General features: G+C 29.0%; 9 protein-coding genes across 13 annotated transcripts in view; 5 read left to right on the forward strand and 4 right to left on the reverse strand.

Moving 5' to 3' along the window:
• Positions 1–10074, forward strand: part of LOC113855514 (probable leucine-rich repeat receptor-like serine/threonine-protein kinase At3g14840) — a 10089-nt gene extending 15 nt beyond the window's left edge. The window contains exons 1-24 of the mRNA XM_027487156.1: positions 1–76; positions 254–425; positions 2153–2224; positions 2323–2391; positions 2559–2630; positions 2725–2796; positions 3112–3183; positions 3282–3353; positions 3454–3525; positions 3615–3686; positions 3852–3923; positions 4175–4246; positions 5095–5157; positions 5328–5393; positions 5485–5520; positions 5622–5662; positions 6435–6808; positions 7171–7366; positions 7464–7610; positions 8073–8191; positions 8323–8533; positions 8656–8893; positions 9088–9238; positions 9688–10074. The exon at positions 1–76 is cut by the window's left edge and continues 15 nt beyond it. Coding sequence (XP_027342957.1) covers positions 1–76; positions 254–425; positions 2153–2224; positions 2323–2391; positions 2559–2630; positions 2725–2796; positions 3112–3183; positions 3282–3353; positions 3454–3525; positions 3615–3686; positions 3852–3923; positions 4175–4246; positions 5095–5157; positions 5328–5393; positions 5485–5520; positions 5622–5662; positions 6435–6808; positions 7171–7366; positions 7464–7610; positions 8073–8191; positions 8323–8533; positions 8656–8893; positions 9088–9238; positions 9688–10074 — 2994 coding nt within the window. The remainder of the gene's footprint in view (positions 77–253; positions 426–2152; positions 2225–2322; positions 2392–2558; positions 2631–2724; positions 2797–3111; positions 3184–3281; positions 3354–3453; positions 3526–3614; positions 3687–3851; positions 3924–4174; positions 4247–5094; positions 5158–5327; positions 5394–5484; positions 5521–5621; positions 5663–6434; positions 6809–7170; positions 7367–7463; positions 7611–8072; positions 8192–8322; positions 8534–8655; positions 8894–9087; positions 9239–9687) is intronic.
• A 5695-nt stretch (positions 10075–15769) lies between these two features.
• On the forward strand, positions 15770–19740 carry LOC113854595 (protein trichome birefringence-like 41). 3 transcript variants are annotated; one of them, XM_027485690.1, is made up of 6 exons: positions 15770–15884; positions 15921–16147; positions 17415–17586; positions 18307–18482; positions 18625–18783; positions 19273–19590. In XM_027485690.1, the coding sequence occupies exons 1-6, from the start codon at positions 15861–15863 to the stop codon at positions 19562–19564; spliced, it is 1050 nt and encodes a 349-aa protein (XP_027341491.1). In that variant the 5' UTR covers positions 15770–15860; the 3' UTR covers positions 19565–19590. The 3 variants fall into 3 exon arrangements, with proteins under 3 accessions (XP_027341491.1, XP_027341490.1, XP_027341492.1); XM_027485689.1 differs by having other exon boundaries at positions 15815–16147; positions 19273–19740; XM_027485691.1 differs by lacking the exons at positions 15770–15884; positions 15921–16147 and adding an exon at positions 16511–17291.
• A 9034-nt stretch (positions 19741–28774) lies between these two features.
• LOC113855515 (protein trichome birefringence-like 41) lies at positions 28775–31631 on the forward strand. Its single transcript, XM_027487157.1, has 5 exons — positions 28775–29058; positions 30321–30492; positions 30844–31022; positions 31108–31266; positions 31340–31631. The coding sequence occupies exons 1-5, from the start codon at positions 28775–28777 to the stop codon at positions 31629–31631; spliced, it is 1086 nt and encodes a 361-aa protein (XP_027342958.1).
• Positions 31632–34664: 3033 nt separating this feature from the next.
• Positions 34665–36805, forward strand: LOC113855106 (protein trichome birefringence-like 42). The gene is made up of 5 exons (XM_027486587.1): positions 34665–34978; positions 35132–35306; positions 35421–35599; positions 35684–35842; positions 36470–36805. The coding sequence occupies exons 1-5, from the start codon at positions 34719–34721 to the stop codon at positions 36735–36737; spliced, it is 1041 nt and encodes a 346-aa protein (XP_027342388.1). The 5' UTR covers positions 34665–34718; the 3' UTR covers positions 36738–36805.
• Positions 36806–38790: 1985 nt separating this feature from the next.
• Positions 38791–44120, reverse strand: LOC113855517 (receptor-like protein 56). The gene is made up of 6 exons (XM_027487158.1): positions 43736–44120; positions 42562–42717; positions 42404–42478; positions 41631–41846; positions 40916–40990; positions 38791–40814 (listed from the first exon to the last, which is right to left on the reverse strand). The coding sequence occupies exons 1-6, from the start codon at positions 44118–44120 to the stop codon at positions 38791–38793; spliced, it is 2931 nt and encodes a 976-aa protein (XP_027342959.1).
• Positions 44121–46400: 2280 nt separating this feature from the next.
• Positions 46401–52379, reverse strand: LOC113856292 (receptor-like protein 56). The gene is made up of 5 exons (XM_027488048.1): positions 51953–52379; positions 50188–50343; positions 50037–50111; positions 48629–48703; positions 46401–48282 (listed from the first exon to the last, which is right to left on the reverse strand). Exons 1-5 carry the CDS (start codon positions 52365–52367, stop codon positions 46532–46534), a joined length of 2472 nt encoding a protein of 823 aa, XP_027343849.1. The 5' UTR covers positions 52368–52379; the 3' UTR covers positions 46401–46531.
• A 719-nt stretch (positions 52380–53098) lies between these two features.
• Positions 53099–55493, reverse strand: LOC113856423 (geraniol 8-hydroxylase-like). The gene is made up of 2 exons (XM_027488222.1): positions 54603–55493; positions 53099–53677 (listed from the first exon to the last, which is right to left on the reverse strand). The coding sequence occupies exons 1-2, from the start codon at positions 55491–55493 to the stop codon at positions 53099–53101; spliced, it is 1470 nt and encodes a 489-aa protein (XP_027344023.1).
• Positions 55494–60589: 5096 nt separating this feature from the next.
• Positions 60590–66290, forward strand: LOC113854579 (protein VTE6, chloroplastic). The gene is made up of 5 exons (XM_027485658.1): positions 60590–61108; positions 61712–61965; positions 62490–62613; positions 65152–65256; positions 65732–66290. The coding sequence occupies exons 1-5, from the start codon at positions 60641–60643 to the stop codon at positions 65822–65824; spliced, it is 1044 nt and encodes a 347-aa protein (XP_027341459.1). The 5' UTR covers positions 60590–60640; the 3' UTR covers positions 65825–66290.
• A 4174-nt stretch (positions 66291–70464) lies between these two features.
• LOC113854443 (B-box zinc finger protein 22) overlaps positions 70465–70749 on the reverse strand; it is a 4714-nt gene continuing 4429 nt past the window's right edge. Inside the window, exon 3 of one of the 3 annotated variants that reach the window (XM_027485416.1) lies at positions 70465–70749. This exon is cut by the window's right edge and continues 615 nt beyond it. The gene's annotated coding sequence lies outside the window, so the exon portion shown is untranslated. The other 2 variants (XM_027485417.1, XR_003502762.1) reach the window with 2 other exon arrangements.

Below are 70749 nucleotides of genomic sequence, written 5' to 3' on the forward strand. Positions count from 1 at the left end.
CTTGTTCATCTTTGGTTTCTTGCCTTTGGTTTGATCCCTTTTCTTGCTAGTGGAGCTACTCTGTTAGAAGAGGAAGGTGCATACCATACATAACTATATCTCACATCATGTTTAGAATATTCGCTTATTCTTGGAGAAATAATCGCTTACTTTTTAAAAGTTCTCTTAGAAAAATTAAAACAGATAAGCTTTTTTTTTTTATAAATAATATTATGGGTACAATATTGATTTGGTGTTGATTTTGACTATTCAGTGCAAGTTATGAAAAGGATAGCTAAGACAATTGGGAAGGATTGGGACTTCAGTGTAGATCCATGCAGTGGACAAAGTAATTGGAAATCATCTGTTCAAGTGAAGGGGTTTGAAAATTCTGTCAGCTGCAATTGCTCTTTTGCTAATGCCACTTTTTGCCATGTTGTTAGCATGTAAGCTTCTCATATACATGTTTCTATGCTAATTGTGTGTTCTGCTTTTGAGCTTCACCCAAAGCCAAGATGAGTTTTGCTATGTGTTTTGATTTGTTTTCCTCTCTTTGGTCTCTTGGGTTTGGTTTTGGTACTGCAAAACTTAAACCAAACCAAACAAGTAATTTTTCTTATTTAAGTAGTGTTTGACAAGTTTTTTTCCTCCTCTTCTTATAAGTAAAAATTTCTCTAATTAACTTCTATAAAATTTCCGTTTTTTTTTATTTATTAAAATACTACTTTTTAAAGACTTTTACTAAAATTTTGTTTGACCCAAATATTCTTAAGAAAAGATAAAATACCACCTAAACAGAACATGAATTATCAATAATATTGGTATGTATGAAGCAACAACTTGAATAATCCATCAAAAGATTCAAAATAACATAAATAATGAAATTTTTTGACAAAATAATCATAGGTATATATTTTATCAATGGGTAGTTAATTAGTAATACATGCTTAATTTCTCTTAAATATTTTTATAATACATGATTAAGACGGTGAACGTGAAATTATAATTTTAGTAAATTAATAATAAAATTTTTGGACATGTATAATAAATAATAAGGCATTAAAAATATAATAATTTTAAAGTTTTTAATTAATAATTATAATTTCACTCATCTTGAACTTTTAAAGTTTATTTTTTACTTTACGGGTAAATTTCTATTTTATATATATAAAAAGAAAGCAAAAATCTTTTCATAGTAGTATGAGTCTAAAAAATTTTACACTCAATTTAGATTTTTCTTTAACTTATCTCTAACGAATTATAATTTATTATTTCACTGACCGTTAGATATAAATTAAATAAAAAGTTCAGACCGATTATAAAATTTTTTAGACTTACACAAAGTCAAATAAAGTTAAAGCATACATAAGCTAAAATATATTATTCTAGTAATTTACGGTTTAAAAAATGACATATGATTATTATACTATAATATTATATTTTGTGGAAGAATCATTCAACTAAATTGCTTGAGTTGTGCTTTATATTCAATGTCCACCTATCAGAATGCTTTTGCATATTACAATTAAGATATTACGCTAAGTATAATTTAGTGCTCTTGCTTAAATTGTTGGCTATGGTAAAATTTTCGATAAGCCTTTGCTACTTATTTAGCAATTATCTCCCCTTTTTTTCTTAAAGTGTTTCTTGGCAGTTTACCGGTTAAATTAAAAACTGGCTATTAAATGAAATACATGCAATGAGAATATCTAAAACAAAAAGTATTAAAACTTTCATGCTTGATCAATCCACTAATTATCAAAATCAAACAAATACTTCGCTGTATCTTGTAAAAGCTTTTTTTTTTTTGGGCTGAATGTTGCACTCTCCTCTTTTCAACCAGAAATTTAATTTCTAAATTTATAAAATATGATTTTTCAAAAATTTAATTTAATAAGTGATATATAAATTAATTTTTCATAATTTAATTTGTAGAATATATTTAATTGTTTTCAAATTAAATATCGAAAGTAAGAGAAGAAAAGAAAAAAAAAAATCGTTTTTATTTTTGTAGATTCGTGGTTTTAAGCCCATTACAAGCAAGTTCAGTGGGCTTCAAAAATGAAAGTAAACGTAACAAAATGTCCATGAGTAACACAAGCTTTTAATAAAGATTTTCTATATTTTAGTAATGATTTTCATGTATGGATCAAAATCAATAATGATGGTGCAGTGTTCTCAAGTCACAAAATCTTTCGGGCACACTCCCAAGTGAGCTAGTGATGTTGCCTTACCTCCAAGAAATGTATGTCACTCTGAATCCACAATTGATCAACTAAATTTGCATGTCTTTTATCTTTGTGTTTATGCAATTGTTTGATTCTTTAACATAATGTGTTACAGTGACTTCACCCGCAACTATCTTAATGGTACAATCCCTCCACAATGGAGCTCCATGAAACTTGTCAACATGTACTCTCCCTCACCTTTCTTTGATTTCCTTTCATTTTGTTTTTTCTAGTTGATCAATGCCAATAGCATGTGTGTGTGTGTGTATATATATATATATATATATATATGATCTTCTACTGATTTCATGTAACATGAAACTAGTTATGCATCTTTTTTAATTGTGGCAGTTCCCTTCTTGGAAACCGAATAACAGGTCCAATCCCAAAAGAATGGGGAAACATCACCACCCTGAAAAGCTTGTAAGTTTGCGATCATCCACGTAGAGTTCTTTACCATTTCGATTTTATGAAAATTTCAAAAGAAAAATTTATCTCTTAAACTTGAAATGCATAGGGTCCTGGAGTTCAATCAATTATCTGGAGAGCTTCCTCCAGAGCTTGGAAATCTCCCCCAGCTTGAAATATTGTAAGCCTATTGTGTGCATTCGAATTTACAATTGCTACTAAAACATAAATATTCAGTTTTCATTGATAAAATTTTGTTTTACATACTAATCCTCTGATTTGTTTTTTTAAACTGATTAATTAGTTAATCATTGATGAGGAAATTATTTCCAAACTCATAGATGGGTACAGGTTGCTTTTATTTTATAAAAAAAAAAAAAAAAAACCAGTGTTTATTTTTATGATTTTATCCAAGCCAGGTTTAATAAAGTACACATTAGACTTTAGAGCATCCTAATCCCTAATGCCTTGTATTCTAAATTCCAATTTGCTATAGGCTTCTCACCTCCAACTATTTTACTGGAAATTTACCAGCATCATTTGCTAGGCTCACTACATTGAAGCACCTGTAAGTGCCCTTCCTTTAATTTTACTTTTATTGAAGTCATTACATTCACTATATAATTGAAGTATAATAATTAGCATTTTCTTTTGTTTCAAATACAGTCGACTTGGCGACAATCAATTCTCTGGAACAATACCCAATTTAATTCAGAGCTGGACAAGTCTTGAGAGACTGTATGTATATTTTCTTTCTTCTAAATTTAAATATTCAAAATATTTATAGTAGAAGTATATATGATATGTTGGTTTATCAAAAAATGGTTAATTGTGATAGGGTGATGCAAGGAAGTGGTTTTAGTGGGCCAATTCCTTCCGGAATTTCATTTCTGAAAAACCTCACTGACTTGTAAGTATGGTGTTTTGATTGCAATCAAGGTTTCAAATTTTAATTTGTTCTCTTGTTGTGTTTCACTATGCTCAAGATATGTTATGCAGGAGGATCAGTGACTTGAAAGGACCAGATTCTCAATTTCCACAGCTTAAAAACTTGACAAACTTGGAAACACTGTAAGTCAAATGCTTGGATTATCATTATAAATTTATAATAATTTCTCATTTTCATTTTGCGAGTTAATGCCTCAATAAGAAAATGGTCTTAGCAACAGAAAATAGGAAAACCTAATGTATTTTTGCCCTCAAACTAACTTACATATTGTCAAATTTTTTCCACAGAGTATTGAGGAGTTGCAATCTTATAGGGACAGTTCCTGAATATCTTGGAAATGTGACTACTTTAAGATCATTGTAAGTGATGTTTTGTCTCTTTTCAAATCTGAAAGGTTGGTGCAATGGTGGCATATTTGGAAGTTTCTTGAATTATTTGTATGTATTTAGAACCATTTATTATTGTTGCAATTTGAACTTATCTATTTGGTGAAGAGCATTAACATGCTTCTTCTATTCATTGCATTGGAGGGACTGAACATTTTCATGTTGCTTTTAGCACCATTTTTTTCTCTCTTAAATAATACTTGTTCTATACATTTTTTTTACAGAGACCTCAGTTTTAACAAATTAACTGGACCGATTCCAAGAACGATCGGTAACCTAGAGAACATTAATATACTGTAAGCAACATTTTCTTTAGTTTCCAATTTGATTTATTGTTTGACCAAAATGTGGACTTAGATAAATGGGAGGTATTAGTCAATTTTAGTAATTGCTTTGATCTAGTGAGAATTTACAGTTCAGCTGCTTCCCCTAGACACTATAGAACCCATCGATAATTATAATGAATCAAATGAATATAAGATTCTGACACTGTAAATTTAGAATCAGTCTATAATATTTTATCTTTGTTACTTGTATAACTGAAGTTCTGAGGAAGGAACTGGAATGGCCAAGAAAACAGTTAAAATCAAGTGGATTCTTAAGATACATGCAAAACCTGGTCTAATTTAAGTTGATCAAGATAGGGTTGACATGTTTGCATTGAAATGTCATGAATTTTATAAATTTTTAATGGATTGGTGTTTCGATACACACACTAATGCAAAAGTGCGATATATGTATCTGCAAATTATATTTTCATTTCAAATCCGTGTGCCGATCCATCAGTTACTTTTGTTTTGAAGTTCAATAGATAAGTACTTTTAAAAGTAGCAAGAGAGAATCATGTCCCCACCGGACATTGAGAAAATTTGAAAATGATTAAAAAAGGGAAAATCTATATTGGAGATAAAGAGAGAGAAGAGAACATTGGAGCTTAGTTCTTTCTAAATGTCATTAATCTATGATCAGGTATAGATTAAAATAAATATTTACATGGACAACCCAATTAAGTCAATGAAAGAAACCTTGGACAACACCCAAATTATTTTGGAATAAGATTTAATTTACTAGTATTTATCATTTTATGGTTCACAAACAATTGATGATATCTACACATTGACTTCATTATATTGCTTTTGCCTAGATATTTAACCGGAAACAATTTTAGTGGACCACTGCCGAATTGGATAGATAAACCAGACTACACGTGAGTAATCCTTCAAATGCTACTTATATGATTTATCGAGTTAAATTATATCTTTAGCATGATAAATTATTACTCTATTATTCTTAGGATTCTTCAGTGCCACCAAGTGTTTTGACATATAATTGCTTGTTCCATTTTTTATTCTTAATCACATCGATAAATTGACACAGAGATCTCTCATATAACAATCTGAGTATCGAAAATCCAGAGCAATTGACATGTCAACAGGGAAGCGTGTAAGAATCATTGCATTTGCATACCTTTTTTTTTTTTTGGCAATTTTTAGAAGCTAGTAATCTGAATCTCGGCCATTTATTATGTCTTTAGGAACTTGTTTGCATCATCTTTGAAGGGAAATAACATGTAAGTTTTATACTACTTATGCTAAATTAATTTTTGTATTGCATATGCTGACTATAATGTGATTATGCTGACTTGTTATGTCAACTCCATTATTTTCACAGGGGAATGGTTCCATGTTTGGGGAACATTAACTGTCCTAAAAGTAAGTTGACTTGTTATGAATTTCCAACAGATAATTTTAGTGCTTTAGAATTTGAACCTGTTCATTTTTGTTTGTTTATTTATTTTTGCAAAGGTAGAAGGTGAAAGGGGATTATCTTTCAGAATATTGCAATACTTGTATATCAAGAGCTTTTTTATAGGGAATTGAAGAAATGAAATGTTTATTTATTACACAACTGAAAAACATAAATTAGTTATTTGAACTTGAAAATGGTCTTTTTTTCTAGACACTCTTCTTTGGAAGTAATTATCAATGATTGTCTATAAATTAGATTTGCATTTTGACTTTTATAGGAAGATACCAGAGCCACTTAGAGCTATTAGGGACTTTGTCTTAATTGATAACACTTATTGTGTACATTTTGTACTCATTATATTGTTCTAAGAAGTGCATGAGTTTTCCATCATTTGTTACTATGGAACATTTATGTAATTAAAAATCTAAAAATTTTGGTTGGAGTGCTAAACATCTATGAAACCAGTGCTAATGTTCTAGTACTCTTACATTAACTTTTATATGTTATATCATACTGAAAATTAGCAACAAGACAAGAAATGAACAATTTCCTTTGCCCATGCTTGTATAATTTAATGACACTCCCTAGTTTTATTCTCCTTGATCATCAAAAGGACAGAGAAATGGAGGGTTAGAAGAGTGTGGAAAAGTAATATTTATACAAATATTTTTCTGATGTGATCTTATTGTGCTTGATTCCTTTTACTTGCTTTTCACCCTTTTGTGTTCATCCCAGCTCGGTACTCTCTCCATATAAATTGTGGTGGGAAGCTTATTTCTAATGAAAGCGTTACATATGATGATGATTCACAAGAAGCTGGACAAGCAAGATTTCGCCGGACAGGATCAAACTGGGTATTTAGCAACACTGGTCATTTCTTTGATAGCAGCCGCTTAGACTACTATACTTGGTCTAATGCTACTATGCTTGCTATGGACAATAGTGAATTGTATATGGATGCACGTGTTTCTCCCCTCTCTCTCACATATTATGGATTTTGCATGGAAAATGGAAACTACACTGTAAATCTGCATTTTGCTGAGATAATGTTCACGGATGATCACACATATAGCAGCCTTGGAAGACGTCTATTTGACATCTATATTCAGGTGCTTGGTTTCATCATTTCACCTTTGTCAACAACATAGTATCTTGGTTCTTATTTATCTGTCCAGAGAAAGAAGAAATTACACAAATCAAGAAATCTAATCATTTTGTTAGAATTAATTGCTAAGTTTCGTAATTTATCCTTTATTAGTGGGTTTCCTTTTGACTATTAGACTACTTATAGTGGAAGAATAACAATTAATATTGTCTTGAATTTCTTTATGGACAAATAAATAACAAAAATCTTTTTTTTTTCTCTCTAGACAAATAAATAGAAACAGAAATAGTATTTAACATTGAACAAATGCCTCTGGACCATCATAAACCATCATGAACCATTTGTGTTTGCATTGAAGTATTGCAGAGAAACTTGGTGCTAAAGGATTTCAACATTGTAAAAGAAGCAGGAGGTGTTGGTAAGGCAGTCATAAAAAAGTTCACTGCTATTGTGAATAGCAATACCTTGGAGATCCGCTTGCATTGGGCTGGAAAAGGGACAACTGCTATTCCTTTTGGATCAGTTTATGGTCCTCTCATATCAGCTATATCTGTTGATCCTGGTTAGTTCTACTTCTCTGTAGTCTTTTTTCTTCTACCATCACCCTTATCACCTAATCTAATATATGCATGCAAATCTCATATGTCATAACCAAGCAGATTTTACACCCCCAGTGAAAAATAGAAGTGGCATACCTGTGTGGTCCATAGTTGCTGTTATAATTGCTGGAGCATTTGTTATCATCATGGTTTTTGGTATAGCTTGGTGGAGAGGATGTCTAGGAAGGAAAGGTACACTAGAAAAAGGTATAAAAAACTCACCCAATAAAAATTAACTTTTTTGTTGCTCAAATTATTTCTCAAGGAGAAATCTAGTTAGCAAATAATTGCATTGTTGGTGACTTAAACTACAGTTATAACTAGATGAGTCTATACTTGATAATTGATATACAGTCAATCCATAGAAGAACTATCTTTTATGTTCGCCATTGTATACAAATTATTCTTCGAGGAAATTATAAGATATACATAACATACCGTATAATATAAGTATATTATTTTGTAAAATCTATTGTAAGCATTTGTATAAATACTTTGTCAGAAAGCATACACTGATGTTTGCGTTTCTAAAAACTATAATTCCCATCAATATCACGTCAATTAATAGATTTGCATACTAATGTCAATAAGACTTAAAATGTTTATAAACTTCAAAGAAAAATATCTTCGATTTTATTTTATTTTTATTTTCTTGGCTTAAACCAACAGAGCTAAGGGGTGTAGATCTGCAAACTGGCTTATTTAGCTTACGGCAAATTAGAGCAGCAACTAACAACTTTGATATTGCATTTAAGATTGGAGAAGGCGGGTTTGGTCCTGTTTACAAGGTATCTGAACAATCCACATTTTTATTTGAATATCATTGAAAGATCTATTATTGTTGTTACTTCTTCTCAACTTCCAAAAGTATGTAAAAAAAAAATAAAAAAAACCCTTTTTAACAATCCTCGCAATGCAGGGTGTTCTTTCAGATGGCACAGTGATAGCAGTTAAACAACTTTCTTCTAAATCAAAGCAAGGGAATCGTGAGTTTATTAATGAGGTTGGCATGATTTCTGCTTTGCAACATCCTTGTCTAGTTAAACTCTATGGTTGTTGTATGGAAGGAGATCAGTTGTTGCTAATATATGAATACATGGAAAACAACAGTCTTGCCCGTGCTTTGTTTGGTAACTTTCTTTCTTTATATTCAAGTTTGGTAGCCCTTTTATTAATAATTTACAATCTTGAACACAAATCATATGTACCATATCCATATGCTGCCTAACTTCAATGACAATTGCAAATGAAGCGCAAGAAAAATATCAATTGAAGTTGGATTGGTCAACAAGGCAGAGGATTTGTGTTGGTATTGCTAGAGGTTTGGCTTATCTCCATGGAGAATCAAGGCTAAAGATAGTTCACAGGGACATCAAGGCCACTAATGTACTATTGGATAAAGATCTCAATCCAAAGATATCTGATTTTGGATTGGCCAAGCTTGATGAAGAGGGCTACACCCACATAACTACTAGAGTAGCTGGCACCTAGTGAGTTTTTATATAGTTTTGATTTTATGAAATTTGTTGAATAATATTTATCATTTTTTATGCCTACAGTGAGGAAAAATATAAAATAAAAGATGTCATATAGTAAGATACCTCATCAATTTATTTTATCTCCCTTATTTTGGCTTTAAAAGTTGTATTCTCTTTAGTTAAGGTGTGACTTTTCAATACTGCAGTGGATATATGGCTCCTGAATATGCAATGCATGGTTATTTGACTGATAAAGCAGATGTTTATAGTTTTGGAATTGTTGCCTTGGAAATTGTCAGTGGAAAGAGCAATTCCATGAACTGGCCAAAGGAAGATTGCTTCTGTCTTGTTGATTGGGTAACTTGTGCTTTCATGCTCTCCTGCTTTTAAGCCTATGCAATTCTCTATTACAATATATAGAAGATTATTTTTATTGTGTAAATGCTCCATTAAAAATCTAATTTAATTTTCTTCTTGTGTCACGTCTAAAGAACAAAAGAATACACTAACTGTGATTAAATAAGATAGGCTGTATTTTCCAACAAAAAGGTATTCAAATTAAGGTTCACTTATGCTCGCTAAATTTAAAAAATTTAGTGTCTGTGGCCATGCTGATATGGCCAATTGCTTTCTTTGCAAAGTCTTCAGTTTCTAATTGCATCTTGCCCAACTATACCGCTAACTAGAGTGATCTCATATTGCATTTCTAGTAAATACTTTATTGGTATCTTTGCTCCTAAATAAGTTGTTCAGTAGTTTTGTTGATTGATGTCAAAATTAAGTTGTTTGAATTTTGGTTTTTCCAGACAAATGACTTGAAAGGAAAAGGCAATGTAATGGACCTAGTGGATGAGAAGTTAGGCGAAGACTTCAACAAAGAGGAAGTAATGGTCATGATCAATGTGGCTCTTCTATGTACACAAGTTTCTCCGATGAACAGACCCACCATGGCTTCAGTTGTAAGTATGCTTGAAGGCAAAACTATGGTTCAAGACACGGTGTCAAACACAAGCCAGGTATTGGATGGAAAGAAGCTGGAGGTAATCCAACAGTATTACCATCTGAGAGGAAAAAATAAGATCCTTGAGACTCAAGAGGAGAGCATTTCAATTGGTGAAACTTCAGCATTTATGACTGAAACAGATCTATATTCTGTCAACCTGGATTCTTCTTACTGGGAAAAATGTGATTAGATAATCTATTATCTATCATCACATCACTTTGTAAATGATACATAGCTTATACTTAGGACTGTCCTTTCGTATTCTTAAAAATATGAGAAGTAGAAATAGTTCCCATGAAGTTTATTTTGTGTGTATGTATTGTAGTTTTTCATTTTATTATAGAGAACAATTTTATTTGCACAAAGCTTTTGTAAGGTTATATTATTGAATAAAATACTGGACCAAAGCAATAGCGGTGACTCTGCTAACTTAAGGTAAAACTCAGGCCAAAATATGAGTCTCAGGAGGGTCTGTCCAAGCATAAGGTTGATAAAAGTCATCAAGGCTCTTAAAAATATTAATAATATACTTTTCATACAAAAAAAGTAGATTACTAATCAACAAGTGGGTAACCACCTAAAAAGGATACTAAGAAAATATTTTCTTCTTAAGTAAATAAACTCTTCATCTTCTTATGCAAGCTCACTTTCCTAATTAGCAACTATTTTATTTATCTCATTAGTTAATTCCTTTATCCTATTAATTTTAATTATATATTTTATTGGTTAATACTAAAAAAAGTTAGAAAATATCAAAGTTGCTAAATTACTCACTGACATAAGTATTAAATATATGTTTAATATTATTAATAATTCATGCTACTTTAGTAAAATAACAATCTTTTAAAGCTAAAATTAATAAAATATTATTTCAATATTAATAACGTCTCAATAAAAATTAAAATGAGTTTATTATAAACTTTAAAAATATAATAAATGAAATCAAATATAATAATTTAATTACTAATTTTTATCTTAAAAATTTTGAAAATTGAACTTCAAAAAAATTTATATTAATTTTAGTAATTTATTTTAATTAATTTTAGACTCAATTTATTTGTATCTTTTTAGTTTTTTTAGTTTTGACTACATGTATTTTCTATGGGAAGTAATCAGTCTCGAAATGAATAAAACTACTATAAAACTACAACTCGAATTTCAAATCACAAATTAAGTGAAATTAAAACAACTCTTACCAACTACATAAACGATAGATTATTTATTTTTTAGTTTGAATCATATACAATCTTTTCATCTAGTTTTTTTAGTTAATTAAGTTTATTAATTTTAAAATTAGATAAAAATTCAGATCTTGGATTATTTTTTATTTAAAAATCTAAAATTTGAATCTTTATAATTTTTTTACAAATTGAACTAATTAAAAATAAAGGGACACAATCAATTCAAAAAAAAATAAAGCATAAAAAATGTACGTAGTATAAATTAAAAGGGGAAAATTGTATCTTAAAATTTGCTTTAAATTTAAATATTCATTAAATTGACACCAATCTCATCTTAGAAAAATAAAATAAACATACATAAAATGCTTAATTGTTAATCATAAATGGAATTGGACTCGGTCAGTCCGAGTTTGAAATATGTGTCACCTTTGGTCCTAATTTAGAACAGATAAGCCTTAAGATCACTTGTTCACGATAAGAACGACCATACCAAGTCTTTTGGCATAACAATGTACCATCAATTTTCATATTTGCATCGTAAAAAAATTACTCCCACCTTTTTCTGTATTCGTAGGGGTAATATATTTATTTTTATTATTTGTAATTTAGTTAATTAAAATATTTTTATATTTTATTTATAAAAATAAAAAGTATCATTATAAAATAAAAAATTATTAAAAATATGTTAAATAAAGTCTGAAATTATAAATATAATGTGTGACAGTGTGTGAATCTATTAAGATGAAAATAATTGAGAATGTTTGTTTATTAAGAGAATGAGAATAATAAATAAAATCTATTAAATGATCAAAATTATAAAAATTGAAATAAACAAATTTCTGAAAGTTATTAATATTTTTTTTTTAAATATAGCAATAAGTTTTAAATAATGATATAACCATGTATCTCAAAGAAAATAAAAATATAATAGAAGAAAAGTTAATGTTTAAGAGTGCGGTATCATATCCATATTATAGAGGTATATTTTTAACAAATTATTTAATGTGTAACTATTAAATTTATTTTTAATGATTTTAAAATAATAGATGTTTTTATTTTTATTTTTTATTTTTAAATTTTTAACTTCCCTTAACACACGTTAAAAAAAATTAGTAGCATTTAAAAAAAAATTTATGGGTATTATATTCAAAAAATTTATACCAATAAAAAAGAGACACATAATAAATTAAAAAAATTATCATATATATTTTATTTAAAATTATATTATTTATATTATTTTTTATATGATCCTATTATATATATATTATATATTAAATTTTTTTATTTTTTATAAATTATTAATTTTAAATAAAATATATTTTATATTTAAGTATTTTTTATTTATTATAAATAAAAAGAATTATGAATAATATATTAATTTAATAATTAATACTAATAATAATAAAATTAAAAATATAAAAAATATATTAATATAATATTATTATTTTATTTTTAAATTTTTTTTAATTTTAATTTAAATATTTTTTAACTTATTTAAATGTAATAAATATAATAATTTATTATTTAAATACGTGTTTAAATATTATTGATTAAAATTTTTTATGTACAGTATTTAAAAAAAAATTTATGGGTACCACAAAATTTATTAAAAAATTATCTAAATTATTACATTATTTAATGCATGTCTTTGACTACCTATGAGGGACGAATTATATCATCAATTAATTTGTTTTATAATATTAAATATTAAATAAATTAATTTAAAATTAATAAATACCTATAATTTAATTTACTGTGTATTACTTGGGTTTGAGTCTATCCTCATAGCGTAGATTGGGGTCCAGAAGAGATTTGCATGAGCAACACACCATTCTACACGATAAGCTTAAAAAGTGGTAATGAAATTGCAAGTTGCAATCGATAGATAAATAAATGTTGATTAAGACCTATATCATTATCCATATATGCCCAGGCTCCTACATATCCAATTATCCATACTCCATACATGACATTTCGAATGTTTCATGTTTTTTCTGTCAAATAACTTTACATTAATTTTGATCAATTATTTTTAGACTTTATGATTGGTATAGTTAATAATCGTCAGTTTAGGTTCAGATTCTTGGACTTTAGTAGTTTAACCGTTAAGTACGATTCTTGCCCCAGTTTAGGATGGTCAAGCTCTTATATTAATGTCTAAATACTTTGAACATTCCTTCAACCTCAACCTATTATTTCTTTCTATTTTGGATTGTAGTGAGCACCCCTAACTACAAATTAACTATAGTGTATTTTGTATATGCATTAACTGCATTAAAGGAATTTCATAGTTAATAGTCACAAATTATTTTATTTTTATCATTCCGTTTCTTTATTTTATATATTTTTTATTACATTTTATTTTTTTTCTTTATTTGTTGGTCTTAATAATTTGGTCTAGTTATTAATTATGACTGTAAAAATTGTCACAATAAATTAATAATATAAATGTGGAAATAAAAATTATTGTAATTAATGAATATGACCAAATTGAAATAAAACAAAAAAATTAAATGAAAAATAATAATAATAATTAAAAGACTAAATTAAAAATAGAGATAAAATATTAGCTTTACTTTATTTTTTAAAAACCTATAATTACTAAATTTTAATATAAATGATAAAAATTTAAATTCATATTTAAGAGATTCAACCATTTAAAAATCATGTAAGACTTTATTAATACATATTATATATATTGACCTATGTGTATAAGATATTTTTTTATTTAAATGAATTGTATTTATCTTCTCTTTAGAGATATTTAATGTCATAATTATTTGATTTTAAAAATAATACTTTTTACTACTCCTTAATATCTTTCTGTTTAATGACTTCTAATATAATAAAAAATTAGTTTTAAATAACATATATACATTGGTTTTAATATTTTTTAAAATTAAAACGATTTTTAAACAAATTATATCATTAGGTTTAGAACTTCACTCAATATTTACTTCATATTAACATTTAAGTTGTGCTTGGATGAGATGATCAAAAGTTTTAGAGAATTTAAAATTTTGATAAATTTAAATTACATCATTTTAACTTATTATTAATAATTAAACTTTCTTCATTTCAAATATTTTTATTTGGATAAGCTAATTAAATTACTTATATTCTTTAAAAAATAAAATTGTTGTTATATTTCATAAAAATAATTAAAAATATAATATTTAAATTATTAAATTAAACATAATCAAATAAAAATCTGGATAAAACACACAATAAATGGAAAAATTAATTCTAAATTTCAATCCAAATTTTTGTTGAGATTAAGGATTTTTTTTACTAATGTCTAATAATTTACATTGCTTCGTCTGAAACAATTTTTCTATCATAATAAGTAATCTAAAAATAATACTTATTGTATATTTTCATGAATTGACAATATAAAAAATTTACTACATCAAAATTAGTTTTTTAATTTAAAAAACATGTTCCTAATATTGTTTTATGCATTGATAATTAAGTTTGGAGTTTCAAACAAACCATCACTTATTTATTAAGTTGACTCTATTATCATTTAATAATTTAATATTATTTTTTAATTTTAAGAAAAATATTAAAAAAAATATAGACACAAGAGCTAGCTATTCTTATTCTTTATTGATTAATTTTTAAAAAATAATTCATTGATAAGAGCTATGTTTTTAAAATTGTGGTTATCTAACAGTCAAAACTATATTTATATATAATTAATTATATAATAATTATTTTTAATTGTTTACTATTATTATTTTTCATTATATTTTTAATCAAGTCATGATAGAAATGAATGTAACGGAAAACAACAGTTCTATAGGTTCCCTCGTCTTGGATGACACGCAACTCGAAAGTGGCAGCCATTCAATGCCAAACACTTTTTTTTTTTTTTTTCACTTTCAGGGCGTTAATTTTTTTTTTAAAAAAGTTTCATAATTCAAAACTTTATAATTTGATATGAAAAATCGTTAATATTTACAATTATTTTACATATTTCAAATAAAATAACCACCTACTTTTTATATACAATTATTACATATTACATAAGGATATGTTATTTTGAAATAATTTACGAATATATTTTGCATGCGCGGCCCTATTCATGGGTCACTTTTAATAATGAAGTTTTTTTTTCTTCATAAAACATTAATGACAATCTTTTAATTGATATTTGATAGGCAAAAGTATTCAATTAAGAATTTGTATATAAACATAATATTGGGATCAGAATGATTAATCATTCGTGAAAAGATAATAATGCATTGATGTTCATTTTACACCAAAAAGATTAGTTATCTCTTTATTAAATTAAATTAAATTCCTGCATATTCTTATAAATATTTTAAATACTTTACATAAATACTAAATTAATTGCTTATTTTATACAATACAAATAAAATGATAAAAAATAAATACATGATGTGTGTGTATTATTTTAATTTATTATTCTTTTTCATCCGAACAACTCAATATTTTTTTTCCCCGTCAATGAATCAAACGAAAGCAAGCCAAAGAATCCAAGTTTCACCTGCGCTGGTAGAATCCCCCAAGCTTCCGTAATTTCCTTTGATGCCTTCGTCATTTCAATTGGTGCTTATCAATTCCCCAATTTAAGAACCAAAAAAATAATAAAGAAAAAAGAAAACAACACACACACCCACACACTCTCTCTCTCTCTCTCTATCGGTGTGTCCTGTATCCATAAACACATGCAGCCGCAGTTGTATAAATGCCGATAAATAGACAGTGCGCCAAACGCAAGAGAGCTACAACAACCTCCTCTCTCCCATTAGCGCACTAACCAGAGAAAATGGGGAAGAGAGTTCAATGTGGTTTCTCTTATGCGCACCGTTTCAATGTTCCCTTCTTCTTCTCCTTCTTCTTCTTCCTCCTTCTTGTGAGAGCAGAGGATTGGGGATGGGGCTCTAAGCAGTGCGATTTGTTCACGGGCACATGGGTCATGGATCACTCCTACCCCCAATACCAACCCGCCACGTGTCCTTTCATTGAGCGCGAGTTCAGGTGCCAAGGGAATGGACGCCCTGATCTGATTTACACCCACTATAGATGGCAACCACTTACCTGCAATTTCCTCAGGTTCCTCTCTCTCATCGATCATTATCACTCTCCCTCCCTAATCCTTCTTTTCCCTCCTATACTTATCAAATTTATATTTTCTAAAATTAAATAACCTTTTGCTTGTCCAATTGTGCCAGAGATTTTTGGTCATGCAATGGCTAATACTTTTTATTTAAAAAAATCTTTTTTTTTTTCAAAACAAACAGGACTTGTCTTAAATCAATAGCGTCTCTCTCTCTATTTTTTAAAAAAATATAGAAAAATTGTCTTAAAATAAATGAAGTCAGACACTTATTATTTGTGTGAACTATGTAAATATAATTTATTTTTAAAGAATGCTTTTACATATATTTAAATGAATTTAAGAAATATTTTGAATCTATATACGTCTGTGTGAGGTTGTGGTGGTGGGAAACGCTTATTTATTAGTTTATTTTAAATTCAATGAATGGGAAATGATTTAAGAGATAATATAAAACAATTATTTTTCTAAGAATTAATACCATTTTATTATTTTCAAATAGACCTATGGTAAATTTAATAACTTCAAACTTTGTTTTTCTTTTTTTTACAAATTATCTATTTTTTTCCGTGTTAGCGAAGTAAATTATTACAAATTAGCATAAAAATAATGAATAAATCACGTGGTCCGATCCCATCATCCAGCCTGTAAAAAATAGAGAATTACAAAAAAGCATCGGAAAGACATTAGCGGGGAATTAGATGTTCCGAATGTTTGGCTTGCATTGGCAAACGCAGCTTCACGTGCACCCGTAAAAGCACTTTGGCAGCTGTGTAGGAAAAAGTGCTTTGCAACATTGTCTGTTACAAACAAACAACCCAACAGTATTAGATTCATATTTTCTTAATTATTTTTTTTTAATGTGAATTTAGAGACATATAATAAAAACTTATATTATAATCATTTTATATAAAAAATAAAAAACTATCATACAAATTTTTTAACACTATTAAGAAAACTGTTTATTAATTATCAACTACTGCGCCGATAAATGTAGTGTCGGTTTGCACCTTTAACATTTCGTCTTATTCCGAATGAGTCCATCTCCTTTTGTCCCATTTTTTTGGTTTTCGAGAAAAATAGAGCAACTTGAACTGGAAAGTGAAGTCAGCGACAATTTATAGCAGTAACTGACATTTCGTATGTAGTTCTTTCATTAATTATTCTGAAAAGTGAAGCCAGTAACAAGTTACTATTATTTCAATTTTTCATTTATTTTTGAGATTTTCAAATTTATTTCATTTGTCCAATGTTTAATTGCAGATTTAATGGGCGAGATTTTCTGGAGAAGATGAGGGGAAAGAGCATCATGTTCGTTGGAGATTCACTTAGCAGGAACCAATGGCAGTCCTTGACTTGCATGCTTCATTCAGCCGTGCCCAATTCCAACTATACTTTGGTTAGAGTTGGAGATGTTTCTATATTTACATTTACGGTAAGGATTTAATTTTTTATTATGTTACTATGATCTAAGGTTAATTGAATGGGTCCTGCGCATTATCATTATTTTGTCTGACTTTTGCATTAAAGTGGGGGAAAGAAGAACCTTTTTCCGTCCAGCAAAGAGATGGTTGTGTAAGAAATTGTTTGAAGTATATTATATAGTATTTTTTTTTTATCGTGTATTCAAAATAAAAATTTATATATAATAAATTTTATTAAAAAATATATAATATTATAAAGTGTAATATATTAATAACATTAAATATTATAACTTTTAATAAAAAATTATTATTTATTAATTTTAAGGCCTTACGAAAACAGTTTATGCAAAAAGGAATCGACAACTTAGGTTAAGGTAAAATATGGTTAAGTCATAAGTGGTCCCCATTGCTGTCCATATTGATAAATCACTTGAGGAAATGGCTTCAATTTTTTTGTGATGGTTAAGTCATAACGTGTCCCCCTCTTGCCACTTGCAAGTTCAACCCTTTCTGTTTCTCTTATCTTCGATTGAAGAAATGGAAGGCTTAAACCTTCAGAAATGATCCTCTTTCGTCATTGTCATAATGCATACCAATATTTCTTATTCACTTCGGTATTTTATGATTGTATAGTTTTTGGCTTTAGCGTTGTTTTAAATTGCATTATTTGTTTACATCATTATATTAGGGAATCTTCATTCATTCATATTTTATTTCTGAATAATTTGCAGGAGTATGAAGTTAAAGTGATGCTAGATAGGAACGTTTATCTAGTTGATGTTGTCCGTGAGGATATCGGAAGGGTGTTGAAGCTTGATTCAATAGAAGGAAGCAAGTTGTGGAAAGGGATTGATATGCTTATCTTCAACACATGGCACTGGTGGTACCGTAGAGGACCCACTCAACCGTAAGTTTATTTCGGGGCTTATAATTAAGTTTAAACAAAATACATTTAAAATTACCTTTACAAGTTTATAAACCATTAAGAGTTGAAATAATTATTGTAATTTTGTTATTAAATGAGTTTATGATGAATGAAAATTTCTCAGATGGGATTATGTCCAAGTGGGCAATCAAATTTTGAAAGACATAGATCGGATGAAGGCTTTTGAAGAAGCACTTAAGACGTGGGCTGCATGGGTTGATGCCAACGTAGACCCTGCAAAAGTGAAGGTCGTCTTTCAGGGGATTTCTCCTTCTCACTACAAGTAAGCTATTATGAACCCATCCATTTTTTCTTTTTGTTATTCAGAACTCAAAAGTAGCAACTAATTCATAGAATCGTAGTAGAAACAAAATTTTGTGTGTGTGTGAAAATAAGTTAGAAAAACTTGCAAACGTAAATTCGAAAATACAACTAGTTTTGTTAAAATAAATGTGGATTTAAAAATATTAAAACGTGGGTGGTCTAAACACTCTATTAGCTATCTTAACGACATGGAAATACGTTTTCTTTTCTTGAAGCACAATTAATAACAAAATATCTCAAATTTACTAGCGCGTTTCCATTTTGTTGGACACTCAAGTTTGAGTAAAGTTTACAAGAGACAAGCTTTTCCCCAAATCACAGTTTGGGACTTAACAGAAATTCAAACACATTATAGTGTGATTATTAGCATTAATATCTTGAACTATAGGATCCAATATAATCTAAAACCTTACAAATGACAATGTTTCTATTTGAACACTGATTTCAGTGGCAGCCTATGGAATGAACCAAGTGCAAGGAGTTGTATTCGGCAGAAGACACCGGTGGCCGGATCAACATATCCCGGAGGATTGCCACCGGCTGTGGCGGTGTTAAAGAGTGTGTTGAGCACAATTAAGAAACCAGTTACCCTACTTGACATCACAACCCTTTCATTGCTTCGAAAAGATGGACATCCTTCCATATATGGTCTTAATGGACCAACGGGAATGGATTGTAGCCATTGGTGTCTTCCTGGTGTTCCAGATACTTGGAACGAAATACTTTACAACCTTATTTGATGGGAAATTTTTTATTCATGATTGAATTGGGGGGGGGGGGGGTGGGTTTAGTGAATTCTTATGGAAAAAAAAATTATATAGAAAAAACAGGGTTGGCTAAGAGACCACCTTGATTGGATTGTGCCTAGTGCAGAAAGTGAATAATAATAGTATTATTCAGGATTTATAATACATGTATACTAAGTTATCCTTTTTTCCCCCTTAACTTCATCAATCTTATCGCATACTTTACTAGATTAACAATATTATGGGACAACCAAGGTAACGTGTTCGAGCAGCGGACTTTTCTTTCTTTGCTATGAAAAATTTTAGAAAGGGAATTTAATGTGATTAAAATTTGATGGCTTAGTGATTGCCTTCTTTAAAGCGCTATTTGATGCAAGGGATACCAACGAAAATGAAATTATAACAGTATAAGATCGCAAATACAAATGACAATGAATAGGGTATTAATGTGAAATTTGGCTAAAATCAAAGACAATCAGTTCCATTCAGATTGCCCCAACAACAGGTGCATTTAGGATTTTCTTCGAACAACTTCATACATAAATAGTTATGCCAAATATAATTAAACCAATTGTTTGAATTCCTATTTTCTAGCAATCAACCTAATCTAAATATTTTGCTGCTGTGTACTTGTTGTCTCAGTTAAACCCATTTCGCTTCGGCTAGAAGGGTGCTGGGATACCGATTCAATGTCATCTTCACCCATGCATACGTTTGATATCACCCTGATTCCGCATTAAACTAAACAAAAAATTTGGTGGTGAACTTTCTTTTCGAGTTTTCGTAATGGAATTGGGGATCAATTAGCCATATCAGGGACTTATAGACAAGCTACCAATAAGTCATTATCGGATTTATTTGAATCCACATTATGCTTGTGTCATGGACAATGGATGACTAGAGGTGTCAACAAAAATACCGATGCATTATTTTCTTAGAAAAATTCTACTAAATTTATATATACTATAAGGAGTGAAAGGCTACCTAGGATAACAGGTATGTGATCATGAAAGAAAATAGCAAACTTTAAAATTATGAAAAAAAGAAAAAACAAAGTGGCATCAAAGAATCGTGATCTTACTTAAATGGGGGCCCATTGCTTGTGAATTGCCTAGCTACGCATTCCATGAATTAAACAAAACCTTCACATTCACTCTAATAGGTTGCCGTCTTAATAGTTAGTGGTAAGTTAGAACAATGTGAAATATAAAGAACGAGTTATCCAACTCTTGTTAAAATTTTGAGTGTATTACAATTGTATCATTAATTATATTAATCAAATTTATGATTACTTAACTATTATTAAAATTTTAATGTAGACCTAATTTTTTAACCATTAATTTTTCATTTGGCTTGAGATTTTTTATAAGAATTTGGGTCATTTAATATTGTTTTATTTTATTCGACATTCTTTATGTTTTTTAACCAAATTCTAATATATATTAAAATTAAGTGTGAGTTAATATAAAAGTAAGAAAGAGAGAACTTTAAACTTGAATGATTTACTCATGACACTTTTATTTATATACCCACCAATTTAAAACCTTTATTATTAATTTCTACCTTTGTTTTTTATTCGATCCGATGAGTTTTGTTTGCTTGTAGTAGTTAGAACTTCTTACTTTACTCTTATCATCAATCTAAGATTCTTTCAAGTGTCAACCAGTGGAAGACACTTGCATGTTTGTTGCGTGTTGCAGTGGTCCAATCAAAATTTAAAATTGAGAAAACCAGCTTAGCTCCTTTTGTCGGTGAGGTTCCCTCTCTAATCAAATATAAAGTACATTTACATCATTAATACATGATGCATGGATCAATTCGTCGAGCCATATTGGCAATAATGTGCTCATTCTTCTTACAATCATTAGATCTATCTATGTTCATGAAGCCAATTGCTTTCACATGCCTGTCCAAAATGGAATTTAAAAAACTGAAGAGTTATGTTGACTACACAACTATTAGATTCTGCAGTCTAGAGGAAGATTCCTTCTGATGTCATGTAGTTTTATCTACTTTTATTTTAATCAAATTTCTATCAATGTAGTTGTGTACAATTGTCAATACAAAATTGGTATATGGTATCCTAAACAGAAACAAATTTGAAACCTATAAAAGCCGAAGGACATGTAACTTGAATACGAGAGGAGACATGCTAATCAAAATTGAAGACATAAGATTAGTTAACTAGATTAGAAGAAATAGTTGATGAAAGTTTCTATTCTAGATAGGTCCCAAGTCCCAACAACCTTAACCATGTCCAAGTGATATCCTTGTTGCGTGCGGATTTAAGGTGCAACTAATATTCAAGATGGTAATTGGATAGTAGAAAATATGGATCAATTGGTTTCGTATAAGAAGTGAATGCAATGGATTGTTAATCCTATGGTCATGGAAGTGTTCTTCTAAAGCAATTCTCATTTCTCACGTAATTTTGGGCTTGCAACGGGGATGAGAAGAATGACATAAAAGTAAGCTAAGTTGCTACCTGGAAGGAACAACCTAACCAATTAGTGGTTGAACATTTATAATCCTAAAAGTTCACTACTGACGATGACCTTTGTAAAGGAAGTGTTTAGCTACTACGTCCACACATAAGCTTTCCTTGATGTATATATATATGTTAATTATTACATTTATCAAAAATATTTTTGAACAATTCGAAAAATGATACTTACATGGAAAATTATCCCAACAAATAAAAATGAACTTTAATAAGAATATTATCCTTTAAAGATTTATATATATATTTTTAAAAAAATTTCTAAATACGTAATTTTTATTGTCGTATAATTGTTCTATATTAAGACTTAAATATATCAAAAAAGTCAAATTTAAAAGACTAGTCTATTAAATAATAGTATTTTAAAATATTAAGAACATTTTATTTTATTTAATATGAGAGTCGTCATATTTAATTTTTTAATCTATTTATATAATGTCTAATATAATTCATATAATATGATATCAAGTTTATATAAATGTTAATGTGATATTTATTTTTTATATTTTTTAATTTTAATTTTATAACTTAAGAATTTATTAAAAATATAAAAGATGTGATATTATTAATAACACATTTTGTCCATATCTCAGTTAAATTATATAATTCAATCTAAATGTTATTAAGTAAATAATAAAATAAGTTAATTAATTATTAATAAATTTTAAATTAAATTAAAAAATATTTTTTAAAATTTATATTAAAAATTGAAATAAAGTGAATTTATATATCATAATTTGAAAAATCAAAATTTTATTTAAGTCATAAAAATATATCTCATAAATTTTTTAAGGTAAACTTGTACTATATTAAAAAAATTTACTGTAGAATTATGATATTATTCACTTGCACGAGGCTTTATAAACGACTGCTGCGGATAATATCTGTACTATCACCTTTAAACAAGTTACATGATTTGGAAAATAATATTGTAAAAAATTGAAGGTTTCAATTTATTTAGTTAAATTTTTGTTTTGATCTCTTTTTTTTTTTTAAGAGTAACTTCTTCTATAAATTTTTAAAAATTTGATTTTAAACCCTATTATTAGCAATATATTAAAACAAAATCTTTTAAAGACATATCATTAAGCTTAGTGGATGGTATATTAGGGAATAAAATTTAAATAATAAGATTATAATAATCATTAAATAAACAGATTAAAAAAATTATAGATATCAGACCCTAAATTTGTAAATTATAAAAATAAAGAAACAAAATTTATAAATGTACAAAAAATAAAAATAAAAATAAACTTTAAAAACTGGAAATTCATTTAAACGAAAAATGAATTATAAATAATAAGTGGGAACAAAATTTAGGGTCAGAAAGACAAATTTACTTGAGTAACTATTGTGATTGTAAGTAACTAATAAATATTACTTAACGAATCGAATTGGCTAAAACGTCCACTCGAAGGAAGTAACATATCTAACGGAGTGAAGTGGACGTCGAATCTGAATCTCAAAGAAAAAGTTTCTTTTTATAAAAGAATAGAGAGAAAAAATGGTAGGCCAACAAAATGATGCAAAACGGGCTTCACGTCTCCATCATAAATGGTTTTGACTTTTCAACCTCCAAACACCAAATCAACAATATCGACAAACATCAAGAGATTGTCCAAACCCACAAGTTTAGTGCATTTTTTTTTTACCTTCAATTTTGTTATTTAAATGTTAAATGTGTATATTATATCATATTATTTTTATCTTCTGTTTATTATTCATATACATATATTAAATCAATCATTTAATCTTCTAAAAATGTTCTTATAAAAATTAATAAAACTTCTTCAGTAAATAAAAGAGCTTCTTTTAAAAGAAAAAGTTATTTTTAACTTACTTTTTATTAAAATATTTTATAGAAGTTTATTAAAAAAAAGTCTAAATCCTTAAACTTTTTCATAGAATTTCTAGTTTAGCATGCATTTTTTTATCTATTTTTTCGTCCACCAGTGCAATGGCACTAAACAACTACGTATATTTCCCTATTATTTCTATAAAAAGAGATCTAGATTGTCTCTAGTTTATGTGAGAATTGGACCTCCAGCTTATTTTTTACTTAAGCGATTTTAATTCGTTTAAGCAAAAATTGATTAATTTTGCTTAAAACTGTGATAAAATGGCTTGAGTCAATTTTCAAAAAATAAATAGCTTAAGCGAGAAAAAAGGTTTAAGCAAAAATGATAGGTTTAAGCAAAAAATGGATAGAGAATTTTAATTTTTATTCAATCTTTTCTTCTCTTTCTCCTCACACCTATCATTTTGTCCTCAACCTCAATATTCAACCATCTTTAACCTCTACATTCAACTTTTTTTTCTTTTTCTTATACCTAATTCTTCTCTTTCCCTCCTAACTCTCTTTTCCTTCAACCTCATACATAACTCCTCTCTTCCTCTTTTCATTCTCACCCTACCTAATACTTATTTTTCCCTTTCTTCTTTATACTTAACTCTTCACTTTCCTCTTCCTCTACTACCAAAATTTTTTACGCAAAATTAGCTTAAGCTAATTTTTTTGACTTAAGCGAATTATTTTAACTTAAGCGGATTTTATGTATTTGAAGATATGAAAGCTGGGTATAGAGAAAAGAAAGGATGAAGAATGGATGTAGATAAGGAGAGCGGGTGGCATAAGAGTAGCTTAGGAGAGCAGGTGGTATAAGAGTAGCTTAAGAATGAATAGAGAGTTTTAATTTTCACTCAATCTTCTCTTTTTCTTCTCTCTAAACCTAACATTTCCTCTTCAAACTCCATATTCAACCTTCCTCTTTCTCTTATACCTAACTCTTCTCTTTCCCTCCTAACTCTCTTTTCATTCAACCTCATACCTAACTCCTCTTTTTCTCTTCTCATTCTCACCCCACCCAATACCTATCTCTCCCTCTTTTCTTTATACTTAACTCTTCACTTTCCTCTTCCTCCACTACTAAATTTTTTTACTTAAAATTAGCTTAAGCTAATTTTTTGGCTTAAACGAATTGTGCATATTTGCTTAAGTGAATTATTTTAACTTGAGCAGATTTTGCATATTTGAAGATATGAAGGCTAGGTGTAGAGAAAAAAAAGACTAAAAATGGATGTAGATAAGGAGAGCGGGTTGTATATGAATGACGGTGGAGGAAGAGGAAAGTGAAGAGTTAAGTATAGAGAAGAGAAGGAGAGATAGATATTGGATGAGGTTAGAATGAGAAGAGGAAGAGAGTAGTTGGGTATGAGATTGAAGGAAAAGAGAGTTAGGAGGGAAAGAGAAGAGTTAGGTATAAGAGAAAGAAAAAAGTTGATTATGGAAGTTCAATGGGGTTGAATATGAAGGTTGATGAGGAAATGTTAGGTTTAGGGAGAAGGAGAAGAGAAGATTGAGTGAAAATTAAAACTCTATTTATTTTTTGCTTAAGCCTGTCATTTTTGCTTAAACCATTTTTCACTTAAGCTATTTGTTTTATGAAAATTGCCTCAAGCCATTTTGTCACAGTTTTAAGCGAAATTAACCCATTTTTACTTAAGCGAATTGGAATCGCTTAAGCGAAAAATGAACTGAAGGTCCAGTTTCTATGTCAACTAAAGACAATCTGAATTTATAAAAAGTTATTACTTCTTCGTTCTTTATATTAGATATAACTTGATTACTTTTTAAAAAAATTATTTTTTACTTTAAAATATTAAAAATATTAATTATTTTTAATAATATCTTTATTTATTTGAAATAATTTTTATTAACTAATGATTGTGATAACTTTAACACTTTTAATTGAGACATTTTAGTGAAATTAATATATTTTACTATAGAAATTGGTGAAACTAATAATTTTTATGTGCATTAGTATTAAGTAATATGTAATATGAGAAAGGATGAATATTTATTAACAGATAAAAAAATGTTATGCATTAAAATTGTCTCTAATGATGTAATCTTTGTGTAATACAATAAATTTTTAGTGTAAATAAATATGAATTTATATTAATATAAGATACATTACACTAACACTTAATGTTTTAACAATGAATATTAAATTCTTACACTGATAAATTATTTATTAATATAATATATTATACTATTAGAATAAACTTATAATGTTTATATTTATCAATTTGATTTCTATTAGACAAAAATTATATTAACATAGTCTAATTCAATGTCAATTCATTATTATATAAATCTATATATAGTCCACCATCTTACTTACCTTCACCAATACACTCTCAATCACTTTAGTTAAAAATGATGTGTCATGTTTCATGTTCTTTGTATTTTTCTTGTTTCTTTTTATAATGTTATTTATTCTATGGTTGCGGTGGATTTTAGTTTCACAATGATTACGTTCTAAAAATAAATAAATAAATGGTGTACATTGCCGATAATGCTGAGATGTTAGTTTTTTTTTTTTTCTCAGCTAAATATGTACATTATGATAGATGACTTTGGATGTTGACTTTTGATTTCCTATTTAGTGCACTATACTAGGGATTTGGGGAGCTGTGATAAATGTAGAATTTTAACCTTGGTTTGTCTAGATTTTGCATTTGAAAATAGATTTTGCATTTGAAAATGAAATCTATTTTCATGGATATATTCTGGTATGCATATGTTGACTATAGTGTTAAGATTATGGAGTAATTGCATGAATGGAAACAAATCAATTAAACGCAAATGAGTGGCCCAATTCTTTTAGTTGTATCACGCTATTGGACTTGTCAAGCTTTGCTGAAAAACCCAAATGACAATTCGGGGAATCCTGTGTTCTTATATACGAAACTCTAAAGAAGTGTCAATTAAAGTGGCTTTGTTGGATATTTTTTTTCTTCTTGATATTGGGAGCTTGCTTTAATTTAGCAGCTGGAAGCAATTTTATGAGTTTGTATTTAGTTATGAATGATTTTCCCTCTGCAATTAATTCCCCATGCTTGTGTACTTCAGGAGTTGAAAGTGAACTCCAATTTGTATTCATCATCGTAGTTAAAGTGATCATTTACCATCCTTAATAGTAATAATTCCATGATCATTTGTGTACTTCGATCCAAAATTCCTGAGTGGTTATTATAGTGTTTTTGCCTCTATTGGCTACCCATGCAACTATTTTGGGAGACATGCATGTTTTCATAAAAAAAAAATATTATTTCATTTTGTATCGTACCCTTCATCTACTGTATTAATTAATATCTCATTTATATTATCTTCTATCAAACACATTAAAGATAAAATTGTATTAAAAAAATTAGTTGTTTATTAATTTTAAAAATAACGATAGTAATAATAAATAAATAAATGGAGGAGGGAGTACATCTATGTGTTGCATGACAGAGATAATGTTCTTTCATAAACAAGTAGTTGGGTCGGTAATACTACAAGTACAAACCCAGGGGAAGGTAGAAAACACCTTAATGGATTACGAAATGTTCATAATCATGAAGAATCAAAAGCTATTGAATGTGTTGGTTTCTAGTTTGAACTTCATGGTACAATGAGTTATAGTAAAGGAAGAAAATGAACTACTTTGATGACAATATGAGAGCCTTGTTGGTCAAAATTTTCTACCGTGGCAGATACTTTTGGGACAATTTTAACATTTAACACATGGGTTGTCACAGTACATTAACATCACAAGAGCTTGTGACAAGAAAGTTGTTTCTTACTTACAGGTTTTATTACATTTCCTTTATACTTTTTAGAAAGTATTAAATTAATTGATCAAGTTGACAAGAAAATAGGAGTGTTAAGATGGGCCAATGTGTTCAGCCCAAATGGTCTAATATATAACATAGATTAATTCTTGACCCAAAAAAAAAAACAATTGGGTCTTAAAAATTCAGGTTTAATTTCAAGTGATCAAATCCAATTTAGTATTTTGGTACAATTTTTTTTCTAGGAGGAGGAGATGATACCTGTTTTAAGGCAGGGAAAGCTGTTGGACTTAAATGAAGACTTATATTTACCTTAAGAAGACAAGTGGAGTTTCAAACGTACCATTTGTCATATGTAAAACCTTCTCTTACTCCACTGAAATAACCCCTTGAGATGTTCATTATTATTTGTGAAGTTCTTTTTTTAAGAAAAAAAGATATATTTGATAATATTTTCGTGAAATATTAATTTATAATTTTTTAAAAATTCAAGTGATGATGCTTGGGATATTAAACATATAAAAGAAGCATTAATTTTTTTTTATAATTGAATAATTTTTTTTTAATTTTAATGCCCCTATCAATCAATTAAAATATATTATAAATATACTTTTTATATTAATTATTATAAAAACTAATATTCTTGCTAATATGACAATTCATAAACAGATGAGATTGTAAAGATTCTTTACATTATTGAAATTAAATTTAAATACAAATTAGAATAACATTTTCAATTAATAACTATTTTTCTAAATAATATTGTTTTTATTAAATAAATTATTAACTGATAAAACAAGCTTAACCATCATATTTGTGAGAGTAAATTTGCTTTTAGAAAAATATAAAAAGCTCATCGTTTATTAAAGAATAATTCCAAATCTTTTTTTTTTAATTTAGAAAATTGTTTAACTATTAAATAAAATACATCAGTTATCTTCTATGTCTTTAATATAATAAATGCATATGGTAGTTTATTTAATACTGATTAACAATTTAAGAACTTTAAACAAAACAAGGAGGAAAAACTCTCCTATATAAATGTGGAAAGATAGTGAGCAGAAGAGTAAGTAAGAGATTAAGAAATGGGTTTGTCTTGTGTGCGCCATTTTTCCTCTGACCTTAGTATCTTCTTCTTCATCATCTTCTCCTTGGTCTTTGGGTTGGTGTTAGAAGTGAATGGAGAGAGTTTGGATTCGAAGCAGTGCGATTTGTTTAGTGGGAGATGGGTGAAGGATGAGACGTACCCACTTTACCAACTCGCCATGTGTCCGGTGACGGAGAAAGGGTTCCGCTGCGAATCCAATGGTCGCCGGGATCACACTTATACCCACTACAGATGGCAGCCAAGTGCCTGCAATTTACTAAGGTTGCTTACCCTTCCCTCTTTCATTTCAATTTTTTACACTTTCAAGAACAAATTTTCAAATAAATTAACCTATTCAAATAAATAATTTCATATTATCTTACTTTTATTTTATTTTTTAAAATTATTAAATTTTTTTTTGGTATTTTTAAGATAATATATATAATCCTTGCTTTTTAAAATAACAGAATGGAATATGTTAAGAAGATGTGTGTAGGATAATATAAGAAAATTATTTTAAAATTTAGAATAATTTATACATATCTCGTAATTATATTTAATATTTTATGAAAATTAATTATATTAAATTTTAGATCAAATCGATATTTAATACATGCTTCAATATAATTAATTATAGAACAAAAATTATTTATATTAATTATTTATAAAAAAATTAATTATTAAAATGAATTCAATCAAACACACATTTTATCTTTAAATTAACATTTTCATAACACCAATATCACTGATTTTAAGAAATTAAAAATAGTGAAGTTTTATTTTAAAAAAATATTACATTTTTATACTTTAGATGTAGTAAATATTTTTAATATAATTTTAATATTTTTAGATGTTTAAAATCAGTTATAAAATTTAAGGTTAACAATTTTTTAAAATCAATGGCATGTTTATCTCTATTTTTTTTATAATAATCTTTTACAACTCTTTAAAAAATTTAAAATTTTGTCCTAAAATAAATTAATTTGAACACGTATTATGATTGTGCCAAACATATTAAAAAAAAGAGTTTTTAAGGGCCTTTGGCCCATTTGCATATAAAAGTAATAATTTATTTTTAAAGAATAATTCTACATATATTGAAACACTACTAAAGAAATAATGTTTATCTAATAATTTTTCATGCCTTTACATGTTAGAGGTTGCGAATGTTTGGCCTTTGATGGCAAACGCTGCTCACGTGCTCCGTAAAAGCACTGTGGCAACTATTTTTAGAAAAAAGGGCTTTGCAACATGTCAGTTACAAACAGACAACTCAACACTACATTAAATAGAATTTTCATTTTATCAATTTTTTTTATATAAAAACTACTGCTACTGTAAAAGTAAATATGCTTTATTAAATGTATTAAATTATTGTAAAATATATATTAAATGCTTTTTATAAATTTGAAATAATAAATATTTTACTTTAAACCAAAAAGAAATCATTTTTAACTTTTGAACACATGTTCTTGGTATTCATTTGTTTCATTTATTTTGCTGGTATTTTCAAATTTATTTAATTTTCCAACGATTAATTGCAGATTTGATGGGCGAGATTTTCTGGAGAAGATGAGGGGGAAGAGCATCATGTTTGTGGGAGATTCACTGAGCAGGAATCAATGGTACTCTCTGATTTGCATGCTTCATTCAGCAGTGCCCAATGCCAGTTATACTCAGTGTAGAGTTGGAAAAGTTTCTACATTTACATTTACGGTATGAACTCAAATTCCGAGTATGTTGTTGTATGAGATATATTATTTCGACACTACATTTTCACAATAAAAAATATAAACTCTTTTTATTTATTAACATTTCTCATGTTATGTCTATATACTATGATCCACCATTGATTTATTATGGTGGTGCAAGAAATTGTTTGTAGTGTTACCATGAGCAATAGACAAATTGGGATAAGTTACAATTAATATGGTTAGGTCATGTGTCTTCCCTTCCCCTTGGCTTGTCCACATTCATGAGTCTTCAGGAAACAGCTACCTTTCCCTGTTGGCTTCCATTCTTTGCAACGATTGATTCATAACATGTTTTAAAAAAAATAATTTGCAGGAGTATGAAGTTAACGTGATGATACATAGGAACGTGTATCTAGTTGATCTTGTCCAAGAGAAATTCGGCAAGGTGTTGAAGCTTGATTCAATAGATCAAGCAAGCAAGTGGTGGAAAGGGATTGATATGCTTATCTTCAACACATGGCACTGGTGGAACCGTAAGGGACTCACTCAAATGTAAGTTTCTTAAGTTTATCTAATAAGAACTTTAATCAATTAAGTTTTGTTGTAATGAAATGAGTTTGACGAATGGGATTCTCAGATGGGATTATATCCAAGTGGGAAGTAAAATTGTGAAAGACATGGATCGAATGAAGGCTTATGAAGAAGCACTTAAGACCTGGGCTGCATGGGTTGATGCCAACGTAGACCCTAGAAAAGTGAGGGTCTTCTTTCAAGGAACTTCTCCAACTCACTTCGAGTAAGCAAGAATGTTTTGTTTAATTAGATTTGTTGTGGCACGACATTGTTACCAATTTGAACACTGATTTTAGTGGGAAGGACTGGAATAAACCAAATGAAAGCTGTAATGGGCAGCAGACACCATTGCCAGGATCAACATATCCCGCAGGATTGCCACCAGCTTTGGGCGTCTTAAAGAATGTTCTAAGTAGAATGAAGAAACCAGTTACCCTTCTTGACATCACAACCCTCTCACAGCTTCGAATCGATGGACACCCTTCCATTTATTTTGGTGACGTTGGATCCACCGGATCAGATTGCATCCATTGGTGTCTTCCTGGAATTCCAGATACTTGGAATCAGATCTTTTACAACCTTATTTGATGCCAAATTTTATTCATGATTCGATTAAGTGAATGGTTTTGTGGATTCTTATACAGAAATTTTTATATATAGAATAATATGGCCTCGCCTAAATGACCCCCTTCATCGGATTATGCCTTGTGCCTAAGTCAACAATATCAATAACATTTTAACGATTCATAAAATTACTCAGTAAAAGCATTTGTTATTGTGAAAAATTAAAATAATGAATGCAAACTATTATATTTTTTTAAATAATTACAATTTAAATACAAATATACATAGTTTTATTATTTATAATATATAATCTCTTAAATGCTTGATGTGGAAACGTCATTTCAGCACCTAAGTTAATATTGTTTTCGTCTCATAATTACTTAAGGGCTTTTTTACGTTGAAAATTGTGTAGCCATTGATGTTATAACTACTCGTTAAAATTAATTTTTTATTCATAAATTCATAGAAAAACATTTGTTTGAAAAAGTACAAATAAAAAAGAAGTATATTAAAAAGTTTATAAAAACAAAAATTATTAATTTATATGTATTTATATTATTTTTTTAACTTATATAACATTATAAAGGATAAAAATTATATATAATAATTTTTTTATTAAAAATTGTAACATTAACAGTATTAATATATTTAATTGAATTAATTATTTTTAAAATTTTATCATATAACTTCTTATCTTTTAAAATATTATATATATATATATATATATATATATATATATATAATTCACTATACTATCCTATTAATGTTACATTAAATATTATACTTATCAAATATATAGACAATTAACTAAAATAATATAAATAGTTAACTATTTCTTTTTTTCTTTTTCTTAAAGTTAACTATTTCTGTTAAATGTAACACATTTGTAATAATAATAATAATTTAAAATAAATTAATATTTAAAATTATGTGTTTATATTAAAGCTCATAGTTATTCAATTCTTAAATATTAAAATAAATATATTATTATAAAAATTTAATAAAATTAAATTAACTACCCTATCTTATTAATGTTGTATTAAATACTATATTTATTAAATACAAAAAAAAAACTGAGATAATTTAATTATTTAACTATATTAATAAATGTAACATATTTGTAATAACTATTATTGAGTGGAAACTATTATTTATTCTATGTATTTATATTAGAATTTATAATTATATTCAATTATTTGATATTAAAATAAATATAATATCATGAAAAATTTAATAAAATATATATAATTGACTACGTTATTCTATTGATGTTGCATTAAATACTATATTTATTAAAAACGAAGACAATCAATTAAAATAATATAATTATTCAATTGTATTTATTAAATGTAACGCATTTATAATAATTATTATTACTTACTGTAAACTTTTATTTAAAGCTCTGTGTTTATTTTAGACTTTATTGTTATATTCAAATCTTTGTTATTAAAATAAATATTATATTATCTAAGTTTTAATTAAAAAATAAAAATAATATAATTATTTAACTATATACTTTTTGCTAAGAATTATTTAACTATATTTATTAAATGTAACATATTTATATTAAATTTTTTTATTGTAAACTACTATTTAAAATTCTATGTGTTTATATCAAAATTTGTAGTTATATTCAATTCTTCATTATTAAAATAAATTTAATATTATAATAATTTTAACCAAAAAATAATAATAGTTTTAATTCATAGTAATGAAAATTAATAAAATACAAGTAAATGAGATACACCTAAAAGGATAAAGTTTATTGTTATACATAAACTTAAATTAATTCATAACTATGTATATATGTAAAAGTATTAAAATTCATAATTATTTATCTCCCTCTTTCTCTCGATATACACAAGTAAAATTGACTAAACAATCCTATTAATTTTGCATTACATACTAAATACATCTCTCATAGATAAATATAAATAAGATCAAATGTAAAATTTAGTATGATGACATTTCAAATAACATTTTACCAAAAGTACTTTTTTGAAAAAAATAATCATTGATTAATGTAAAATTATTAAGATGGTGGTGTATATTAAACTTTATACAATTTAGATATTTATTGTTCTGTAATGTAATGGTAGTTACTCTCTTATATTTTGAACAGTATATTATGTGCTAAAATAAAATAGAATAATAAAATTAAATTAATTTTTAAAATGTCTGAACCTTTGTAGCGTTTTTAAAGTATTAAAAGAGCTTTAAATACAACGGTAGATGGATAAAATTCACTTTAAATTTAAAAGTTGATATAATTTAGAAATCTCTTTAGTGGTTTAGAGAAAAAAATATTGGAGGAAAATAATGATCCAGATGAATAATTTAATATAAAAATAATATTATTTGTTTAAAACTTCATGAATTATTAATTGATTTTATTTAGAATTTCTTTTATTAAAGTTGTGTAAAAATATAATAACGTAAATTTAACTTTATTTAATATATTTTATGTGTAATAGAATATTAATTTTTAAATTGAGTTCTTCAATTATCCTTTTAATTTATTCTAAACACGAAATTAATTATAATCGATTCATATTTATTTTCTTATAACTTTTAAGCAAGAATTTATTATACAATTAATTCAAATCAATTTGGATTTGAGGGAAGAATGATCCATTCTTTTACATGGAATTGTTTTGTTTACACTATACCTTGCCGAGATTCATGGAAAGCTTGACCATCAAAGTTGTGCCTGAGCGGCACTGTCTATGGAGTCGAAGAGAAAGAGAATGAATAACTACTGATAAAGAACCTGACACCTTTAAAATAAAGAGTATATTTTTAATAATAAAATACAAAGCTGTAATTATTAATTAAAAAATGAGATATATTCATTTTAAAAATAATCCCACATTTTACCTCGTAGAATCAACTCTTTTCTTTAAAGAAATTAAATCACATCACATGATCTGAGGCTATGGTTATTAACTCTTATTTGATGCAGCAACTACATATGAAGTGAATAAATTTTCTAATATTTTTGTCAATAAAGCTACAGCTAGACACGCACAAGGGACCAACCACATTTTTTTTATATTAATATATGCAGACACAAACATTCACGCGGTCTCAAAAGGCTCTGTAGAATTTGAAATGAGGTTCACATTCTGGTTGGGTCCTCTTCTACTAGCCTCTGCTTTTATTATATGTGCAGTGGCACCTCCTCCACCATACCAAGGATGTGATTTTTCTCAAGGCAAATGGGTCATTGATAATGCCTCATTCTACCCTCTCTATGATGCTTCAAGGGACTGTCCTTTCATTGGGCAGGGATTTGATTGCTTAAGAAATGGGAGGCCTGATATGGGGTATCTCAAGTATAGATGGAAGCCCTCTAGTTGTGACCTTCCAAGGTAATATTATTTTTACACTGAATATTATTTTTGTAATATCTAATCACATGGGAATTTAGTAATTTACCCATTTTTTTTCTACCTGCAAGTTGGCATCTTGTATTATAAAGTTGGATTTTTTTTCTCCTACCAAATGATATTATTGGTTAACAGGTTTGATGGTAGGAAGTTCTTAGAGGAAAACAAAGGAAAGAAGATAATGTTTGTTGGGGACTCCATAAGTAACAACATGTGGCAATCACTCACTTGTTTGCTTCACATTGCAGTCCCAAACTCAAATTACACCTTAACAAGTCCAACACAGGAACTTTCTGTATTCTCATTTCAGGTACTTCATTTTTTTTTCAGTTAATTGCTTTATTACAAGAAAATATTGAACCTTGGTAACTGTTTTGTTTGATTAGATTAATAATTTTGTCCATGTTTTTTTCGGGAGTTATAGGAATATGGAACTTCCATCATGTGGTTGAAAAATGGGTTTCTAGTAGATTTGGTTCATGATAAAGAAAAAGGAAGAATTTTAAAGTTAGACACCATAAGCAGAGGGGACCAGTGGAAGGAAATAGATGTGTTGATTTTCAATACCTACCATTGGTGGACTCACACAGGACAATCTCAAACGTATTGTAGCTTTTGAACCAGTTTTTTAGGTGTTCGTGAGAGGAGGTAGCCATGTTGCTAATGTTTTCATTTTAATGTTAACAGATGGGATTACTTTCAAGTGGGCAATGAAATATTCAAGGACATGGATCACATGGAAGCTTTCAAGATTGGGCTAACCACTTGGGCTAAATGGGTTGATTCTAACATTGATCCTTCAAAGACTAGAGTCTTGTTTCAGGGAATCGCTGCTTCCCATGTTGAGTAAGTTTAACTGCTGGTTTCACTCCAATTGAAATTCACATTAAAACTCATGAGTGCAAGTGCTATAGTTATGTGTATTTAGATATTACTACTATTAAACTTTATAGTCCATGTGGGTGGGTTACAAACTGGGAGGTAACCATAGTAATTTATTATTTCCTCCTCTTTCTTTCACATGACAGTGAATTTGGTTTCAAATCCTTTTGCTCACTGTGAGATATTTTATACACTTTCAAATGTTATTAGTTTTAAAAAATTTAAGTTATATGGCAAGCCATCTTGAGTGGTGTAGTGTACCAAACCTCAGTTATTGAGATTTTTTTAATTAATATAGAAGCTTCATTACTGAAATCCTTCCATAACATGACCGAAAATATACTTAATTAACAAAAGAAGTGTTTGCTAAATGTTAATGTATGACATTCTTCTGATCAACTAAACTCTTAATGAATTACAAATATTCTGAGAATAAAGATCCGTAGATAGACTATTGGGGTAGCTTTTAAAATGAGAATGAAATCATAACACAAATACCCCATATTTTATTATGATGAGTAATTATTATAAATTGGTATTCAAGGGCTCACTCTTTTTTATTTTATTTTTAATTTGAATTGAATATTTAAGTGGAAAGGGATGCCTAAGGCAAACTCAACCGGAGCAAGGATCAATGCTGCCATATAGTGGTGTGGACATTGTAAAGAGTGTTCTAAGTAACATGGCAAAGCCTGTACAATTGCTTGACATAACTGTGCTCACACAATTGAGGAGGGACGGTCACCCATCTATCTACACAGGTCGTGGCACTTCTTTTGATGATTGTAGTCACTGGTGTCTTGCTGGTGTTCCTGATACTTGGAATGAAATTTTATATGCTGCAATGTTTGGAAATTAGTATTTTCATATATTCTTTCTTATTTGTTTCCTTTGAGGAAATAAGACTCTCGTATATTTGAATATGAACTTGTAATTCAATTGAAAAAAGGAAAGGCACAATTTTTCCGTGTTGAGTCTATATTTTGAAAATTGAATCAATATCTGTGAATTGTAACATTCTACCGTGTTAGGCACCAAATTTAAGGGGAAGAAAAAGAGATGAAGTTCTTGGAGCTTTATACTTTAAAATTAATGCCACAATGAACTCTGTTGGATAATGAAGACCTTATGCCCAATAGTGCAATCAGAATATTACTTGTGAACTTTTGTTTTCACTAGAATGGCCGGTTGGAATAACCTAATATAAGTCGGAGATTATTTGTTTGAGAAAAAGGAAGTTTTGCTTGTTAAAGCATTTTACATGACTTCTTTAGTTTTGCTCTAATTTAATTTTATCTTTCCTTCGTTTTCTTCTCTTGGTTATTAGCTTTTTATCTGCGTTACTGAGCTAAAGACTTAGAATGTGGTAGATACGCTAGTTTAAAGCTGAAAAGTTAGCTAAAAATTAAAGAACTATCGAATTGATTTGAAAATATTTGGTAAAATTAGCTATTAGATAATCCAATACATATACAACAAATAAATAAGAACAATATACCAAAATGGACCAAACACTTTTGTAGACTTACCAATCTAGTATAAGATTTTGTATACAATAAACGCAGTAGTGACCAAATCTTCCCTGCCTTGAAAATCACCACTTGTAGCATATGAAGACTCTTGAGAAGCCATTACACTATATTACAATGCAACTCGAAAATAGTACTCGGTTTAGTAATTTATATTTTTAGTGACAAAATTTAGTAGCCCAATTTTTTTGCGGACTAACATAATGACACTTGTAATTGGTAGGACAAAAGGTAATTGTCAAATGAGTTGACTCAAAATGATTATCCAATGGATTTTTTATTTTAGAATTTTCATAATGTCTAAATTAGCTATACATTTTACATAAGCTTTTATAGTTCAATAATAACCTCGTTAGATTGGTTTCCCTGACCATCTAAGGTGCCAACTATTAAGGTGGATTTCTTTCAAAATTTACCAGCACAGCAGGAATTAACTGTGTTGCAATGCCAACGCTTGGTAACCTGCTTGATCATTAAACTCCATTCAACTAGTTCTTGAATTTTTTTTATATGAATAGGTAAATAATTCCCTAATTATATTTTGCCTATAAAAAATGTCAAAGTTGATACTAATATAATGTCTTTACTTAATTACTAGATAACTTAGACAAATCATTTTCATGTTTGTTATCATTGTGGGTTGATGTTGAAGTATCAGATATTTGAAATGGCTGCGAAGTATTTTGAATGTATTGAGGCATTTCATTTAATGAAATATACTGCTTGGATAAGTTTTATCATTTGATAAATAAACATTTTACCAAATTAAACGGTAATTAAGTGTGTCAAATAGGATTCCGCAGGAGATATCTTTGCAATGGTGATATTAGTAACTGTTCATACATATCAAATGTAATATTTGTTGTTGTTGGATTGTGGCTTTTTCTTGTATTATCATTGATAACATATGGATAAATTTTAAGATTTTATTGATTATATAATATTTTATCATATAAAATTTTAATTATATTTTAAAAATTAAATTAACGTACCCGCATTCTAATTTTTTTACCCGTACTGTATCTACTCTAGAAAAGAAAATGCCTAAATGCATTTTACAATGATGGTTTAATTTAACAATATAATTCCAAATACCCTAATAAGCGCAAGTGCGTGTCCTTTTAGCATGAAATAGCAAGTTTTCACAGGAAAATATATTGCTGATGCAGTGAATGAAAAAATAACAAAGTAATAACAGTAAAATAATTTGCTAAAGATTAAGGGGCTTAATTAAAATAAAAAAATAACTTTTTTTTTTACTCAATGTGGACTTCTAAAAATTGCCACTTCTTATTGTTACAGTAATTATATTACACGAGTAAAATTTTCTAACAATTTTCTAAAAAACAAAATGTCTTTCTTATCGTCATTTCTAACAAATTTCTAGTAAAATGCATCTTCAAGAGATTGACCAAAACATTTAAGGAGGAACCCTTCAACAAAATAAAGCCATGCTCTTCGCCAATGAGGATTGATCCAAAGGATTGTGGCCAACACTATTAGTATCATGACATAGGATGCAACAAAACTCCAATAGAAGGAAGTGAAATCAATTGCAGAGTGATTTTTCTTACCATCATTCAACAAAGTTGAAGGTGGCAGCAGTGTTGCATTGCCTCTGTTACTGACACTCCAAGTAAGATATGGATTTCCTTTGTAGCTACTTTCATCGAAGGTACCAAACTGTCCCTTATCTGGTGCTTTGCCTGATAAATTGTTGTAGGACACATTGAAGACAGATAAAGAGTTCAAGTCCTGTAATTGAAGTGGGATTTGTCCACTCAAGTTGTTATTTGAAAGATCTAAGCTTTCTATGTTTTCTAGCTTTTGGATGCTCTCTGGAATTGCTCCATTTAGACGGTTATGAGATAAGTTGAGTGCATGAAGGCCATGGAGATCTCCTATTTGGGGTGGAATTTCTCCTGTCAATTGATTAGATGACAAATCTAATCCTGACATTTGTAGAATTACATCAGCTTTATACGAAAGGGATGAACCTTTTGTTATGAATTGCACTTCTCCCAATTCAAATGTACCCTTAAATTGTCCAATTTTTTGGTTTACATCATATAAAGAAAATAATGTTGAAGGTTCTAAATTGGAACTGTGTGGTGAGAAATCTAATTGCTTGTCTTCAAATGTGAATTTATTGAAGCAAGAAGGTATAGACCCAGTAAAGTTATTGCGTGAGAGGTCTAAGATATGGACATTTCGTATTTGACAGAGAAAATTGGGAAGATGGCCATGCAATTGATTACCTGCCAATAAAAGAAATCTCAAATAATCAAAGTTAATTCTTTCTGGAATAGTTCCTGTAAATTTGTTGTCACTCAAATCAATGGCTTCCATTCCATGGCTATTTGTGAATGCTTCAGTAATCATGCCAGTAAGACTATTTCCTTGCAAAAAAAGGTATGATGGCATCTTGAAGCAAGCGGGTAGTGCACCAGAGAATTTATTGTAAGATAAGTCTAAAATATCAAGCTCAAGCTCACAAAATTCTTTAGTTATTTCACCTTCTAAGTTGTTACTCGATGCAGTTAAGGTGGAAAGCCTAAGATTTCCAATCCCATTTGGAAGTGTTCCATTGAGTTGGTTATTATCCATCTTCAAGTCTATTAATGAGATGCATCCATTAAAAATGTGTTCTGGTACATTGCCAGAAAAACTATTGTTCTCCAAATGCAATCCCCTCAAGCTTGACATTTCTCCAATTGAAGTAGGAATGTGACCATCAAACATATTGCTTGAGACATCAAACTGTTGTAAATGTGGGATGTAGAATCCTATATTATTGGGGAGCTCACCTCGGATTTGGTTGTGTGATAAGTCCAACTTGTACATTTTATCCATGCGATGACTTAGATCAAATGGTAGCTTAAAAGGTCCTGTGAAAGTGTTATCATTTAAAGACACAACTTCTAGTTGTGGATTGTTTGCAATCAACCAATTGGGAAACATACCAACTAGGTTGTTGCCTGACAGATCAATATATCTCAAACCTTTTTGATATGAAAGGAAGGTAGGAATTACTTTTGTGGGTAAGTTTACCTGACAATGGGAAATTTCTAGGTGTTCTAATTGAAATGGTGCAATCCAACGAGGATTCTCAGTTTCCACTTGAAATGTTTTGGAATTCATAAAGTTAAGTTCTAATCCCTTAAGCTTTGAATGGTTAGCAAAGATGTTTAATGAGAATGTGCCCTCAAAGTTATTGAGAGATAGGGAAAAATACTCTAGCGATGTAAGGCGAGCAATTAAAGGTACTGGAATCCTCCCAGTTAAGGAATTATATGTAAGATCAAGAATTCGAAGTGATGTCAAATTTCCAAGGCATGCATCCAAAGTTCCTATGAAATTATTAGCAGCCAGATGTAACTCTTGAAGTTGCTTCATCTTACATAAACCTGAATTCAGAAAATTGGAAAGAAAGTTATGACATTTAGGATCAGAATATACTTCCGAGTATATATATATATATATATATACTCAAGATTTATTTGTTCACCTTGATTTGGGAAAGATGCATTTGTGAATGACCTTTCTAGGTCAAGGACTTCCAACTTGCTTAGATTTGCTAAAACTACACGAGAATGAAAAGAAAAAAAAGTGTTTAGACAAGTTATTGATTTAATTGGTATAAACTATTGATCTTCATCCCTGTTTAGGAGGTGAATCATTAATCGAACTATTCTTTTTTACATTTCATCACATGTATAATTTATTATTAAAATTGATAAGAATAATGTGTGAATTATATATATATATTTTTTTACTATAATGGTTTTATTTTTTACTCATTTTTATTAATTTTATTCTGAATTTGAGAGATTAAAGATATTACTTAACTTTTCCTCGCACATCTTTATTTTTCCTTGGTCCTTGGGCTGGCCCTCTATCATGTATGACATGTATTTAGACATATTTGAAAATTTTAAAACCGTAAAAACTAAAAATTTAAAATTTAAATTAAAACTGAAATAAACTATAAAGTGTAAAATATATTTAAACTTATATATAATGTATAATTAATCCAATAAAGCAAAAGTAATATGTCTTCAATGCTAACTTTATGCAATTGTATCATCATTCATTTAATCTGAAAAAGTAGGAAAATGGTTTTCTAATGGGTAGTCCAAAGAAGATGGCACTAAATCAACATGTTTGTTCAAAAGAGTGTGTGTGTGTGTGTGTATACTCTATCATGTGGATATCTCACATACCTTTGTCATCTACATCGCCTTCCATAGAATTATAACCTAAGAACAAATATTTGAGAGCTGGTAAGGTAACCAAGGATGAGAGTATTCCCTTGTCAAGCTCATTATTAGCTAAGTTGAGCGTCGTCAAATTCTTTAGGGTAGCTAAGTTGAGGGTCGTTAACGTAGACCAATTGGCATGGACATTATCTACAAATTTGTCGGTCATGTAATCGAATGCTAGTTAATTATAATAAACATCACTTCAAATTGTAGTAAATTTAATACAAAAACTACAACCAGTAAAATTGAAATCAGCATAAATTTACTTTTAATTATTAATTAAAATTATAAAGTATGACTGAGAAACATTAAATTCAAAGTGTGAAATGTTAAAATATAAAGTAAGATCTACATGTTTTTTTTTTTATTTTAATAAATTTTAAATAATAATTATAAGTATGTCAAATAATATATATATATATATATATATATATATATATATATATAATTTTATGATTTTAATACCAAGGTGAAGAAATAGCAAACTTCTTCCACAAAGACAGTGGCCTAGTCATACATTTTATGATTTTAATTTTGCTTCACTTCTCAATTCTCCACTCACCAAAATTTATTTTCTTTCTACTTTTGCATCTAAAATAACTAGTGGCTGCGAAAATAATAGGCAAAGAGGGTGCTATTCAAGCCAACATATATATATGGCTAGGTCTCCTAACTACAAAATAGGAACTGCTCAAATAACATGCACCCAGAAGCAACTTCATATACACTCGTACCTTGAATTATAAAGGGTTTGCCAAGACGATTGTAGCTCAAATCCAACAGCTCCAAGTTTTGTAATCGTGGTAATTCTTGAAAAAATAATAATATAGCAAGTCAAAATGCACAGAAATGTCTCTGAAGTGTGAAATATATAAATTATCTAAATTCATACCTTTCATAGGAAAAGGTCCACCTATACCATTGGCAGAAACAGTTAAATCCTTGAGCGATGGGAGAGTACTCATGAGTTCCATTATGCTCTCGTTGAATTGATTGTAGTCGAGATCTAATGTCTCTAGCTTCTTCAATGTTAACTTGCTTTTATAATCTAAAAAATTACTTCAAAATTCACTTTAACCATTCATACACTCTTTAGTTTTTATTATTACAACACAATCATGTATCAGTCCTAATTTTATAATTTTTAATAAAATTTAATTAATCATAAATAATGTGTTCTTAGCACTCCTGTAAAAACAAAAAGTAGTTTATATATATAACAATAAAATGAATAAAATTTCTTTCCAAACTTATAATTAACTTATATACATTAAATTTTAAAGAGAGTAAATAAAAAATTTCTAAAACATTTTAATGTATAGTGGATGAGCATAGATCAGTGAGGAAGAGGAGGGTTCACCGCTGCAGTAGTGGCCAATGATGATTGTGAAGGAACAGTGGTTTGTGGTGGCCGCAGTTTGATGGTGCAATGGTGATTAACAACACAGATTTAGGCATTTGTGGTGATGCTCATCGGCCATGGGTTTTGCTCTAACTATGAATATGAATTCCATGCAGTTTAAAAGGGTAAGTGCAGTGGTAATTGAGGAATAAATGCAACCCCAATGCTAATCTCTTGTATTTTCCATTAAGTAACGTTTTTTTTTATATAGTTTTGTCAATTTCAATCTTTGAAGTTGCATCTATAACTAATAAATTTTTATTAATTTTTTATGCAATTAAAAATATAAAAATAAAATAAATGTTTTATTTTTCAGTAAATTTTATTATTTTTGATAACTAAAACTCGATCGATGTATGTTTGAAAAAGAGGAGAAAAAGATTTTATGGTTGAACAAAAGGTGAAAAGAAGGGTTAGTCCCACTTGAGAAGGGAAAAAAATGGGGGAAGGGAGGTTTATTTTATTATTAATAAAATTTGTATAATTTAATTAGTATTATTTTTTTTTCTGAGGTATGTCTAAATTTTTATTAAAATTTATATCATAAAATCTAAATACCTTAATAAGATTAGATGTCATAATTTTCATTAATTTTTTTATTAATTTCTTGTTAACATATGTTAAAAGTGCCATTAATTTTTAAAGATACAAGCTCATAACGCACCTTGTTTCCAAGTGATGCCATCAAAACAATTGTCGGATAAACGAAGACTTCTCAATTCGGTGAAGGACAGGAACAAGAACCAGTTTAAGTGTGTGTAGTTTGAACAGAGCCCATAGAAACCCATATCACGATTTCTATGAAGATGATGAAGAGAGAGATGGATGACATGTCCCGAAGAGGAATCACAAGTGACTCGTTCCCAAGCACAGCAATTGGCTTTTGGGTCATTCACCCATGAAGCCAACAATGTCTCATTCGAATAAGTAGCCTTGAAATCCAGCAGTGCACCCTTCTGTTCTTGGAAGCACCCACTGGTGCCTAACACATGACACAATACTATTGTCCAGAACAATAACAACCATGCCTTCTTCCAACGCAACTCCATTTCCAAGAGGATTTTGAACATTAGTAATGCTTCAATACTTGCCTTAGTTCTGAGCGCTTTTATGTCTCATGGAATGCAGTGGCTGCACTTATAGTACATAAATTATTGGAGAAAAGTAGGAACTAGGGAGTGTAGTCTATACCGACACTAGAGTTTGGATCAAGTCAACTTCGGCAACGGGTGCGTATAGCACGGTCTACCCCAAAAGTAAACCACAATTATCCGGTGGTAGTTGAATAAAGTATTTTCTTTTAATATATATTCTCTTTCCTTTTGATTAGATCATCATTCCTCCTTTTATTTTGTTGTCAGCTTTTAGCTGAAATCGCTAAATTTAAGAATGAGATAATATGTATCTCCATTCTGCTAGTCAAATTTGTTTCGTGGCTTCTTCAACCTTACGGAAATGTAATACTTAATGTGGATGGTAGTTCAAGTGGCAACCATAGTATGGGAAGGTTCGGAGCTCTTCTTCGAACAAGGGATGAAGTTTGGATAAGTGGAGTTTTTGGAAGCATAGGTGGATTCACATAGCTAAGCTTTGAGCTATTTTTCATGGTTTGATCATGGGTTAGAAAGGTAATCACAGAAAAAATGTTTGTTATTCTGATTGCCTTGAAGCTATCAGTTTAGTTTGGATCCTGATCCAATTTATCATCATTATGGTGCTTTGATTATGGCAATCCAAGAGATTATTAGTAGGCAATGAGATGTCTCTATTAACCATGGCCTCCAAGAGGGTGCAGAGAGAGACCTTTTAGTCAAGAAATGTGTCCGTCACTCAAACAAGTGTGTTTACTTGAATGCTTAGCAATTAAACACGTATTTAATGGAGTTTATTTAAATTATCTCACAAAATAAATAATTTTATTTTAATTAACTAATAAAATCAAAATATTATATTTAAAAATATGTTTTATTTATTTATGATAAATTAGTGAGACAAAATTCTTTATTTCATAGAATAACATAGACAAAATCATTAAGCGGTTCGTATATAATGTACGAAAATTTTGGAATTGACAAAGGGCGTTTCTGTTTGAAAGATCTACACAGAGAGGTAAATTGCGGAAAACTGAAGAAAACGAAGTGGAAAAGAAATTATGATTAATGGAGACAAAAGACTAAGCAAAGGAGTCAAAGGTGACTGCAACCACCTCAGGTAATTAAGAAACAAATTCGTTTTTTTTTTTTAATCACTTTGACCCTATGTAAAGTGTTTGTGTTTTGAATCGTCGGAGAGGTAACTTTATGCTAATGCTATTAATTATAATTTTTATGTTAAATATGAGCTTATATTTTTTAAACATCTCTCCAAAAGTTCTTTTATCACAGTGCTCTCCTCGTAGCTAGTAATCAGACAAAGGTTCACTTTGGATAAATTTTAAGAAAAATTCTTATAAAACAAAAAAAATAAATTAAAATCAACTATCTGAGGTGGATTTTCCTTAACATCGGAGATGTCTAACTTCCTAGCTTTGGTGGTTTTCATGCAAAAGTTAGCAGCACTAAAGGAATTAATTGGGTTGCCAATGCTTTATAGCCTTTTTGATTATCAAACCTTCTTAATTAACTAATTCTATCAAACCTCGTGTTATGTTCTGAAGATATCACTATAAAGGTGGGAAACTGATATTTATCTAATTTGTTGTTCCATTAAAGTGCAGTGAGATATTTGTTGAACTTAGATTGTGCAGTTGTTTAGAATCAAACAGAACATTAATGACAAAATTAGAAGCGAGCTACTTGGAGAGCTATGAAGCGAGCTACTTGAAAAGCAAGGAAGTGGGGAGCAAGAGCAAGAAAATAGGGATTATAAAAGGAGAAAGAGATGAAAGACAAGGGGCTTCTTCTCTCTCAAGTTTAAGCAACCTCTTCTTTTTCCTTGACATTTTTTTTACTTCAAGGGCTTCTTCTAAAAAAAGACCTTCCTACAAATGCTCTCCCTAAGTTCAGTGGCTTAGAGCGTGACATGGAAATGAAGGACAAAATTTCATAATTGATAAACACTGTAAAACACAAAGGGACTATCGTTCTTTGGCACATTTAAACTAAGGAATGACGCGCTCACGTAAAGAAACTCATGGATGGTATTTGGCTTGATTATTCTAGTACATACATTTTTTATCATATAAATTAAAGATTGCGGGAGAGATCAGTGACAAAGATATAATTGGGATAATTTTAGGCCATTAGCAATGGAAAAAATATTAAGAATTACCGTTATAAATAAGAAGCCATTAAGCTTTTTAAATTTGTCCTGCATTTGATTTGAATGCCGATGAACACATTTTTACAGTGATGTTGATTTAATTTAAAAACGTAATTCCAAAAACCCTAATACGTACATACAAGTGTGTGTCCTTTTAGAATGAATTTAGCAATTATATCTAATCTATGATTACAACTTTCTAGTGAAATGAATCATTAAGAAAGTGACCAAAACATTTATGGAGGCACCCTTCGACAGAAGAAAACCACACTGTCCGCCAATGAGGATTGATCCAAAGGATTGCCACCAACACTAATAGTGCCATGACATAGGATGCAGCGAAACTCCAAACGAAGGAAGTGAAATCAATTGTAGATTTATTTTGCTCTCCACCATTCAATAGAGTTGGAGGTGATTGCAGTATTGTACTGCCTCTGTTACTGTTATTCCAAGTAAGATATGGATTTCCTTTGTAACTGCTTTCATCAAAGGTACCAAACTGTCCCTTATCAGGTGCTCTGCCTGATAAATTATTGTAAGACACATTAAAGACAGATAAAGAGTGCAAGTCCTGTAATTGAAGAGGGATTTGTCCACTCAAGTTGTTATTTGAAAGATCAAAGCTCTCTATACTTTGTAGCTTTTGGAAGCTCTGTGGAATTGGTCCATTAAGATGGTTGTGAGATAAGTTGAGAGCATGGAGGGCATATAAATTTCCTATTTGGTGTGGAATCTCTCCTATCAATTGATTAGATGACAAATCCAATCCTGACATGTATTCAAGTGTAGCACCTTCATATGAATGAGAAAAACCTTTTGTGATTAATTGCACTTCTGTAAATTCAGGTATAGCCTTGAATGGTGTGAGTCTAAATCCTGGTTCATAGTGTGATGAGAAATATTTTTCCCCAAATGACATATTGTTGAGGCAAGAAGGTATAGACCCAGTGAAGTTATTGCGTGACAAGTCTAAGATATCAACATTTTGTAACTTACATATCTGACTACAAAGTTGTCCTTGCAATTGATTACCAGCCAATAGAAGAAATCTCAAAGATTTAAGCTCATAGATGCTCTGTGGAATTGTTCCTATAAATTTGTTGTCACTCAAATCCATACCCGCCAAGTCCATGCCTGAGCTGTTAATGAATGCTTCAGTTATCATGCCAGAAAGACTATTTCCCTGCAAAAAGAGGTAGTAGGAGGGCATTTTGAAGCAAGAGGGTAATGCACCAGAGAATTTATTGTGACGTAGGTCTAAAATATCAAGATCAAGTTGGCAAAATTCTTTTGTTATTGCACCTTCCAAGTTGTTACTTGCTGCAGTTAATGTGGCAAGGCCAAGTTTTCCAATCCCACTAGGAAGTGTTCCATTGAGCTGGTTATTATCCATCATCAAATAATTTAATGACATGCACCCTTTTATAATATGATCAGGTATTTCTCCAGAAAACTTATTATCCCTCAAAAACAAATTTGTTAAGCCTGACATCTCTCCAATTGAAGCAGGAACACGACCATGAAACATGTTGTTTGAGACATCAAAGTACTCCAAACGTGGGAGGAGGTATCCTATGTTATTGGGTAGCTCACCTTGGATTTGGTTGTTTGATAAATCCAACTCGTATAATTGATCCATGTGATGATTTAGATCAAAGGGTAGTTCAAAAGTTCCAGTGAAGGAGTTATCGTTTAAAGACACAACTTCTAGTTTTGGGTTGTTCACAAACAACCAACTTGGAAACGTACCAACTAGGTTGTTACCTGATAGATCAAAATTTGTCAAGCCAGTTTGATTTGAAAGGGAAATAGGAATGCTCCCGATCAACAAGTTATCTGAGAGATCAAGCCTTTGAAGCGATGTCAAATTGCCAAGGCATGTACCCAAGGTTCCTCTGAAATGATTACGTGACAAATCTAGTTCTTGAAGTTGCTTCATTTTACATAAACCTACGCTCAAAAGATTGAAAATATGTAAATTTTAGTTTGTGATACAACAAAAGAGTTTAATTTTAATATACTATCACTATACAAATTTTACATTGTCAATTAATTTCAATACACACTAAGCACTGATTTAATTTTTATATTAATTATTACAAAGGTTAATGATTCTTACTAACATGACAATTCACGCTCGAGTGACAATATAAAAACTTTTTATATTATCAATATATTTTAATTAAATGCTATAAAAAAAATAATGGCAAATTCAAGCAAGCTGTGATATCAATATACTACGTTTGAAACATAAACAAAATTATTACATTTTAACATATAGTATATATTTGCTCACCTTCATTTGGGAAAGCTCCACTAAGTGATGAATTACTTAGTTTAAGGACTTTCAACATGCTTAAATTTGCCAAAGCTTCACAATAATGAAAAGACAGAGAGATATGTTAGACATAATATCAGTTTATTTGCTATGAAATATAAATTGAAGTACAATATATTTTACATTTCAGAAGCAGTGGTATGTTAAAGAACCACATTGTTTTGTAGAAGAATCCTCCACTAAGCCATAAGATAACCGAAGTCAACAGTAGCTACACGTGGAAGACTTCATCCTTAAAACATTATGCACGTAATATATTCTCTTCGACTAATATTATATGTCTTTGATTGTTTTAATTTGCCTTGAAATATTTACTATTATTAAAATTAAAAAAGAACATTAATTATTTTTTAATAATATCATCGTTTATTAATATCTTATATAATAACTTAAATGAAACTACAACTATATTCTAGTTCTTTAATAAGTATAACTTTGTCAAAAGAAAAACTTTTATCATACGTGCACTAAATAATTTTTTAAAAATATGTATCTCCGTAAAAAAAAAAGTAACATGAAACGAAAAATAATAACAACAAAGTTATACTTATAACAAAGCAGTCATTTAGAGAGAAATAGTGTATAGAATTTGAGTAAAATATCACATTATATTTTTATTATATGCATTTGAGAAAAAGTCTAGTACATGTAATCATACCTTTGCTGGACTACTGGTTGCCATTTCAGTGCTTACAACCATACCTAATGAATATTTATACATATATGTTTTTTTATAACAGTTTATTTAAAAAAATATTGATTGTTATAAGAATTATTTTAAATTTTTTTATTAATTGACGGTATAAATGAATTCTTTAAATAAATGAAATATGTTTTCCTTTTAATGTGTTCAATATATATAATTATTTTCTCATTTCATTTGTCTCTTTTATGGTTTAGCAATTACTAAGTATCTTTCCCTATTTAAAATTTAGCAAAACTAATGGTAAAAGCAAAAAGGAAATTAATTTGGGTTTAGGAATAATTTATTTTAAAAAAGTTGGAAATAATATTTTAAAAGTGAGTTTCAATATGGTAAAATAAAAATTCTTTTAAAGTGTAAATATGGATATAATTCATAGGTTTCACACTAAAAATAAATTATATTAATTAAATAGTCAATTTCTGAATTATAGAATTTAACATAAACACCAGCTGCACTGTGCTCCACAATTCTTTCGAAAACATCGTGATTTTGTGAGCAAAACTCAATCATTAATAAAATAATTGAAAAAGTACATTTTAAAATAAAATATTCACTTTAAAAGTTTCAAATCCTATGCATGTAATAGTCATGAATGAAGCCTTTGAGATGAAAGGTTCTAAGTTCAACGATAACCCAAAAGTAACACATGCATGTACTTACCTTGAGGCCAAAAGGAGCTGCGAAGATTATTGTTACTCATATCCAACTGCTCCAAGTTTTGTAGAAGTGATAATGCTAAATATTTAAGATTAAAAGTTCAGAATGTATAGACATTTAAAATTGTGAATTATAGAATTAGTTACATTCATACCTGTCGGTAAAAAGGGTTCACCCATATCATTATCAGAAAGAATTAAAGTTTTGAGGGATGGGAGAGGGCTCAATAGTTCCATTATGCTCTCGTTCAGAAAATTGTATGAAAGATTTAATGTTTCCAGCTTCTGCAATGTTGACTTCCCATTATAATCTAAAAGATCAAAAACTACTGTAATGATCCATAGGTAACAGAAAATATTGAATATTATATCTTATAATATGTAAATTTAATTTAATCAACCCTCTACAATCACACACGTACGCATACACAGAAATATAATCAATCGATACTGTGTTAAATTTGACAAACTTTTATTATTTTTACTTTTTAGAATTGTTAAATATTATCACTTCAACTATTAATCACATGATAGAATTTTAATAATCATGTTTATCAAATTAAAATAAAAATAATTTAAACATTTATAAATACACCTTCATGGCAAAAAATTGTTTACATTTTAAATAACATAATATGTTTTAAATTAAATATTGTGATAAAATGTTAATTAATTTTTAACTTATACAAAATTTTGTATATTAGATCAAATGTAATCCCTAAATCACTAGTTGCCTTTTATTGATAGCCGTTAGATATAATAATGTAATTGTTTAAGAATATATATGACGATTATCAATATAAGAATTATGTAAGGGTATAAATTTATCAAATTTAACATGTAATATTAATATTAAGAATTTTAAAATCTTGATATGACTAGCCCATAAGATGTTGAAACATTTCATTTTTATTATAATATTATTTTTATGTTCAAATTAATTCAAACACACATTAATTTTCCTCCCTTTTCGATCGTTTCATGTTGTTTGCAATTCGGTGATATTTCTGTCAAGGACAAAGTTCAAAGTTCAAAGTATAAAATATGGAGAACACAGCACCATATTTGTGAAATGTGATCTTTCTTGGATGAGCTCTTTGTCAACTATTAAACATGATAACGCTACGAGATTAATTAATGCTTACTCGATTAAGTCATTAAAGATTAAATCTTAACTAAAAAAAGTTTTAGAAACTAATTTTTAATAAACAGAGATTAAATTATTTTAGGAGTAATTCTGATAAAACTTATCTCACTTAATAATTTTTTATAAATATTAAATTTTTTAATTAAATTGTTGAATTAATTTTTTAAAATATATTAAATTTATAAAAAATATAAAATAAAAAAATTATTCAACAATTTTATTTTGTTTAAAGAAAATGCTTGTTTTCTGAAAAAGCAACTGAATGGACGGGGATGACATAGAACTCATGAAACAAAGAAAAAGTATATATAATAAGATATTTTGAGAAAGAAAAACAAGTGATTAAACAGCAAAAAGAAAGGAAGAAAATAGTGACAACATTTGTTTCTAAAAATCGTAACAAAATTCAAAACTTTTGCCGACTGTCAATAGCTCCAAATCACGTCACCATCAACGGCTGCTCTATTTCCTTGGCTATCCTTCCGTAACTAACTAGCTCACTAATTTGATAATTTTTTTAATTAATAAGATATAATAATTTTATAAAAAGTTTAAGTTGAAAATAAAGAAAAACGTTAACCTCAATTTTTAGAGTTAAAAACAAATTAACAAGCTTTTATTAAAAAAAGTAAATTATTATCATAAAAATATAAAAATGTAATCAATAATATTGATTTAATAAAAAAAGTAGTGATTTATAAATAGTTAAACTCAGTTCAAACAACTAATCTTAACTGTGTTAAATAGATAGAAGAGGTGAGAATAGAGCGTACCTGGGTTGGCAACGAAGGCATCAAAACAATCGTTGGTCAAATCAAGGCTTCTCAATTCCTTAAAGGAGAGGAATAGGGACCAGCTCAAGCGAGTGGAGTTGGTACAACGTTTCTGCCATCCTGGATCCCCATTTCTATGCACAGCCTCAAGAGAGAGAGCGACGACGTGGCCCGAAGAGGAATCACAAGTAACTCCATCCCAAGCACAGCAATTACTCTTTGCCTCATTCACCCACGATCCCAAATATGAATCATTTGAATAAGCACCTTTGAATTTCAGCAGTGCATCCTTCTCCTCTTCCAAGCAACCACTAGTGCCCAAAGCTTGACACCATACTATTATCGTCCCAAACCCAAACCATACCAACCACCTTTTCTTCCAAGGCAACTCCAGTTTTGAGAGAAGATTGAACATTACGGTTCTCACCGTTTTAATGCCACCTGTAATGCAAAGGCAACATTTATTAGTTACCAAACTCGATTATTGACTCGGTCAATGTATTTATTTTAATTGATGGGTCATTAGCTAAACGAATTAAGAGTCTGCTTATTCTCTGTCTTTTCTTAGTTATGCGATTTCTTATGTTTCCTTTGCTGCAAGTTAAAAAATTATCAACTCTGACGAAATTCCATTTTCTTAATACAAACATACCTTAAAAGCATTAATGCAGTGTACTGCATTCATTCAACATTTTAAGAATGCTGTTGGGGAGACCGCGGTGGAAAGAATTCAACTTTTAAAAACAAACTAATTTTGCCTGATCAACTTAATTATATAATGTAGCCATAAACAAGCACATTGGATGTATTCCAATTCCAACTATAATACATACATCTCAAATTACATCAAATTAAAAAAAAATCTTGATGCTAAAAAAATGAAATATAAGAGAATTAGTCAAAAAGGTATAAGAAAGAAAAAACAATGATTGTTCTATGGTTTTTATGTCATTCCACAATACAATGACATGAAACCCAATACTACTGTTTCGCGAGATATATAAAATCAGCAACAAATGAGGTATACATATCTCAACATTTACGGAAAGATATATACAATATAAGTAACTAAGAGTTCACATTAATTATAATGTCGCCACACATGAATATATTTAATGTGCCTTATAAATTAATGTATAATATATGTTATTTGTTTATTCTGACTGGAATAACACGAAGGGGTTGACCATCCATATCTTCAAGCTTAAAATCATTTTCTAGTTTCCAATCAAAAATGTTGATTAATGATCCCAACATTAAATGCAACATCCTCATAGCTAGCGGTAAGCCAGGACATATTCTTCGTCCACCGCCAAATGGTGTGAAATGAGAATGTCGACCTTTGACCTCAATTTCTGACCCTAAGAACCTCTCTGGTGAAAATGAATTGGGATTATCCCATATGCTTGGGTTTCTTCCAATCGCCCATGCATTAATTAGGACTTGTGCACCCTTTGGAATGATGTAACCATTGATTTCTACATCTGTTTTGGCATTTCGAGGTAGCAAAAGTGGGGCTGATGGGTGTAGCCGTAAGGTCTCTTTTACTATTGCTTGTAAGTATGGGAGTCTTGTAATGTCTGATTCCGACATAGGATTGCCTATTCCAATGGTTTGTGCAAGCTCTATTTTGGCTTTTGACATTGCATTTGGGTTGTTGATTAGCTCAACCATTGCGCATTCTAATGTGTATGTTGTTGTATCGGTTCCCGCAACTATTAGATCCTGTTAAAAGTGAGAAATTCAACAATTGCTTGGTCATACCATACATAATATATGAGAAAATGGGCACCAAATAAAGCTGCAATTGAAGTGAATGAGAATGATGAATATTTGACTTTATCCCTACAAAATTACATAACTTTTTATTTCCATTATTATAATAAAAGAACTTCTATTTAATTCCAGATTTTTTAGAAATACATGTAAATTTTAGTCCATATTATTAGATTTACGTAGTTAAGTAATGACGTGACTTAATTAATTAGATTATGCCGTATGTCAATTGTTTTCTTGACATGCCATCACTTAATATAAATTATCTAATCAATGGTAATGATTACAAATATTTAATTAAATAAAAAGTATAAAAGGGATCTAAATAATAAAAAAAACAAAGACAAAAAATTATTAAAGTCAAATCAAAATATAGCATTGTAACAAAGGAAAAACTAACAAAAAAATGAGCTTCTACCAGTTACGTGAATGAATTTTTACTTTTAAAAATAAGAAAAGCTAAAAGTAGCTAGATTAAACACTACATATATTGTAAAAGTTGCTCTTTTTTGTTTATGTGCGTGTATTTTTATTTTTATTTTTATCGAGAATCACCACAAGCAAAGTAAAAGGATTAGCTTTTAGGTCAAAAGTGATGGTTAGATAAAACCATTTTTACATGGTAATTTTAGGATTTGGAGATCACTATTTGACCAACTACCCAGGAGTAAATTGCTGTTACTTTTAAAAGCAAATAATTTTTTTTTCGCAGTGATCATATATGTGAACACATTTTTTAGGATAAAAATAAAAATTATGAGAAATTGTTTAAAACTTAAGTGATTTTAGAAATTGTTAAATCGATCAAAAAATTGGGAAAAAAGTTATTGACAGTAAAGCAGGACTGAAAAAATAATAAGGGAGAGAAAAATACAAGGAATAAATGTTTAATCTTTTCGTTGTCCATCTTTTGGCCATTCTCAAGAGAAATGTTGAGCAAGGTATCTAACATGTCAATGTTGGTGACATAGCTTTTTCCAGCTTCTCTCAACTCCAACCGTTTGGAAATCAAGCGATCAAAGATAACGAACAACTTGGACACATAAGTAGTTGAGCGCCTTCTAATGCCTTGTGGATCAACTATCTTCAACATAGGGAAAAAATCCCCCAAGTTCGGTGTTGCAATTGCTCTCACGAGATTATCAATTATACCCTTGTACTCTGCAGTTTCACCTACAGAGTTAACAAAATCCAAAGAAAAAAAAGTGTTTGATAAAAAATTAATCGAAGTCCTAAAAGCAGCACTGCCAATATCCACTGCTTCACCAATTAGGCTGCTTCTATGAACATCATTTAAAAGTTCTTGTAGTTTCTTGCACCTAAGGTCATGGCTAGCATCAAGGGTCTTGTGGGAAAACAATTGATTATTGCATATTTTCCTTAGGTCTCTCCAAAGAGGTGAAATGGGTAGGAAGGGCAAGCTATAATGGTTGTGATTGTGAACTGTTGTAGCTTGAGGAATCGTTCGGTTTGAGAATAACAAATCATGGGTTTGGAGCACTTCTTTGGCTACATCTGATGAAGAGATAACTATGGTGGTTAATTGACCTAGCTTCAAACGCATTATTGGGCCATGTATCATAGCAAGTTTGGCCAGTGATTGTTGTGGCTTTCTGCCAAGTTCAATAAGGTTTCCTACAATGGCAAGAAGAGAAGGTCCTGGTGGAAGCTTGTAGTTACTTTTTCTCTTTCTTGCATGTAGTGAGAGAACGTGTATAAGTGTGCAGGTCAATAAGAGGAGTATGCTACATATTACAGAATCCATAGGGTAGGGACAAGAAAATTTGAGTAGGGAGGTTAATTGTAGAGGTTTCAATGCACAGGATTATTGGAGAAATCATCAATTTATAGCACGTGAGAATGAATCTAAGTCTAGAAATTAACAGAATCGCATCTTTGTCGAAGTCAAAAGTTGACATATAATGCTTAAGCATGGAAATGGCATGGTCAATATGTTAATGATTAATTTTGGTTTAGAAATTGTAAACAGCTTACATTTCACTGTAAATATCCCGTCCATTAATTAGACGGGATTTTTAAATATAGTTAAACGATTAAAATATAAATTAAAAATAATCATGAAGAAGATTTTTAATACAGATTACAGATATTTTTTATGAAGATAACTTTATTTAGATTCATCAAGAACATTTATAGTATGATGAGATAAATATTTATAGGGATTATTTTTGTAATTGTTTTAAAACATTCAAAGAGGAGGTGTCTCTTTGTTTTTTTTTTTTTTATATTATATTTTTGTGATACATATGTATAAAAATTAAAAATAATGAGATATAAAATAATTATATATAATATCATATTAAATATCAAATTATTTTAAGTTTTAGTAATAGACTTATCTATTGTGTGACTCAGGTCGAATCTAAATTAAATTAGATAAAAATAAAAATAATAAAATTTATATTTTATCAACAAATTTAGAATTTGGAACCTTGATTATTGATTTATTTAATAGAATATATTTTTATAATAAATATAAAAATACATGAACTCAAAATTTTTAATTTTAGAAAGTTTTAAAAACCCATATAAATGAAAGAAGACTATTTTATAGATAATTTATAAATACTCCACTATATTTAGTATCGATTGATGACGTGCCTGATTTTGTCATCTTTGTACGCGGATTTACACGATTATCAATATATAGAAAATACTGATTGGAAAAGAAAGATAAAGATGTGTATCATAAGATAAAAATGACTCGTCAGTGAAAATATAAGGATATATATATAGCTAATCTAATATTCAACTGTTAATAAATAATAGTTTTAATGTTATCATAAATTAAAATTAAAATAAATGTAATTTAACTCAATTTAATTTAAAATAAATACTTTTTTCTTTCTTATTTTTAAATAATATCTCATATAAAGAAATTTATTCTCCAGTAGCAGCCACCTCTGGTCAATTCTCGCACACATAGACGTACGCCAAATAAATAACGTCTCTAAACCTGCAAGCTGGTTGTCAATTTTCTGGGCTTGACTTGTGTTATGATTGCCATGGAATATCTAAATTTACTTCTTTTTGTTTTTGTCAACTAAATTAATTTGGTTGAAAATGGTATTTTTGTGTTGACTAAATAAAAAGGATACTTTTATTGACCTTTTATTTTTTCAACAAACGAAATGGTTCTCTAAAATTTAATTTGAATTTATTCCATGATTTTAGAATGAATGCTTCATAGCCGGAAGACCTAGTTTAACATACTGAAATATTGTCCTAACCAGCATTTTAAAGCTTTTTTGCCAGTAATTAAGACAATAATGTAATATGAAAAGGAAAATGAAGTAATGAAGTCAAGTAAAGCATATAATATGATTCCCAGTTCTGTATGAGCATATATACCAAGTGTAAATTGAAGAAAGAAAAATAAGAAATTAAAATAGTAACCAAGTTCTAAGGCAAAGCTCAAATATTTTAAAAAATGTTACTTTGGATTCTGTTTCGATTGATGGTGAAATATTATGAGGGTGAACAACAATGCAGAAGATTATTAAATTGAACAGCAAATATGTTGCCTTTTCTTTCACCTAAATGTTCCCAGTAGTATATAGCCCAAATCTGGCATGCGAATTTATGATTAAATCATTCGCCACTACCGAAGTATTGCATATTCAATTACAATTTGTCACCTTATATTCTACCTTTGCATGTGTATGTGTCTGTTTAATGTGTATATATATATATATATATTCCTCTTGTTTAATTATTTGATTCTGATCATGAGTGATTGAAATTCATTGTACTCTAATTCTAGACTAGAAGCAGTCTCACTTGATCAAAGTAATCATAACAAAATAATGTCATAAATTTTAAATGTAAAATCAGACTCTATTATGATCTTGTCAAAAGAAAGATGATCAAAATGCCATTGAATACCTGAGTAAAATGATGATCCATTTAATTAGGATAAGAAAAAGAATATGAATTTTAAAATAATTTAGAGTGAATAGAAACTGAAATGGTTTATTCAAATTTCGAAATACTTTCAAAATCACTCGCAAAAATTGAGGATTTGTAGCTGTCATTCAAAAATATTACGAATTAAGTATGTTAGAGAAAATTAAAATTAACAAATGATTTTACTTGTAAAACAAAAAATGAAGTTACAAGTCAAAGAAAGATTATGGACAATGTCTCAAAGGGAGTAAATGGAGGAGATCAAGTCATCTGTTGACCATTTCTTAACCATTACTGTCAAAACTTTTTTTTTATTTTGTTGCTGTTGAGGTGTTTTAAGTTAAATGTTAAGATTTTTTTAATGCTGCTTAAAGAACTGATAAATACTTTTTATGAACAAGATTAGTTCTTGTTAAGAATAAAGATTTCCTTTTCACATATAAAGATTGCAAAACTTTAGGGATTGCTTTTATTTGAATTTTTTCACGTTTAATTATAAAAATGTTATATATTTTTTTAATTGTATAAAAATAGTAAAAATAAATTTTATGTTAAAATCACTGTTTTATAGATAAATTTTTAAAAGAGTAAATTACATTTTTCTCCGTTAAAAGATGCGTATATTATACTACTCTTCCTTCTATCTTAAAATATTATAACCCTCTTTTTTAAAAAATAAAATTTATCACAATTTAGTTCATTTTAAGTTTTTTATTAAAGCATCAATAAATAACTTCTTAATATTATTTTTTACTAAAATTATTTTTTAATAAATTTTACACTTTGTCATATTTTTTAAGAAGCCCAGTGAGATTAAATTAAAAAAAAATTATAATTTTTTTTAATGAAAACATACAAAATATAAACGACTTGTGCTTTAACACATTCAAAAAATAATTACAATGTGAAAATATTTATAAAAAATTAAGATATATAAATAAAAAATAAAAAATTTGTAAAATTAAAATTATATATATATGCATATGTTAAATCAAAAAATATTTAAAAAATTTATATTTTCAATTAGAAAAATTAAATAGGAAAATTAATATATTTTATAATGAAAAATCAGGATAATGTAATATTTATATCTCACAAAAAAAAGTATAATTTACTCTAAAAAAAACAAAGTGGAAACATTTTTGTTATTGAAAGTGAGAAAAAAATAAAAATTTCCTAAAAATTTCAATTTTTTTTTTTCAGACATGAATAATCAACTGAATCACTTAAAATTCGGAGTTGAAGAAATATAAAATGTTTAGACTTTATTTAAAAGTTTAAGGAGAGATGAAAAGAAAAAATTCGAAAGATATGCAAGAGAAGAAAAAAAGGGAGAAAAAAGATTATTAAAAAAATTCAATTAAATTAAAAGAATTTAAAAACACAAAATTACAATAATTTAAAAATGTTTTTATAAAAAATTTTAGTTTCGTACAAATACTCTCATACAACAATTATCATTAAATAAGTCTTTATCTTTCTTCTAATTTTTTTTTCAAAATCTAATCACCAAACAAATTCTTAAATAACATTTAATCCTAATTCCCGAAGTAATGTTCTGCTGTGGTTGGTTTAGTAAAAATTGCAAAATGGACTAAGTTGATAGTGTTGCTACAAATAAATTTACAGAAATATAAAATTTCAGCTTTAAATTATATTTTCAAATCAAAATTGAATTATTTTTGTTTGGTCTCTTTGAACAATTTTTTTTTTTTAGAAATGAACGTATCTAATGTCTGTTTAAGGAGAGAAGAAAAAATGTAAACTAAATTGAACTTTATTCTGTGGCCCAAATAAAAAACAAGTATCTGAATCAGGCAAAGTTATCCATTTTTACACTTGTGCAGTTTAGACTGATTCCAAACTTGTAAGTTGGAACTAAGAGTAGTTCTTCATCTTCACCTGGTTAGAAAATATTTGTAACGTTTAGCCTCAATATTTATGTCATAGTTTAAAAATACAAAGAGCTCATCATGGTCATGGCTGTCCACAATTAATATACTCACTTTCCAACTGTGATGAATACGAGAGAAACAAGTAAACTAAATCATTGTAGCTTTTGAAAAGGTGTAAATATTTTATTCAATAAGTTTTTTATACAAGGCATACTCAACATTATGGTCAATAAATTTGACAATTTAGTTGTAAGCTCTTTCAAATACTCATAAGTTATAAGAAAAAAAATATTAGAATACATTTAAAAAATTTATTAGTTATAAATTATTTTGTAATTTTTTATTAAGCTCTTCTAAATATCCTAAATAAACTTTTGTAAACATTATTCTCTCATGAGTATTTCCACTCTTCTTTGAATCCCTTTCAACACATGTGGAATGCACATGACACAATTGGGCTAATCTAAGTGAATTAAGTTTCGAAAACTTACAACTATCCATACACATGATTTTGTTTTAAAGAATGACGTTTGCATGTTGTTTCTGTTGTACTATTATTAGATATTTAACAACTTTTGTGCTACAATTAAGACTTTTAAGATGATATATTGTTAAATTTATTGAATTTTAGTTACATATTATTTATTTTAGAAGTATATATTTAAAAATCAAACTATTCAATCCAATGCACTCCGCATTTAATCAAATTAAATTGGATTGAATTTAAAATTTTTTTTAATTGATCTAAACTAAATCACAGTATTTTTTTTTTTCTCAAACTGATTTAATTCAATCCACGAACACTTCTATCATATTATTATTATTATTATGTCTATCAAACGAGTTTTTATTTATTTATTTTTTATATTAAACATATTGTATACTATTGACTTTCTAAAGCGTTTTAAAACATAAATATATGTGTATCTTCTTTTTTTTTGGTAAATTCGATATTTAGAAACAGCTATTATTAACAGAAACGATAAAAGTTTTATTATCAACATAGAATTATTTTTGAAAATGCAACACTGCTCCCATTGATTTTAGGGACCCAAAAAGAGCTTGAGTAACACTAACACGCAACAAGCCCATGGAGTCAGCGAGATGGAGTAGTCTTCTCTCCCTTTCTCATTCTCCTTCGCATTCACGCACTCCCTCCCTTTACAAATTTATGGCCTTTTCAACTCTTCACACCTTCACACCCCCTTCTCTTTCTTTTTCTTCTTCTTCTCTCCATTTCTTCCCCTTCCAACCCACACCCTCTTCTCTCTCTTCAAAACCGACCACTGCAATCTTCAACCCTCGCCTTCCTCGCAACATGCACGCCACGCACAGTCTCCGAGACGCCGTAGGAGGAGCAATGGCCCTCGTCCAATCATCACCCGCCACGTGGCAATCCGCTCTGCTCAGCAACGTGTTGATCTTCCTGTTGGGTTCTCCCATTTTGGTCACTGGTTTGTCTCTCTCTGGTATCGTTGCCGCTTTTCTGCTCGGAACACTCACTTGGCGTGCTTTTGGTTCTTCTGGGTTCCTCCTTGTTGCCACTTACTTCATCATTGTATTGTAACCTCAATTTTCAGTCTTCCTTTTCTCTTTTTGGTTAGCTCTTAAGTTGTATTTTGATTTTCGAAAGTGGTTTTTTTTAGTGCAAAACTAGTTTTTTCGTGGAGTTATGTGAAATTTGGGAAATGGGAGTGGCGATTTGCTTATATTTTTTAGTTTCTGGGATTGGGGACTTGTGGTCCCTGAAAGGTGACAAATTTTGAGATCAAATTTGGTTATTCATGGAGTAAGGAGAAGTTCTAAAAAATGGTGTGTGGGATTCTCGTTGCTTTTGTTTCTGGGGTTGGGACGTATTTGTTTTTAGAAGTGATGAATTTTACCAGTTTCATTATTACAAGTGAGAATTACTTTTTTATTTTATATTATCTTATTTGGAAGTCATTAATTTTGAAAGAAAATTTGGTTTTTTCTTATAATTCTGTGCAATTCTGAAAATGGTCTTGGAGATATCTCTTGAACTCGTTTCTGGGAAAAGTGAACAGTTTTTAGGGCAGGATCGGTTATTCATGGTGTTCTATGCAATTCTGAAAATGGGTGTGAGGATTTTTCTTGTTTTTGCTTTTGGGGTTGTTTGGAGTTGATTTGTTTGGGATGTCAGGGTACGGCTGCAACAAAGGTGAAAATGGCACAGAAAGTGGCCCAAGGGGTTGCTGAGAAAAGAAGAGGAAGAAGGGGTCCAGGCAGTGTTATTGGATCCAGTGCTGCTGGTTGTGTTTGTGCTTTCCTCACTATTTTTGGTGTTGGGGGAGAGACATTTTCTCAGCTTTGGAGACTTGGGTTTGTTGCCAGTTTCTGTACCAAGTTGAGTGACACAGTCTCAAGTGAGATAGGGAAGGCATATGGAAAAACAACGTGAGTCACCTCTGGTGTGGATATTGGTTGTGTTAACTTATGTTATTATCAACATCTATTTATGAAATTGATTTTTATTTTTTTTTATTTGTTAGCTCTTCTAGCTCCCCCTTCCTCCTAATATAAGATCCGTACACTGAACTAATGGAAGCCTATGAAGAAATCGTGATTCTGTATTGATGCAGAAATTTTTTAGACTGTTCTATGATTTCTATCGATAAAATTTCCTGCTGGAAACTAAAAGATACCCCTCCATTTGTGGCAGTGCATGGATTATGGGAAATATGTATTGCTTGCCAGTGTAAATTCAACACATAAGAACCTTGGTTAATATATTTGCTTGTTGTACATTTTATTTGATTGTCAATGCTAATTTCAATCTGAATTTATTGAAATAGTTTCTAATAAATTGTGAACTTTGATAAATTAACTTAAGATCTATGTTCTTTCGAAAACTTTTTATATTTTCAGCTTATATTTTCTTGCAAAATTTCAGTACCAAAGTTCTTCCGCCATAATTCCAGGTACCTAGTTACAACACTCAAGGTAGTTCCAAGAGGCACAGAAGGAGCAGTTAGTGTTGAAGGAACCTTGGCTGGAATTTTAGCTTCCATCGTTCTTGCATTTGTTGGTTTTCTCATTGGTGAGGTACTTCACTAATTTCTGACTCCCTAAATGTCTCTGATGAGGATGGGTGGGAAGTACAAAGGGTTGGCACAGCCGCACAGGTGCCAGAGGATGTAAGAATTTGTTAATGTTTGTGTGTTTGGGTTTGTTTATTTTGATATTTTTTTTCTTTTTTGCAGTTTTCTAAGAGAGCTGTAAACAAAATATAGCCATTTCCTCCGAAATAATTCCAATCAAACATGCTAGTTTAGATATAATTCTCCAATTAATAAACGCTATTGAGAAAAACCAATATGCTTCAAGACTTGTTACTAGAATCATTATGTTTCAGTTTCAGACTTTAATATTTCTCATTTCCTTTACCGCCCAAACAGCTTTTGAAATAGGGTTAAAATATTGAGTTCATCCCTTGAAATTAAATATTAAAATTAATTGAATGATCTGTGTTCAAATGGCAGAGAAGTAGTTAGTTTGTGATCTAGAGATAGGTTAGTTGTTTATTTCTTAGAAATGCTGAAATAATTCTGAATATTGACACTGAAATTAAAATGATGACATAAGAGATGGAGATGGCTTAGTTTCAGTCACACATTCAGTTGGCAATGGCAGCTTATTTTTTGGGAAGTCTATACCCTAGCTTTGCTTCTTTCTTTTTTTTTCCTGTATGTTTTTTTACTGTTAGTGCTTCTAAAATACTACTTTTGAATTGTGCTTATAATTTGCTTCAAGATAGACAGTAGACTCCTCATCCCCTCCTCTCAAGGATCTATGACTTGTGAAACCTACAGTATAATTATTTTTGGCATTTTACTATGTAATGTCAGTATAAGACTAAGTGCTGATTTTTTCAGTTGTGGTGGAGTTGGATTTTGGGTGAGATTAAGTGCAACCTATTCAGGACCAGTTGAGGTAGAGTTAGGGTTTTGTGTGAGATTAAGTGCTGAATTTTACAAGACTAATAATGGTGACATTAGGGATTTTTGTGGTGGGTGTGCATCTCTATGGGAGTCGATTTGTGTTTGTATGAGCCATGAGGTTGGCTGTGCACTCATTTGTTGAGAGAATACTTTGGAAATGTTTAATCCTGACTTGAGAATTATTTAGCATTTGATTAATGAGAGAAAGAGAAAAGAAATTATATGTGCACACATATTTGGAGTTTAATTTTATTACAATAATTTGAAATTTTTCCACCCATTTTTGCTTACTTGTGCATATCATGATCTTTTATTTTTTTTAAATTATTCTTTAATCTATTAGATTAAACTTTTTTATGTGTGTATAATAATTATATTAAATAATACTTTCATGGTTCAACCGATTCCATTGGCTAGACTTTTATCCCAGATATATTACTTATATTTACTTCAATTTGAATTACTTGACTAATGATTTAACTTTAATGTGCTGTCAAAGTCTATTAATAGATTTTCTGGTTGAACCATATCAGAACCCCAACGTGAGTGACAGCATAACATATAGCTGCTTGGGGCCTTTGTGAGAAAGTGGTTTTATTATTAATTTAAAGTGGGTGACAGGTTTTGCACGTACAGATCAGTTTTCTGCTTATTGAACAACAAAGTATGTATACAGATCTTGCCAAATCACTTAGCTGGAACATACAGTTTCTATAAGCATCTTAATGAATGCAGAAATTATATGTTATAGATATACTAAGGTTCCTTAGGGATGTTCTGTGAAACAATATATGTTGCACAACTAAGCATAAGAGCTGAGGTGCTCCTAGTACATTTCCAATCTAGAATCCAAAATCATGTGATGTTTTACTAATTCCTTTTTCATAGCTTTGAACTCATGAGATAGGATTCGTATGACATAACATAAGGTGTAGTTAAGCTACTAGATCTTAAGCTGATTCCTCAGCAACAATTAACTGTTGTAGATATGCTATGAAATTGGAAAAATAATGCTAGGTATGATTTTGTAGAGGAGAAAATGATAAACTATCGGACAAGGTAATTTGGACATGGGCAAATAAGGTCAGCAGAGACACTGTTATTGAGAGTGGATTGCCAGGGTTTTAGACTTGTGAAAAGGGTAGAGGGAGACAAAATCTTTGAAGGAAATTACTAAAATGAATCTTATAGTAAATAATATCTCTAAAGTTTTAGTTTTTGACCGAGTCCACTGATGTATGATCTATTTAGTTGAACGCAGCTTTTGTTGCTGTGTGCAACTAAATATCATGGATCCTACAAGTTCAAGGAACATAGCTTGACTTTAATATTCCTAATCCACAAATTAAGAATGCTGGCCGGTAGGTCCCATAAAATGCTGAAAGTCAATGATGAAGTATGAAATATCTGTGTGCATTTAGTTGTTTTTGGATAGTGTTCCCTCTTTTTGGATTATGAAACCTATCAAAGAATGACTCCCTTCTGCTACTGTTTTTCCTTCCTCGTCCCCTTAAATCCCTTTAATGAAGTCAGTGAAGAAGAATCCCTAGTTCCCTACACATGTAGTTGTTGCTTTGTGGTCAGTTGCTTAAGAGTTTTTTAACTTAATGTGTGCTAATGACTTTTTTTTTTTGTTAAACAGGTTAGTTCACATGAAGCAATTATATGTGTACTAGCTTCCCAGATTGCTAATCTTGGTGAGAGCATAATTGGTGCTGCACTTCAAGAGAAGGAAGGATTTAAATGGGTAGGTTCACGAAAAAAAGGGATATTTCATTTTTTTGAAACTATGTCAAAAATATGTTTAATCTTGCCTATTAAAGTTGTATACTTGGGTTTAATGTGTTTTTTAACTTTTTAAAGTTTAATAGACAGGATTCAAAGATCAAGTTCTTAAATGCCAATTTGCCCTTGCCCATAAAAATCAAATATTAGTCCAAATTCAAAATAATTTATGATACTTGGCAAATTTGAACAGTATGGTCGAGCTTGCCTACTTTGTTAAGTAGCATACGTGATACCAATCTATACGAGTTACTGTATGGTTTTATTATGTGCAAACCAAACTTTTGGATGAATCTTTTCTTGTCTGTGACTTGCTCAAAGCTGGATTACTTTTTTGTCAAGCATGTCAAGATTTGGTTCACCAGCATAGTCTGTATATCTGGTAGCAGCACTTACTTTTGCACTAGTTATTTACGATTATTTTATGTTTTTTGCAGCTTAATAATGATGCTGTCAATATCATCAACATATCAATGGGGAGTATCATAGCAGTCTTAATGCAGCAAGCACTCCAGATCTGGCATTCCTAAATTTGCCACATGATTTTCAAGGAGCTCAATCATCTGACATATTGGCCATCTTCATAAGGGTTTATCTAGAACACTGGTGGTATTGAGCATTGAATCTGTATTGATAACAAAATTATTCGTTTATTTGCCGTTGAAAATCGACTTTTGGATATTATACTCCTGAACGTTCAAGTGCCTTATGTGAAGCAGCCTCTCCTGCCACAAGCCTATAGCCGTGATTCATCTACAAGTTACTGTGGATGGAAGCCCGTCTCTCTGATCGTACTCAAGCATGTAGGTTGTTACAAAGTTTAATAGGAGTGGCAATTGAAACAACAAAACTCAATACCTGTAGCCATAAAACTCAATAACCTGTAGCAATGATTCAAGTTCCTTGTATCAAAAGCAGTGGTTCTTTCAAAATGTAGATTTGATTTTCCTGTTCTTCTTGTCAAGAAATTAAATAGTTTCTCCAACCAATTTCTATCTATCATTGTGCTTTTATTTGCCTTGAATTACTGGCAGCTGGAAGGGTAAGATGGGTCATCTAATTTTTCTTGCCATTGATCCATATTTTTTAATGCATGCGCTCACTGAAGAGCATCTGAAATGTAGGCCTTTAAAGTTGAAGAGTTAAGTTAGACTTCCATAATTGGATAGTTAATTTGAGAGATTGACTCTACTTATCAATGGCTAAGATGCATCACATTGCATTCTTAACTCTTTTAAGTCTCTTTTCAATGCTGAGTTACCAATTACATGTGATTTACATCGCCTCCATTTCAATGAAATTTTGTACTTGGAATATGAAATTCTTCTCTTGAATTTTGGGAGGGCAAAACTTAGATATTGTTGGTTATATTTTTCAACAAAAATTGATATTTCATGAGTGTCTGTTTTCATTTTAGTAACTAAAAATCGGTAGCGATTAATGTGATTATTGAAACGAAGATTTTGACCAACGAATATAAGTTTTTTCTTTTGGAAAAAACAAAACAAATATTGAATTCAGTTGCCTCTTATTAACTTACCTCTCTCCAGCAGCCCTTCGCATCGAACCACTATTGGCAGTCATAATGAACTTCTCGAGACAGTTGTTTGCAAGCCCTATTAATTGTGTTTACAAACTTTTGAATTATCTTGGTTTCATGAAATTAATTTTGATTAAAAATGATTTTGAATTAAAGATATTTATAGTTCAGAACTATGATTTTTAACTTCAACGTGAATATATTTCACAAAATTCTATTTGTCACCATTAAAGTATACAAAATTAATATTTTGATATTTTAAAATAATTTGTTTTGATTCTGTCTTTTTTTTTTAATCTCCTTTTGTTTTATTTTTATTTTTATCAATTGTAATAGTTTTTTTATTGAGTAAATACTCATTATACTTCTTTAAACAATAAGTGTCAATTAATTATTTTAGTTTTTAACTTTACAAAAATCTTATTTTAATTCTTGACTTTACAAAATGGTATTCATTTTTAATATAAAATGACAAAAATAAAATTAGAAAAAAACTAAAATGAGTGATTTTAAAAAATATTAAGAATTAATGTGGTTTTTTTTTTTTTGTTAAAATAAGGCAAAACTAAAAACAAATTACTAAAACAAGGCATTTATAAAACATTTTTCTGTAAGATATTTTTTGTCACATTATTTTAAGTGTTGGTCTTTAAAGGGCTAACACTTATTTTCTTTTTAATAATAAATAAAGTTGATAAAATCTTTAGTTGCATCGGCCTGATCACATGCAACATTTTCAGTTAACATGGATATGAATTAATAAGGGTATGAACTAATTAAAGAGAAATTGAATGATCAATGATTAATTATCCTATAAACTCTTTCACTCTCAACAATGTGTTTCTTATCAACCAATCCAGGAAGGAATCAACTATAACCATAAACATAACCAGTTGAAGTCATATCTTTAAAGAGGACAAGGGTATTGACATAAGGAGACAAGGGTATAATTTTTTGATTTTTTGAATTGTTGTTCTTGTCTTTTATGTAATTTTTTTATTACTCATATTCTTTTTCGTTCCTCTTTTGCAGTTACTTTGCTCATCTCGCTTTATTGTTAAGATTGTACAATTCTCACACTCAAAATTGAAACTTTGATTTAAATCATTTTCAACAACAGGAAACATTATCCTCCTTTGTCAAAATCGCAAAAAAGACAAGAAAGATGATTCAAAAAATTAAAGAATTCTACCTTATCCCTCTTGTGTCAAACTACTATTTGTTCTTTCAAAGACAACTTCAAGTGGATATGGTTGGCTCCTTCTTATATATGTTACTGAAAGAATATGTTGTTAAGAGTGAAAAGAATTTATAAAGTAATTAATTATCGATCATTCAATTCATCTTCAATTAATTTGTACCTATTGACTGAAAATGTTACTTGTAACTCTAACCAAAGGTTTTATCAACTTTAATTTGTTTAATAAAAAAAAAAACAAGTGTTAGTTTATAAAAACTAATACTTAAAATGATGTGAAAAAAATATTTTTTAAAAAATTTATAAATACTTTATTTTAGTAATTTATTTTTAATTTTACTTTATTTTGATAAAAAAAAACATAAATTAGTTAAAAAAAAATTATTACTAACGTGAATTAAATTACTTGATATTCTCACTTTTTGCAATCTAACCTTAATTAGTCAACTTGATTCATTAGAGTTTTATTTAGAGTACTAAAATGATGAATTACCTTAAACTATAATATTTTTTATTAATAAAAAACGTGTTTTTATTTTTAAATAATTTCTATATCATATAAATTTTCTTTAAAATAAGAAATTATAGTTTTTAATGCTTCTCCTATTCTATCATTGCTGCTTTTACATGACTGAATATACTAAAAATTAGAATGATTGATAAGCATATATATTAAAAATTAAAATAATATTTCTTTAGTTTAAGAAATATTTAATGAATTTGAAATAGTAGAAAGTAAAATGATTGATTAATTATATATATTAAATTTAAAATAATATTTTAATGAATTCTAAAAGTACTATTTTTTAATCATTGTACAATGAAAATCGTTTATCTCGAATCTGCTTACATAAAAAGTCAAAATCTTTTCGCAGCAATCAAAAAAGTTGTATCCGTACAAAAATATTCTTTCCTTATGCTAAGATCTTTTTATAGAATTTGGCTATTGTTTGATACGGCCTTCGCTCAACTCTTCTAATTCTATTATCTGAACCAAAGTACAATTTTCACACACAAGATAAGGGATTAAAAATGTTATTTAAATAATTTTTAAAGATAAACTTTAGTTCTCTTTCCTTTTATAAGTATGCTTTTTAAATAAATAATAAAAATGATAGATAATATCACTATAATAGTAATTTTCAGTGGATCGAAATTACATCCATCGTCATTGGCTTTGTTTTTCACGAACAATTCTTTTATGGTTATGGTCAAGATTTTAGCACGACCATGAAAATTTATAAAGATTTTATGATTTCGACCTCTCACTTTCGAATTTGGATCCTTCAACATTCCCAATACAATTTGCAATACTGCATCACGGCTCTTTATTTTATTTTTTTTCCCAATTTTAATTCCTGTTAAGTTTTTATGAAGCGAAAAAGGCCATGCAATTCAATATGCTAACAAATGAGATTCAAGGCACAACAGGTGACGTTTGCATGATTCAATAGTTAAATTTATGGCCCGCACATGTGGAATGTGACCACAGATGCCAAGAACAGTGTTTGTTTTGGTGTTTCATTCTCAATCACTCGATATATGAATAAGAAAATATGGGGAAAAAATGTTGTTTATATATGGTTTCAAATATAAGTTATACTGTAAAGGATTTTTTGAGTATCAAGGTTTGTCTGACGAAGATTTTTTAGGTAAAATAACGTTATCATATTAATGGCGTCGCTCTTTTATTCCAAGGAATATCGCTCTTGTAGGTCCTGCGGAGTGAGATTCACCACTGCCCATTCAGTTTTAGGTCTATGAAAATGATCGCATTGAAAAGGAACATATTTCAATGCATTTTCAGTTTTGTTTTCTGTGCGAGGGAAATTTTAATTCAAGTAACAAAGGAAACAAATATGAAATCCTAGTTGGTGCAATTTAATATATATATATATATATATTCTTAATTTCCTTCTCTTAAAAAGTATTTAAATTACATTATCCCCTCTTCTAAATATTATATTATCATTTCTTGAAATCTGAATTCATGTAACTATTTTAATGAGAATGGATTTAAATATTTTTTTTTCTCTCATTGTAATTCTAAACATCGTTGACAGCTAGTTTGAACCTTTGTTATTTATTTGGTGGTTTAGAAAGATAAGATAAAATATTTAAATAAAACTTCAAAGTGAATAGTATGTTTAAAATTTTATTTCATCGTCAAAGATTGTAAAATTAATAGGCACAATTTGACCATAACCCTTAATTTTATGAGACGATTCATCAAGGTGTTCAAAATTATCTGCCAGTGATACCTAGTTGGTGCATGTTTATTTAAGTTCATTTTTAAAAAATATATAGTTCTTAAAATTGTATTCTCCACTCTTAAAAAAATATATATATGTTCATAATTTATCCTTCCCACTACCAAGGTTCAATCAGAAATCAAAAGAAATAGAAAGATGTTAGCATTATCATTCAAATTAATAATCAAGTAGCTAACAGACATGGCATCACTTTCCATAAATGATGAGTCGTAAGCTCCAATTTAACTTAACCATGTGTCTTTCTCAAACTTATCAATGACTAAGAATAGAATAATTAAGACTGATACAAAGCACACACCCCATGTATAGCACCAAAGTCACCAAGATTATATTATGACCTTTTCTCTTACATGCACATTTTTAGCAAGGTAAACTCTAAATTATCACAATTAACTTTTCAGGAAAGATTCTTTTGTTTTTGTTGAATCATTCAAGCAATCCTTC

Source organism: Abrus precatorius, unplaced genomic scaffold, assembly GCF_003935025.1.
Source record: "Abrus precatorius isolate BTA unplaced genomic scaffold, Abrus_2018 Scaffold11, whole genome shotgun sequence".
Classification (NCBI taxonomy): domain Eukaryota; kingdom Viridiplantae; phylum Streptophyta; class Magnoliopsida; order Fabales; family Fabaceae; genus Abrus; species Abrus precatorius.

Bases quoted from the DNA above. Each gene is read 5' to 3' on its own strand.
- LOC113854595 (XM_027485689.1), top strand. From the start codon at position 15,861: ATGGGGAAGAGAGTTCAATGTGGTTTCTCTTATGCGCACCGTTTCAAT. The intron at 16,148-17,414 runs GTTCCTCTCTCT...GTTTAATTGCAG, and splicing joins CTTACCTGCAATTTCCTCAG to ATTTAATGGGCGAGATTTTC. The intron at 18,483-18,624 runs GTAAGTTTATTT...AAAATTTCTCAG, and splicing joins CGTAGAGGACCCACTCAACC to ATGGGATTATGTCCAAGTGG.
- LOC113855515 (XM_027487157.1), top strand. From the start codon at position 28,775: ATGGGTTTGTCTTGTGTGCGCCATTTTTCCTCTGACCTTAGTATCTTC. The intron at 31,023-31,107 runs GTAAGTTTCTTA...TGGGATTCTCAG, and splicing joins CGTAAGGGACTCACTCAAAT to ATGGGATTATATCCAAGTGG. The intron at 31,267-31,339 runs GTAAGCAAGAAT...CACTGATTTTAG, and splicing joins ACTTCTCCAACTCACTTCGA to TGGGAAGGACTGGAATAAAC.
- LOC113855106 (XM_027486587.1), top strand. From the start codon at position 34,719: ATGAGGTTCACATTCTGGTTGGGTCCTCTTCTACTAGCCTCTGCTTTT. The intron at 35,307-35,420 runs GTACTTCATTTT...CGGGAGTTATAG, and splicing joins TTTCTGTATTCTCATTTCAG to GAATATGGAACTTCCATCAT. The intron at 35,600-35,683 runs GTATTGTAGCTT...TAATGTTAACAG, and splicing joins CACACAGGACAATCTCAAAC to ATGGGATTACTTTCAAGTGG.
- LOC113855517 (XM_027487158.1), bottom strand. From the start codon at position 44,120: ATGGAGTTGCGTTGGAAGAAGGCATGGTTGTTATTGTTCTGGACAATA. The intron at 42,718-43,735 runs GTGCGTTATGAG...GTAATTTTTTAG, and splicing joins TGGCATCACTTGGAAACAAG to ATTATAAAAGCAAGTTAACA. The intron at 40,991-41,630 runs GTATGTGAGATA...ATTCTCGTGTAG, and splicing joins AGGCGATGTAGATGACAAAG to TTTTAGCAAATCTAAGCAAG.
- LOC113856292 (XM_027488048.1), bottom strand. From the start codon at position 52,367: ATGTTCAATCTTCTCTCAAAACTGGAGTTGCCTTGGAAGAAAAGGTGG. The intron at 50,344-51,952 runs GTACGCTCTATT...TTGATCTTTTAG, and splicing joins TGCCTTCGTTGCCAACCCAG to ATTATAATGGGAAGTCAACA. The intron at 48,704-50,036 runs GTAAGTACATGC...ATTATTGTGAAG, and splicing joins CAGCTCCTTTTGGCCTCAAG to CTTTGGCAAATTTAAGCATG.
- LOC113856423 (XM_027488222.1), bottom strand. From the start codon at position 55,493: ATGGATTCTGTAATATGTAGCATACTCCTCTTATTGACCTGCACACTT. The intron at 53,678-54,602 runs GTATTTTTCTCT...CACTTTTAACAG, and splicing joins AGATTAAACATTTATTCCTT to GATCTAATAGTTGCGGGAAC.
- LOC113854579 (XM_027485658.1), top strand. From the start codon at position 60,641: ATGGAGTCAGCGAGATGGAGTAGTCTTCTCTCCCTTTCTCATTCTCCT. The intron at 61,109-61,711 runs GTATTGTAACCT...TTGGGATGTCAG, and splicing joins TTGCCACTTACTTCATCATT to GGTACGGCTGCAACAAAGGT. The intron at 62,614-65,151 runs GTACTTCACTAA...TTTGTTAAACAG, and splicing joins TTGGTTTTCTCATTGGTGAG to GTTAGTTCACATGAAGCAAT.